At 38.5% G+C, this 72,089-nt stretch overlaps 2 protein-coding genes across 9 annotated transcripts; one reads left to right on the plus strand and one right to left on the minus strand.

Annotated features, from left to right (window-relative positions):
- Positions 1-15,130: 15,130 nt before the first annotated feature.
- On the minus strand, positions 15,131-22,400 carry LOC104088505 (cyclin-dependent kinase G-2). 8 transcript variants are annotated; one of them, XR_011413098.1, is made up of 9 exons: positions 20,272-22,399; positions 19,980-20,115; positions 19,802-19,890; positions 19,495-19,606; positions 19,303-19,409; positions 18,811-19,224; positions 18,606-18,685; positions 17,045-17,151; positions 15,131-16,113 (listed from the first exon to the last, which is right to left on the minus strand). XR_011413098.1 is itself a non-coding variant. In XM_009593183.3 (7 exons), exons 2-7 carry the CDS (start codon positions 21,966-21,968, stop codon positions 19,125-19,127), a joined length of 2,241 nt encoding a protein of 746 aa, XP_009591478.1. In that variant the 5' UTR covers positions 21,969-22,019; positions 22,297-22,389; the 3' UTR covers positions 18,747-19,124. The 8 variants fall into 8 exon arrangements, 3 of the variants coding, with proteins under 3 accessions (XP_009591478.1, XP_018623727.1, XP_033509942.1); XR_011413096.1 differs by having other exon boundaries at positions 15,131-16,211; XR_011413097.1 differs by having other exon boundaries at positions 15,131-16,211; positions 17,045-17,178.
- A 10,883-nt stretch (positions 22,401-33,283) lies between these two features.
- LOC138902872 (uncharacterized) lies at positions 33,284-33,670 on the plus strand. Its single transcript, XM_070190774.1, has one exon. It carries the CDS (start codon positions 33,284-33,286, stop codon positions 33,668-33,670), a length of 387 nt encoding a protein of 128 aa, XP_070046875.1.
- The last annotated feature ends 38,419 nt before the right edge of the window (positions 33,671-72,089 follow it).

Raw genomic sequence — 72,089 nt, forward strand, 5'->3', positions numbered from 1 at the left:
CATGTGCCCTAGAGAGAAGAATTTGGCAATGAACTTCTCGTCCAACTCATCCCAAGTGTGGATGGAATGATTGGGCAATCTCTCTATCTAGTCCAAAGCCTTTCCTCATAGAGAAAAGGTAAATAGCCTTAACCGCAGTGCATCCTCGGTGACATTTGTTTGCTTGCTCCCCCAACAAATATCGACAAAACTCTTAAGATGCTTGTAAGAATTTTGATGTAGAGCTCCAGTGAAGAAACCCCGTTGCTCAATCAGTGTAAGCATCACGTTGGTAATTTGAAAGTTGCCCGCCCTAATCCGGGGCGGGACTATCGCACTTGCATAGCCCTCATTTGGCAACACCCGGTGCGCTGCTCTTGGTAGAGGCAGTCGGCCTCGCCTATTTATTTGATGCTCGGGATGAATCTCATCTACTCGATCGTCATCTACCTCCTCCCCCAATGGTAAATTTCTGAGGGGCTCGTGGTTAAGGGCCATTTTGTACCTAAAAGCAATTCACAAACAAAATTAGTGACTCAGAAGGAAAGAAAAACAAAACATACAAATACCTAGATATATAGATAAATCTGTTTAACTCCTCGGCAACGGTGACAAAAATTGATCTGTGCCAAACCTACACCACAATTGAGTAGCGAGGAGGTTGATGCAATAATAAACCCAACAAAGGTCGGGATCAAATCCACTGGGAGTTAGAATACGGGATTAGGTGTATATCTAAGTTAATTGCAAGTTTTGGCTTTAATTGCACTTCCACAAACTTGATTGGTTTTTTAATTTCTAACTTTATTCTAAAGATTGCAATAATTGAAACTAAGGACAATATTTTTGTTGTTGTTTTTCAAATGTTTAAAGAGACTAGGGTAGTAACTTCTACCTAGGTGGATATCTAACGGGTAGCAAAATCTAGGGCAAGCTTGATTAGTTGGAATTGTAATATAGCTATCACACCCGGGTACTCACTCTATACCTCTCGGTAGTTTGAGTGATTTTACCCAATTTGTCTTTCTCAAGACCAAATGTGTATTCATGCAAATCAAGTGATATTAGCCCAAGTTGGATATTACTATCTCTAGGTTTAACCCTTTAATTAGGGCTATTAATTTCTTGAATTCACCCAAATTCCTTGTTAGCCTAGTGTTCCTAGACTTAGTCTCTCTTTCTCAAATAGAGACTAAGTCATAAAGGCATGAATCAATGTTTGTAACCATTAATTCTTGAGTTCTAGCAAGAACTAGGCTAAATATCACTAACTCATTCACATTCAATCCCTAAAATCAAATGCCCATTAAGTACCCACACTAGGGTTGGGTCACAACCCTGGCTATGGGTTTAACTATTCATGAAAATAACAGAAATTAAAGATGAAATGAAGATAAAATCCATAATATTAATTTATGGAATGAAAATATAATCTTAAGAAGTGAATCTAGTACAAAATTTTCGAAAACAAAAAAGTCAACCGTATATAAAACATAACATCCCCTAAAAATGACAAAAAGTTCTATTTATACTAAGCAGAAAATAACTGACAAAATTACCCCTGCGGGGGTTGTGCAGCCGCGTAATTCTGAGTGCGGCCGCACTCTAGCTTTCGCGGCCGCATAATTCTGATGCGGTCCGCATTCATCTCTTTTAGATCTTGGTTGAAATGAGTTTTCGGGGACCGCATAATTCTAAGTGCGGACGCGCTCCAGATTATGCGGCCGCATAAAAGTGATGCGGTCCGCACTTGCTTGAGTTTGGCTTGAAATCAACTCTCTGATTCTTCATTTTGCAGACCGCATAATTTCGATCGGGGCCGCACAATGCTGGTGCGGTCCGCACTTCTCTCTTTTGATCAAGTTGTCAGCTCTCTGAATCTCAATCATCGCGGTCCGCATAATTTCAATTGTGGCCGCACAGGGACTTTCGCGACCGCATATTTCAGGTGCGGTCCGCGCTTATCATTTAGCCCAAAAATCACCCTCTGGATCTCCCTCTCGCGGACCGCGTAATTTTTATCGCGGACGCATCATGGCTTTTGTGGCCGCACAATATTTGTGCGGTCCGCGCTTCAGACCTCTTTTTCCAACCTTGGTTTTTGTTCAACTTTTGACTCCTTTGTAAGTTGATTTTGATTCCTTTAGCTCATTTTGAACAATTCTTGCAAGCAAGCTTATTTCATTAGTTTTTGGGAATACCTTCAAGCTTTTTTGGCCTAAAACACAAGTAAAAGAGAGCAAATAATATGTTAAAATCCTTACTTATCAATAGCCTTAACATACCTGAGTCGATTCTCTAGACAATCCCTCTAACACCCGTCTTTTATGAAAAAATACGTGACGGCAAGATCGGAGTAGGAAAATATCCGTATGATATTCTTGAGAAAGATTATACCGTACTCCCTTAAAATTATAAAATCCCACGTTGCTTAAAATGCTATGAAATCTTTGTTTGAATTATTGAAGATCCATACCTTAGAGTCATTAATTGTTGAAGATCACGTTGCTTAAAATTGCACCGTACTTTAGAGTCTTTGCTATGAATTGTTTAAAGATATGTATCTCCCTTTGAATTAGAAAAGCCTTATATTTGAATGGGTGTGGGCCCACTCCATGTGTTGGCTTAACCACACACCCTTAATCCTTAATCTTGCCACATAACCCATAATGGCTTAATATCATATATCTTAGGGTGGCTTGCTGCCACGTGGGGGGCGGTTGTCTTAACCAAATTCATTAATTAATCACCCACAACTCCTTAATTAACTAGGTAATCTCCCATTACCCAATAATTAATCAATTACCCACATATATTTTCTCAACTTCTAATTTTCCTAATCTCATATAAAGAGTACAAATTTCCGTACGCTTAGTTCTTAAAATGGTAAAAAGATAACCTTCTTTTCTTATGAATAAATAATTTCTATCTTTACAATAAAAAAAATATTATAAACTTTCTCATATTATGTGTATAATTTAAAGCATGTTCGAAAGTAGTAATATTAATAACTATATAAAATTATATTTTTCAAACTTTTCTTTTTTGCAAAAATGTTCCACTCAAAATACTATATCAAATGTATATAAACGGTATCAAGGTTGTTAAAATTTACGGGGGCTTACAATAACATAGTCACAAATCCTCTATAATCTCATGAATGGTCTTAATCCCTTTAAGCTCATATGGATTACTACGACTCATCCTAATATTAAAGTACGGGATATAACATTCTCCTCCCCCCCCCTCCCCCCGTAAAACATTCGTTCTTGAATGTTAACTCTTAGAGATTTACAAAATTTTCACTAGGGTCTCCTTTGTAAACTAAACTAAAACCCAAACTATATCTGAAGTCTCGGTGGTAAATATGTAACTGCCCAACCGGCCGTAGCTCGATGGTAAATGTGTAACTGCCCAACCGGCCGTAGCACGGTGGTAAATGCATGAAGATGCATGTATCACTATGTTATAAACATTAACATCTTTATCATATACCTCAATAGAGACCTAGGAAAGTACTTAGACATACTTGAATATAACTTTACCGGAATGAATAATATAGACATCCTTAACTACTAAGAGTAGAACCATTTATGGAATAACATTATGTTTATGTATCGTTACTTGGATCATGCCAAAATAAATTAGGGATAGCCTTACCATACCTGAGTCGATTCTCTGGACAATCCCTCTAACACCCGTCTTTTGCGAAAAAACATGTGACGGCAAGATCGGATAGGGAAAAATCCGTATGATATTCTTGAGAAAGATTGCACCGTACTCCCTTAAAATTGAAAATCTCATGTTGCTTAAGATGCTATGAAATATTTGGTTGAATTATTGAAGATCTGTACCTTAGAGTCATTAATTGTTGAAGATCACGTTGCTTAAAATTGCACCGTACTTTAGAGTCTATACTATGAATTGTTGAAAGATATGTATCTCCCTTCGAATTAGAAAAGCCTTATATTTGAATGGGTGTGGGGCCCACTCCATGTGGTGGCTTAACCACATACCCTTAATCCTTAATCTTGCCATATAACCCATAATGACTTAAGAGTCATATATCTTGGGGTGGCTTGCTGCCACGTGGGGGGTTGTCTTAACCAAATTCATTAATTAATTACCCACAACTCCTTAATTAACTAGGTAATCTCTCATTACCCAATAATTAATCAATTACCCACATATATTTTTTCAACTTCTAATTTTCCTAATCTCATATAAAGAGTACAAATTTCCGTACGCTTAGTTCTTAAAATGGTAAAAAGATAATCTTTTTTTCTTATGAAAAACTAATTTCTATCTTTACAATAAAAAAAATCTCATAAACTTCCTCATATTATGTGTATAATTTAAAGCATGTTCGAAAGTAATAATATTAATAACTATATAAAATCATATTTTTCAAACTTTTTTTTGCAAAAATGTTCCACTCAAAATACCATATTAAATGTATATAACGGTATCAAGGTTGTTAAACTTACGGGGTCTTACAATAACATAGTCACAAATCCTCTATAATCTCATGAATGGTCTTAATCCCTTCAAGCTCATATGAATTACTACGACTCATCCTAATATAAAAGTACGGGATATAACAATGACCAAGTCCAAAATCACCATACGAAGCTATTGGAATCATCAAAATACTATTCTGGAGTCGTCTACACAAAAGTCAAACTCTTGTCAACTCTTTTCACTTAAGCTTCTAAAACAAGAATTGTTCTTCCAAATCAATCCTGAATGATCCGAAAACCGAACTCGGCCACAAATGCAAGTCATAATACATAATACGAAGCTGCTCGAGACCTTAAGCCACCGACAGAATGCTAATTCTCAAAACGACAAGCCGGGTCATTACAGTCTATATTTATGCCAATTTTGTGAAGATGAGCCTTGGTAGGAATTTTGTTGTGATAGCATAACCAAAGGAAGTAGTTAATTTTCCTCGGGATATTAAGTTTCCACATGCAAGATAAATTCCTACCACTCCATTGTGTAGGATAGATAAGCTTGTAAGCCAATTTCATGCTAAAGAGGCCAGAATTTATGTGAGACCAAATGGGGAAGACTCACACGGTTCCTTCAGAATATAGCAACTCTTGATAATATTACTAATGTTCTCAGGAAGGTTAAAGGAGATAGGGTTGAGATTCCACATACCATCACATATTGATGAGCTAACTTTCATAGTTAACTCATCCTTCCTAAGAGGTCCATGTACTACATATCTTAAAGGCCTATTTAACGGGGTCCGGGTGGAAGTCCATAGAGTAATATTCTTTCAATTCCCAATCGTCCATGCAACCCCTTCATTGCAAAACAACCACCCTTTAAGAATAGTATTCCAAATCCTAGTTTTAGGATTTAATCGATAAGTGAGGGATTTATTACTATGGATATTTGTACAGTGCTTGTGTAGGAGGACTTGAGCCCACAGATTGAAAGAGTTTGTGAAGAGTCTCCAGGCTAAACCTGTTAACCAATCATTATTTTTTAAATCGACCTTGATCAAACCAAGTCCTCCTTGTTCCTTTGGGGTAATCATTATGTCTCACCTGACCATGTGAAGCTTAGTTTTCTTTTCATTAGAACCCTAACGAAAGTCACGTTGTATTTTGTGGAGTAATGATGAGGGGCAGTCAAAATACCTAATAGACTTAATAACTTGTACAAGTATGAATGTGAAACTAACAGGAAATAATATCAATATAAAGCTAAGCATGGTAAAAATAACAAAACAATACATGCAATAAAAAACTAGAGGCAACAATTGGCATCAAGGAATAACAGGTGATAACATTGTAGAGTAAGCTAAATACAATTAAAGTCCGGTAAAACCCAAGTAAGGGAAAACATGTAACAACCCAATAAACAACCGCTTTCACATAAGATTTTTACAAGAACCACGCCTCAAAGTCACAAATCACGGGTCCGAATTCACGAACCCTAATCACCTGACATCTTGTGCCCATATTTCAAATCATAACTGCACGGACAACTCACGTGCTGCACGGACAACTCACGTGCCAATATCATGAGTGCCTTATATCTGCACGGACATATCACGTGCTAAGAGAGTGACAATACCTCATATCCGTACTGACAACTCACGTGCTAGCAGTAACAATACCTCATAACCGCACGGACAACTCACGTGCCAATAGTACAACTCACGCACAGAAGGCAGGTATACAAGAATATATGTAAATGATCAATAAATATCAGGGTTTATCTTCTTTAACTGATACGAGTGATTATATACGGTGTATGCTTGTGCAAGTGTTGTATCACAGCTCGAGTCAATAAGTAAGAGCAGAGACAATGAATGGCACGTAGGAAACAACACAACAAAATGTAAAATGCATGACTCACATGAGGTAGGCACACCACTACACAAATATCATCAATAACAATGCCCCCGGACCATCACAAATCATCACAAATCATCCCCGACATATCCCTCCTTGTCTCGCCACGTGAGCAATAATAAAGTAAATGCTCGTCTTGTCTCACCGCACGCGCATAATAATATTCTCACATTGTCTCTCCACATGTGCAAACCCACATATAAATAGACTGCCTTGTCACGCCGCATGTGCAAATATCAATAATAACAATAGCACGGACAACTCACTTACGAATACCTTGACAAATCCTCTCAACAATATCACGTGTGCCAAAAATATAACGACACAATATAATAACCCGCACCACATGTGCCCATATGCTATAACATTTTCTCAAAACAATTCCAATACCACAACCACACATAGTCTTCGGCTCAATAACACTGAGTACAACAACAACAACAACAACAACAACAACAACAACAACAACAACAAAAACACGAGAGTACGGCAAATAAATCAACACAAGAATTACAAACCATAAAAAAACGGAAGGACGGGCTCACAATGAAATATATGACAAGTAATAATGGTTTCAAATAAGAATTACTCGACAATGGGAGAGATAATGTGCAACAACGATATCAAATAAGAGTAACTCAACAATAGGAGAGATAACATGTAACAATGATTCCAAATAGAATAATTCAACGATAAGAGAGATAACATATAACAATGATTCCAAATAGGTACAACTCAATGATAATAGATATAGCATGTAACAATGATTCCAAAGAAGGATAAGTCAACAGTGGAAGAGATAACATGGCAATAAAAGAGGTAACAACTTCAATTTAGGCATATAAGAGTATATTTGGTAATAAAGGGTAGAACATGAACCAATCAACTTCAAATAAGACACGTAAGGGAAAATTTAGCAATGAAGGATTTAACATGATAAGACAACTTCATTTTAATGTACATAAGAACCTAAGAGTCTAAGCCGGTCAAATTTTCATATATAAGTCGTTTATACACTCGTCACCTCGTGTACATATCTTTCACGTAGTTCAAATAGTGCAACCAACCAATTCCTAGAGGGTAGTTCCCCCACACAACGTTAGGCAAGATACTTACCTCAAAAACCCTCAATCAACACTCTAAAATAGTTTTTCCTTTACAATTCACCTCCGCTCGGCTCAAATCTAACCAAAATCGATTCAATAACATCAAATAATGCAAGAGAAATCAATTCCAATAATTAAAGCTATGATCTTTACACAATTTCTCAAAAGTCAATAAAAGTCAACCCCTGACTCGCCCGGTTAAAAACCGGGTCCAATGGTAGATTTCGACTACCCATGACCCTACGAGTTCATATATATGATTAATTTCAAAATCTGAGTCCAAATCAACTCTCAAAACTCAAATTCTTATTTTTCAAAAACTTCACAAATTTTCAATTTGACTTACATGACTTTGTTGTTAAAATCTAAGATATATTGATGGAATATGATTAGAAATATATTAGAATAACCTACCCAAAGTTTGTAGATGAAAATTCACTCTCCAAATCGCCTTCTCCCGAGTCTAGGGTTTCAAAATGTGCAAATGAGACTAAATATTCCATCCCTCGGCTTTTTATCCAGGCGCAAGTGTCGAAAATGCGACATGGGGTTCGCAAATGCGAACCCCGCAAATGTGAGAAATATTTCGCAAAAGCGAAGAACCTCAAATCCATGTTGCCTTTGCAAATGCGAACTTTGGACACCTCGCAAATGCGACCCTTGAGATCGCAAATACGAACAAGCTCACCCAGGGCCCCCAATCGCAAATACGAACATGACAGACTTAGCCTAGTATCGCAAATACGACATATATCTCGCAAATGCGATACCTGCAACACCTGATCACACCAGCAATTTCCAAACTCACCCGAACCCTCGGGGCTCCAAACCAAACATCAACACAAGTCTAAAAACATAACACGAACTCGCTTGAGCGATCAAATCATCAAAAATAACATCCAAAACCATGAATCGAGCCTCCAAAACACATGAAAACAACATGAAACTCAAGAACTTCTAAAAATACAACAGGGCGTCTGATTCCTATCAAATCAATTCAAAATGACGCCAAACTTTGCGAATAAGTTTCAAATGACAAAACGGACCTATTCCAAGTCCCGAAATAGAAATCCAAACATGACAGCTATGAAGTCAACCTACGATCAAACTTATAAAAATTCTAAGCCTTCAACTTGCTTGTTTCGGCAAAACAACACAAATCAACCTAAGGATCTACGAATTCGATTATGGGCATACACCCAAGTCCAAACTCACGATACGAACCTATTGGAGTCATCAAAATACCTTTCAGGGTCGTTTTTATAAAAGTCAAATCTCGGTCAATATTTTCTACTTAAGTTTCTAAAGTGAGAATCACTCCTCCAAATTCATTCAGAAACATCTGAAAATCAAATCCGACCATATACGCAAGTCATAATACACAATATGAAGCTACTCAAGACCTCGAACCACTGACCGGAACCTTAAAGCTCAAAAAAATTGGTCGTGTCGTTACAATATTGCATCACATCATTTGGGATGGTATTAAGAGTGGATCTTATAAGAGTGGTTCGACCTGCAATATTTAAAATAATTGTTTCCCAACCTGCAAGTCTAGACTTCATATTATCCAACCCAAATTGAAAATCAGAATGTTTAGGCCTTTTATGAAATATTGGAAAACCAAGATATTTTTCAAAAGTAGTATCTTCCTTAATATTAAGAATACTACAAATGTCTTGCTTGAGGTTATTAGTACTGTTTTTGAAAAATATAATCTTACATTTAGCATAATTAATATTTTCCCTAGAAAAACTACAAAATGCATGCATAATCTTCTTAATTCGAATTACTAGTCTTTGTGGAAGCTTGAGCCATGAAAGTGAGATCATCAGAATAAAAAATATGTGATAAACGAGGTATTGCTCTACCTATTTTAATGGGGATCCAGTGCTTCATTTTCACTTCTTTTGTTATACCTCTTGAGATTAGTTCAAGGCAAAGGATGCATATGTAGGGTGATAGAGGATCTCCTTGGCGAATACCCCTAGAAGGTTGAAAATAATTTGTTCTTGTCACAGTGACAAGAATGAAGATACCAGCGGTAGTGATGCAATTCATAATGAGATTTGTGATATTATTCGGTAAGTTAAAGAATCTAAGGGTAGTGTGGACAAAGGACCATTCAAGTCTATCAAAAACCTTTTCTAAATCAATTTTGATAAGCATATTGACTTTTTTCCCTTTCATTTTGTGGAATGAAGAGATGATTTCCTAGATAATTATAGCATTATCTGAAACTCTTCTATTTTTAAGAAAGCTCGATTGAAAGGGCCTATAATTTAATGCAAAAACGATTTAACACGATTAGCAATGATCTTTGTGATCACTTTATAAATGGTGTTACAAAGGCCTATAGGCTGAAAGTTTTTCAGATTGTTTGCATTATCAATTTTAGGGATTAAGCAAACATATGTATTATCCAAAGCAGGAGGTATTGCTTGAGTGCGAAAGACCTCATGGCATAAGTTGGTAATTGACTCTCCTACGATATCCTAGTATTTTTTATAGAAGAATGGATGAAGGTCATCTGGTCCTGAGGATTTGAAAGGTTTAAAAGAGTGAAGAGCATTTATGATTTATTGGTTGGAAAGGTTTCTACCTATATGAGAACTATCTTCCGTTGAGAGGATATTGTGAGTATTCATAGGAGCATTGTCTTTGGGGAAAATTTGTGATCTGTAAGATAGAGTTGATTGAAGAAGTTGTAGGTATGTTGAATGATTTCCCTAGGCTCATAAATCCAATTTCCTTGATCGTCCTTGAAAGATACTATTTTATTACGCCTACGCCTATTCAAAGCTAAGATTTAAAAAAATCTAGTATTTGCGTCCCTATAATTTAGCCAGTTTATGCGGGACTTCAATTTCCAGAATCTTCCTCTAACTTTAAAATGTCATTATAAGCCCTCATTAAGGAGGTCTCCAAGTTCTTAATAAAGTCACTAGTAGCATATCTCGGAGAACTTTATATTCCCTATAAACGTGCGCCAAAATTGATCTCTTCCTCTTAAATATGTTACCAAATTTATTGGTGTTCCACCAAGTTACATTATGCTCAAAAGTTTTTGTGGCATGCATAAGGTCCTGGGCATTCTGCCAACTATTTACTAACAATGTTCCTAGGTCTGGACTAGAACACCAAATAGCTTCAAACCTAAAAAGTTTCTTACCAATATTGGAAGGTTTTGTTAATTGAAGTAGTAAAGGGTTGTGATTTGAGTAGGTCTTTGGAAGATGGTTTACTATAGATCCCCAAATAAAGATACCCAATAAATATTTACAAAGATTGTATCTAGTCTTTCTAGAATTAATGAAGGGTTTCTCTTTCTATGATTTGACCGAGTGTATTTTGGTCCCTTAAATCCTAAATCCATTATATTATAATGGTTAATACAATTCTAGAAATAGTTTGCACGAGCGTTGTTAATGGAATTTCCACCCCATTTATCATTTGCACTTAAAACTTCATTGAAATCCCCTCCTATAATCCAGGGGCCCTTGTAACTATCATACATGGAGTTCAGTTTATCCCACAAGACAAGTCTATGTTGAATACTATTACTAGCATAGATAACTGAAAATAACCAGGGCTTGGGATAGTATTGTACCTTAATCATAGCATGAACTTCCTAACTGGTAGTATTTACTTCATCAAGAGTCACTATGTTGTTCTTTCACATGACCGATATGCCTCTTGACCTACCATTTGCTGGCATCTCTATCATGTTTGTAAAATTAAAGTCATCCCTTAACTGATCATGGTCAACCTTCTTAGTTTCAAGAGAGCTACGACTGCTGGCCTATGGAAATCAAGGAGAGCTCTAAAGTTTCTCTTAAAGTCATCATTATTAACTCCCGTACAATTCTAAATAATAAAATTAAGGGACCTAGTCATGTTGGGGAATGGGTTGTTCAATGCCTCCAAAAGTAAAATATCCCTTAGAGTGGGGATCAAATTTATTGCATATTTTTCGGTGTTTCTATTTATTGGAGACCTTATGTCTATGGTACATTTCGGTAGTAGAGGGGAGCAAACTAGTAGATATCTTTCTCTTGCCTCTCCTTGAAGAGATGTATAGTTATATCTTCTAGGCTTGAAAGGGTGTGCGATAGTTTTAGGTTATGGCATTATGGTGGTTGTTGTTTTGTAGTGGATTTACTCAGTGAACATCCATTGCGACATTCTCCTAATTCATTGGTGGAGGAGGTGGAGGAGCCAAAAGGTTGATAATGTTGGAAAGAGTTAGATGATTGATGTAGTTGTCCATAGTCATCCCATCCCCTCGCTCACCATTTGGGCTAAGTAGGGTTGTGAATGATCAACATTATTTCTTGGTACATTATTTCTTGGTGAAGGTGGTCGACTGGAATTGGTGGTATTGAGAATATGAGCCGCATTTGGTAGACTAGTAGATTTATTGTTCGAGGAGGATCTGTTTGAGGGAAAGTTTGGAATCTTGGAATCTGGATTTGTAGTCGTTGAAGGAGGAGCCTTCCCTGAGCAGAGAATAGTGGGAATCTTAGTATTTTGAGAATTTGGAAGGTTAATATTAAGATTTGAAAAGACAGTGGAAGAGGATTGTAATGTCAATGCAATAAATTCAGTATCTATTTGCATTCCATTACTATGGCTTAGTTTGTTACAACTATCTTCTTTTAGGGGGTTAATATTTGTTTACCATCACTCTTGTCCGGATTGGTTTTAGAAAGAGGTTGGGCAAGCAATGGTATTGCCCATATTTTTTTATGGTTAACCAGGGTACTTTTAGGATTTGTGGTATAGGCTAATGTGTCAATTGATCCTTCCTTAATATTGGCAGGCATGAACACGTGTGCTATGTGTCATGCGAAGGTTTCTTTGGCTCTTTGGAATTATCGATGGGCTAACCAAATGATTTTCATTTGGCGTGGCAGTATTCTATTGAGGGGATTCCTTATTAGTTGCTAAACCATAATTAATATTTTGAAATTTTTTTTGATTGATAGCTACCATAGATTTTCCTACTTGATTTTGTGAGGAATTATTTTTTCTTCTATACTTGTAGTTTTGAGTTTCAAGGTACTTATCAGTTGATGCATCAAAAATCTTGACCTTAATACCTTGTTTGGTAGTATTTTTTACACGTGTCTGACATCGCCTGTGAGGGAGAGAGTTTTTGAGTTTTTTCCTTCTCGGAAATGAGATCGTCTGCCATCCCTCTTGGTGGTTGAGACATGTTTAGTAATGGAAGAGGAAGACTCAACATGGTTAATTGGATCAAAATTGACATCTTTACCTGTCGTTAGGGGTGTACATAGGTCGGGTTGGTTTGAGTTTTTCAATTACCAAACCAAACCAATTATCTCAGATTTTTAAATCTATAAACCAAACCAAACCAACAAAAGTCGAGTTTTTCAATCTCGATTTTTCTCGGGTTTTTCGGTTTTCTCGGGTTTTTTGAGTTTTTCTGATAAAACCTTCATAGCATAAAATATATAATGTGTGCTCTAATATTTCTTAGGTCCTAGTAGGATAAAACTATATAAGATGTTTTCCAAGAAAATAATACAAAATAATGTGAGATGAGTCATGATTATACTAAAATACTCAACAAGTCGCATAAAATAAATATTGTTAATTAATAAGATAATAAAAATAAACATAATCTAAAATTACTAAGTCATGCTAAAATAAGTACTAAATATTAATTACATGACTAAATAATGATAAAAATAAGTTATGCATTTTCACTATCTAAATCAATGCAAAATTAAAAGAATAACCTACTTCCTAATATTGATTGATTTTTTTTAGCATTAGTATTGGTTTATTTTGCTTTGGTTAATCACTTTATTTGAGTTACTAACTTTTATGAGCAATAAAACATATTTGGCCATTCAAAAGATCTAAGTCCTAGTTTGAAATAATACATTAAAGAGTGAATTATGAAAAAGTTTAAAAAAATATTTATAAATTACATTACAATAATTATTTTTATGTATAAAATATTTTTAAAACTTGTATACATGTATGTCGGGTTGGTTTGGTTTCGTTTTGACTTTTTCTAGTTAAAACCAAACTAAATCAATTATGGTCGGGTTTTTTTTCTAACACCAAACCATAGTCAGGTTATTTTCTCGATTTGACTCGGATTATTAGTTTGGTGCGGTTTATCGGTTTCCTTTGTATACCCCTACCTGTCGTTTCTTCCTGTAAGATAGATAGAACAAATGTATTTTTTGTATGTCCAATTCTGCCACAGACAGTGTATAAAAAAATTTCCCCATCGTAAACAATGGCTTATTTATGGTCTTCAATGTAGATATGATTTTTTACTGGAGTTTCCATAGGAACTTCAATGCAGAGCCTTGCGTATCTACCTCTCTTCTTGAGTAATTTTCCAATTCTTCCACCAATTTTCTCTAGTATGTTCACATCGTAAAACTATGTAGGCAACTGAGGTAGTCGTATCCTTACTGCAAAGCTGGTTAGTTTAGCTGCATTCATTACAAACTTTGATTTCCATCGCTTAACAGATAAGAAAAATCCATTAATGAACCAGGGTCCATTGTATTTCATATTTTCTTCCTTTAGGAACTTTACTGTGATGAAGTCTTCACCCATATCTGTAAGAGGAAAATCCTCACTGGTTTCCATAGACCTCGAATTCTTGTTTTGAGATATTTATGAAGGACCCTTTTACCAAACAGTTTGATGATAACTGAGTATTTCCAGTCAGTATATACGGGTTTTCATTTCATGTGTGATGCCTTCGTTGGGATTGTGTTGGTCCATCTCGTGATCGACATCTATTAGTGTAGTCATGTGTTGTGATGGGACCATTGATACTAGTTTTTCAAGAAAGGGTAATATCTTAACTTCCTCTATGTCTATAGATGATAAACCTGGTGGTTTGGGAGGGATTTTAAAGTGAGTTGCTATATTCTGAAGATTCATCATTGCTAGTAGTTTGGTGATGAAGTTTTTAGAGAGAAGGCAGAGAATCTCTCTAAGAGAAATGGATACTGTTCATCTTTCTTTGGTTTCATTTCTGATTAACAAAAGAAAAAGAAAAGCATACTATAAAGTAATTTCCAATTGACTTCATTTAATGAACCAATTTGGAATAATAATGATTTTTCACCTTGTTTTAACTCCTCGAAACAAAGCATTACCTTTTCTTTTTTTTTTGGCAAATATCACTTTTCCATGCCAGAAATTATTTATATCCGGTAGCCGAAAAAGCATATAAAATTTATACATTTTTCATATATAACATACAAAATGTATAAATATACAAAAAATATAAAAAAAATTTGCTATTATTTTAAGAGCGACTGTACAATGTCGCTGTTTAGTTGTTAACATTTGCCCAATCTTAACATTTTGTATTCCAAATTGACCTACTTACCCTCTTCTTTCACCTTTTTATTGGAATGAGAAAGAGATTGGATGCCTTCCTCTTGTCTGTCCTTCCAGATAAAAATGATCACATAAGATTTGAAACATTTGACAAACTGCATCGTTGTAACAAAGGAACATATTTGAGTTAGTTCTCAATGGTCACATCACCTCCGATCCTGGTAAGTATATAATGATAACAGAAAAGTAACATAATAAATAAAGAATTAAAAGGAATAGTGTGATAGGAAGGGTCGCCTTGTAGGAGAGCCAGAGGCATGATTCTGACAAAACGAACCATCTTGTTACCATCAAAAGTACATCAAAATTTTCTTTTAACCTTATTTACTTGGCTGTACAGTACCAGCATGTTAAAGCATAAAGACTTCAAACAGAACTCTCACCAATTGTCTTTATTATTAAAAGGATTGTCAGTATATTTCTCAACAATCCTAAAAGTGATTAACCAACACCTTTTTTAGGAGAAGAGATAGCAACAGCAACAGCAACAAGAGCACTTCTTTGCAAACTAGCAGACGCTAATTCAGTTAGGCTCAGACACAACAGTACCAAATGACATCCAAGGCATAAAAGAGTCTTGACGCACAACAATGCAAACGCGTTCTGCACATGGCAACAGAATGTTACTTGGAATGACATTTATGACGGACACCAAATCCACCGTATGTTTCATCAGAAGACTGCATGACATTTATTATGTGAGGAAAATCAGCAGAAGCTTTAGTTACATGAGTTCAACAAAGAGGATCTATTTATAACAGACGACTTCTCCTCTTCAAGAGAGTGTGCTCAGCCATATTCATTTTGCCGAAGAACAGTCTCTACTGCTTTCCGTTCTCCATTTCTGATCGGCGAAATTCTGCACAGTCGGACCATGCGCTGCCCGAAACACGCAAATACCTCCACCAATCAAGTAAAGAAAACTATCAGAAACCACAAGGGTAAAATCCTACCCAGTAAAAGATTTTAGCTGCCATTTAACAAACAAGAAATTTTGCCTTCTGCAGCATTTACATAGTCTTTCCACCACAGCAGTGTGATTTCTCGTACATCCACTCTCCATTTCCTAGCCTTGGCATTCTACCTGAAAATGGACCACCACCAACTTCAAGGAGCTGTACAACTTATATTTAGTCTTTTCCTAGTCTGGTGCGGGAACATACACAGATCTATTTCCTTCAAACATGTTCTTCCATCCCCTTCCCTGCCAGTACGATGAGCTTCTGGACTTGCAATTCCAATCTACCTGCCTAGAACCCCACGAGAAAATTCTTAAACAATGTTACAAGCCTTTGCACTTCTATTTCAGTCCTCTGGCAGGAATTGTAGCCAGGCTCACATGTTCTTTCTGGTCAGAAACAAGTCAGGGGGGGAGGGGGTGTTATGTGGGGGAAAAAAAAATTGTGAATAAGCTTAGAAACTCAACCAGGGTCCTTAACCATTACTTTCTCCATCCAAAATAAATATTCTTACAATATGTGGAAGAGTCGACAAAGCGAAATTTCAAAGCCAACACGACCATTAATTTTGAACAAAAGAAATATGGAGGTCCAAGACTTCTACCAGTTACAAGGATTCAAAGGCCAAAAGCGTTTCCCACATGACTTTTACAAATTAACAGTTTAATGAATGGCAGTTGTGCAGTTTGGATTGCAAACTAGAATTACAGTTATAGTCCCTGCTGCTCTCTGTTTCAATGAAGGTACATAAACACAAAATAAAACTAATCAACACGGCAGAGATGTAAGACAAATCTAACACTAGTTCTTTCTTTCAATGATCAACAACAACGCAGTGAAATCCCACAAATGAGGCCTGGGGAAGGTAAAGTGTACGCAGACCTTACCCAAGGTAGGGAGGTAGAGAGGTTTCCAAAAGACACTCGGCTCAAGAACAGTGAAAATGAAGCAATAAACAGACAACCTTCTTTCATCGATAAACTTTCAAAAATAACACTAGCAACAAACGAAAGATATTCCCGGTTTTGCCTCTAAAAGTACCAAGGGAAGATAACAACAAAACCATTATATCTTACCACAAGACTAAAAAAATTGAAAGAACAGAAAATTAATACAGCCTGAAACATATAGGCTCAAATTAAAAGCCCCCATCTAGAAAAGAATGCACAAGATATCATATAGAACATTTGTACATCTCTAGCAGATGAGGGCAGCAAAGTACCTTACTGGCTTGGGCAGACAGTACGAGTATCTGAAGTACGGAAAATAAATTTGAAATTCTATGTATGCCAGGTTGTAGATAAGCTCCTCAACCTGCTTTCCTTGATACTGCAGTGACATTTGCAGATTTCAATTCTACAGTAAAAATTGAAAATTCTCTAATATAAATACGAAAAGAAACCAAAAAAATGTAGATTTGATTGTTTGGCAAGCAAGCCAAACGGGTTATGGGTATAAATGTTCCCAGAAGTGAGAACAGATTATACCATAAAACAAAAAGTCACAAAACAAAAATGAAAGCAACCACCAAGGCACTCCTACATAGGTAATCAGTCTCAAGGAGAAACAGGAGTAACCCAATGCATCGAGGAACAAGCTAACTTACATAGATAGTGTCAGCAAAAATAACAAATCAACAGTTTCTTTTCGGGGAAGAAAATTAAAGTTTTTTTTTGTACGTTAACTAATCAATAGTACTTAGCAAGATAGAGATCTTATTTTATCTTGCTCGGCAAAACTTATTAGATAGAAACCGGATAATACTTGCAGCCAGAGCAGAGTGGACTTTGCCTCTGTGACACGACCTAAAGCCAACATAACTTTGGAATAAACTTCAAAAGACATAACCTAAACCAAAATCTTAAGATAACAATGTCATCCACAAGAGGTGATAGTTAACATCATGTGCGTGAAACTTCATGTCCATGAGCAAATAAACATAATACTTAACAAATCTTATATATTTGGTAATAAATCCCACTCAGAGATGCTTCGGATGCACCTTAGCCTTACTTTTCACTGGCATTCAGTCATGTCTACATATTATTAGTAACTTTTATTATCAATATTAATTTAGCAGTCAATAAATTCAGAGAGACAACCTTAGTCAGTCCCTAAAACATGAAATGAAAATCATTCCTACAGAAGAAAACAATCACGCTGCGTGTTCATATTATCACCATAAAAGCTGGAAATTGAACTTCCAAAGTTAAATCTCTTAAACAATTTCGAAAACTTCATCATGATCGTCATCACATTTGAAACTGGACATCAATAAGACACGGCACAGAGTCCTATAATCATTCAGTACTAAGGTTTATCATCAAAAATAAATAAAAATCAGCCATGAGAGATATATTACTCCCTCCGTCCCAATTTATGTGGTGGTGTTTGACTCGGCACAGCATTTAAACAAGAAAGACCTAAAACTTGTGGTGTAAAGCAAATCATAGACATTTTTGTGGCTGTAAATCAATTCATTAAGGGCAAAGGAGGACTTCCAAAGGTAAATTGTTTCTAAATAGGGAAAGGTGACATTCTTTTTAGGACCGACAGGAAGAGTGCCGTATAAATTGGGACGGAGGGAGCATGTGTCATAATCATTTGTGGTCTAGCATTGATGTACTCATGTAGAAGGAGAGTGCCAGAAGAAAGCATGTGAAGTAAACAATAGTGAAGTGTCAAGTTGCTAACATGGGGAAAAGTGAAACGTTTAATACTGATGGGAAAGCAGATATGTCATCTTTGATTACTATCCATGTATCTAGAGATACAATCATTACCTTCAAATGTGCAATAATTTCAGTGAATTCTTCGTCAATGAAAAAGCTAAGAATTCCCCATCTGCTTTACACCATCATCTCTTGCAAACAGAATATGAAGATTAAAATCGACATACTATAAGTACGAAACAGATCCATATGTTTTGAGTAACAAAATCAATTTCAAGAAACTGTTTACACTGCCAATAGGAAATATTTTACATACACGAGTTTCAATTGAAACTGTTCCTTAATAGGTAAGCTCACTATGCCACCCCTGCCATGCGTGCAGTCTCAAAGAGTTTGATAAGGCACCAGCACCCAGTAAGTCAACCTGCAACAGATCTGATAATGCACAGCCAAAAGAATTGTTTCTCGATCTAATTGTCAGATAAGCCTGCTAAAAAACAGCTGAACTGATCGTCTTGCAAACAATTTTAGCAACTTCCTTTCAATCATAGCTCTCACCTCAACCACGTCAACCCCATGAGTATTAGAGAAAGCAAAACTCAAACAGTTACCGAGCACTATTCACTTATCTTAGCCAAACAATCCACCAGTTCCTAACATCCCTTGCTTCAGCTCCTTTCTTCGCTGCTCCTCAAGAGGATCTGGACTCTTCATTACTCTTCGCACACGCCTACAAACAAAACATAGAAAATCAAATAACTGTCCAAGGGGCTAAACATCTAATAATTAGCATTGACAGAAGTTTTACCTATCTTGTGCATGCTGTGCAGGGAAAGTAGGCATGAATTCTTTAGACTTGGGGAGAGGAACTTCACGAAACCACTCATGGTTTAAAGCAGCATCGGCAGTTATTCTCTGCAATGTCACACAAACAATAATCAAAAAGGATAAAGACAATGAAGTACAAAAATTTGATGTTCCCAAATGTAATGGCCATCACCTTCTCAGGATCATAAGTTAGAAGCTTATTCAACAGGTCAAAGCCGGCATCAGATAGGACTGGTAACCCCGTGAAGGATGTAGCGGGAAATTTTTTTCTTAAAGAATTAAACCTGACACAAACAAATCAAATGGTTAGTAGACACATGAAAATATTTTTCCAGTAATAGATTGTCATCAAAGGAGGCCAGAAAGCCAAACCAGAATCACCCAAAGCTGGAAGCCTGGGAAAACAGTGGCAAAAATAAAAAACATGAATCTCCAGCCAACAAGAACAGGGATAGAATATACAAGAAGATAATACTTACTGGTACTTTACAAAGTTGACCTTCACCCCAGGAAGTTTAGAAAACCCTGGCCATATTGTCTCATTTGGGGTTCCGAGAATTTTGAAAATCTGGTAAGAACAATCCAAGAAATGCATTAAGCTGACTTGTAAATGATATCCAACATCACGTAAAATTCTCCATAAGCTAGAAAAGATACCTTATCGATTTGATCAACTTCTGTTTTTCCATTGAAAAGCGCTTCTTTGGATAGCATCTCAGCCATGATACAACCCAGTGACCACATGTCGATTGCAGTAGAATATTGTTTGGCTCCCAAGAGAAGTTCTGGCGCCCTGTATGCATAAAAACTATTCAATCACTGGCTGAGAAAAGCCAGATGGGCGAGAACTCAATAGAAACCTTCATCTACATACAGACACACATCGACAGAAACATGAGTATCTACTTAAATATTTTCAAATTAATGAAGAACAAAAAATGAAGCTCACCTGTACCACAAAGTAACCACCAAATGAGTGTATGGTTTCAGGGGGCTCCCATATTGACGAGCTAAACCAAAGTCACAAATCTTCAACTCACCTCGGTTGTTTAGAAGCAAATTTGAAGTCTTCAGATCTCGGTGAAGGACCCAATTATCATGAAGATACTTGATACCCTGCAAAAGCTGGAGCATAAGACATTTGACTTCACTTTGGCTAAACGGTTGTTTCATTGTCTCCATTAATGCCTTCAGATCATGTTCCATGTACTCCATCACCATAAAAATGCTGTCAAGACTGCTTCCTACAACTACTTCTTTAACATCTACAATTGAGGGGTGATGAATAGAAAGAAGAATGTTTATTTCCCTTAGAGATGTCAAGGGAAATCCTTCTCGTTCCTTCTCCATCTTAACCTTCTTTAGTGCAACAATTTCTCCTGTCTTCTTATCTCTAGCTCTGTAAACAACACCATAGGTACCTTCATCTATCCTGTTAAGCCGCTCGAATTCATCGACACTTCTACACCCCTGCAGCATGTTTACGCTCCTTTGTGGAGGAAGTGCAGGCTCTGGTATACCACGAGAATCATGTTCATCTTCAGATTCTGTATCTGACTGGCTAACACTAGTACCATCATAATAACGGTCCTTATCCACATCCATTGAGTCATTCTTATCTAAATCATTGTCCTGGTAACTATCTCTGCTGGAAGACCTAATATGTTCATCTGAATCTGAGGACCTTGCTCTATTTCCTCCAGAGTTGTCTCTCTTGAGCTCCCCAAATTCTGGAGTTAGTGATTTCCTGTGTCCACCCATTTCAGCTGACTGTGAAACTGCTCGTCGCTTCTTCAATCGAGGCATATCATCATCTGAAATCAAACCTTCATCAGCTGGAGAGTCAGCGTCAGTTGCCCATCGAGATGCTCTTATAGTCGGCACGTATTCATCTTCTTCTACTATCCTGGCATCCTGCTCGGGCAATCGCTCTTTGTCAGGAGGTGGTGAACCTATGTCAACTGGGGATTCAGATGCATCAACATGTGAACCAAGTGCTGTATTTGGATTATGTTGGGACGGCCCCATGCTCTGAATAATATTATTATTATTATTCAACGGCGAGACCTGCTCAACCCTTTCTAAGGGAAGGTTAGGCGACTGGACAGATGACTTTGGCAATGGAAGCGGAGGAGGTAGCTTAGCAGCTGCTGGTGAATTTCTACTCTTCGACATTCTATTCGCTTCCTTTTCATCCCTATCCCAGATAATTGGAGAGAATTTTCGTTTCTTGCTCTGTACAGGTGACTGGTTCCCATTGGCCGCATTCTTGGTCTTCCGGTCCGAATCAATAGCCCCATCAGACCCACTCTCACTAGACAGTTCCCCAGGCTCTCGGTCAACAGCCCTGACACTAAACCCACTTCTCCCCGCTCCACCATCACTGCTACCAGAATCACTCCTGCTTGACATGGACCTATAACTGCCATTTATGACCTCCCTTTCTTTTACATCCTTCTGTCTCAACCTACCCCTATCTCGACTACTCCTGTCGTGAACTTGATCCCTATCAAAATCCCGATCAACGCTCCTAATTCGATCATAATCCCCCTTAGGATAACCAAGCTCCCTCCTTGAAACCTCGAACTCAGCCTCACGGCCCCTAAATTCATTATCCCTGTAACCACCATGTCTTCCAGCAGCCATAAGAACGTCTATGTATCAAAGAAAACCTTAATCCACCTATAAACCCTAACCCTAATTTCACAAACAAAGTCAACAAATCCTAGCTCGAAAAAAAACGACTTAGTTGAAAAAACAATAACAGATTACAGATCTGGTAAAAACTAATCAAATATCTAAAAATCAAATTGAATTTTTTTCCTTTTTTTCCTTTTTTCCTAATTTCTTTAAAAAAAACTCTCTAGAAACGACAGATAGAGACGGCGAAAAAACAGAAACCCTAGAAATTGACGATTAGAGTGTAAATTTACGGTCTTCTCCGGTATGTTATTGCTGAGATCGGAAAACTTACCGGTGAATCGAAGCAACCAGAGGCGGCGGCGACGAAGCTTTTACAGAGAGAGAAAAAGAGAGAATATGTGAGTTGTATTGCAAATTCGGAATATGAAAGCGAAGGGAAAGTCCCCAGACCGCGTAAAGAGGAGTTTTAGATTAGCTTCGAGTATGTTAATTGCAATTAGACCCCCTATGTTTATCAAATTGTTTATTTTGACCAATACATTTTCTTGCATGTCTCTTCAGCTACCGGAAGTCGTTCTCACGAGTTTAAATTTCATTGGGTAAAAGTAAATTACGAGGCTAATAGATTTTATGTTTTATCAAATATAAGTGGATCAGACAAAAAGGAAAATTTTGCCTGGATTTATTTATAGAAATGTACTGTTTTGAATAGTTTATTTATTTAGCAACATTGTCTTGAAAAACTCTCTGTCTGAGGGTTGTTCTAGTGGTAAGCATCCTCCACTTCCAACCAAAAGGTTGTGAGTTCGAGTCACCTCAACAGCAAGGTGGGGAGTTCTTGGATGGAGGGAGGAAGCCGAGGGTCTATCGGAAACAGTCTCTCTACCCCAGAATAGGGGTAAGGTTGCGTACACAAAAATTCTCCTCACCCTAGAAAGAGACAATCCTATAATTGGAATAGAAAAACTATTCAGATTGGAATAGAATAATTTATTCCTAAGGGATCATTGGTAAGGTGTATAAGAATAGTATTGAATATGGTGTATTAGTAATGTTTAGTTATATTGTAATTAGTTATGCTGGAATTATTTTCTATCGACTGTTTGATTTTATGTATTTAAAATAACATGCATTGCATAATTTTTTTTAAAAAATTGTTTACAAACATATGCTCCACATTCTTTAGCTTTGTATACTTTCTTTGCAAAGCTTTAGTTATTCATTCTAAAAACGAAAAAAAAAATATTATTACGAGAAAGTACATCTTGTGTGTATTTATGTTGGATTTTAACCCATTTTTTACTTTCTTACCCGAAATAGTCATTATCGTATATAATATGTAAAATTTCTTTCACTAATTAGACTAAAATAAAATACCCATCTTACGGACATTTCTCAACTCTCAACACACCCAATTCTCTTCCCTTTCTCTAACGCCTCTCTTTTTTCTATCTCTAACCCACCCAGATTTAGATCTTAAAAAATCTATAAATATAATTAAATTTCTCTTCAATTTTTTAACAAAGCCACCATAGTAGCTTCATTTATCTAAGGTCCAAATAGAGATCCACATGATACAAATAAAAACTTCATATCCTTCTCACAAACCAAAAAAAGAATAGATAAAGATAGAAGTTCAAAAAGCCTACATATTCTGGAATAAGGTCCTCAGGAGCCCATTAATGGTGGAAAAAAGGGGGCGTCAATATGTAAGAAGAAAAAATAATCATAGTTGCACTCACAAATATTGCCCAAGATGACTGATTACCCTCTTACTTAAAGGTCTCAGCATCATTTGATAGGGGTTTCACTAGTAGCAGCAGCAAACTAAACTTTATGTTATTGTTGTGCTTAGTGTGACGTGTAGGCGAGTGTAATGAGTGATGTATGTAAGACGATAAGGTAAATTTTTAGATATGAGATCTAAGTTGGAAAGCATTTGTGGATTTTTGGCATTTTTTGCATCTTTTTTTGTGTCTGGGGTAATTTTGGTATTAAAATAGAGGTGTAGTGGTAGACATAAGGTATTTTCTAATATACATACGATGTAACTTGTATTTATACATACTTACACAATGTTGTATAATTGTGTATATTTGTGTATAATGTGGTATAATTATATATATATTTTTAGTGTATAAGGGTGTATATATGTTGCTAGTGTATAATAAGCCGCCATAAAAATTTAACACTTTCTTCTCTTTTTCTTCTTTTTCTTATTTTTCTGGTATACATTATTATGCATTCCATATACAAATTTATACAAAGTTCTGCATCATTATACATGTACTGCATATGTACAGTTAAAATTGAAATTGAGGATTTTGTGTTTTTCTTTATTTGTTTATCGAACAATCGATTTATAAAGTCGATTTTCTTGTTGATTTCTTTGTTAAATCATGAACATGCATCAAATTTTTTAAGCTTTTGTTTTTTATTTTTGCTATTTAAAACTTGGGGAATAAGAGATTTTAGGATTTTTCAAGTTGAATTATGGATGGTATGCCTTTTTAATCAAACGCCAGACATACTTCCATAAACGCTTGAACAAAAACTGGGACAGGGACATTGTGTTGGATGATTTAGAGCACTTCGAGAGTCGTCACGACTTTGAGTATTGTAGGCATATAAGAGTTAAGAAGGTCGAAGGGTTTATGTGGAGGATGAGCAGGGGATGAGCAACCGAGCCATATGAGATTTCAGTGAAATTTCGGAAGAACACGGGCAAGGCAGGCTTAGAGTGGCTTGGTTTATTCAATGCCATTTTGAGGAAGAAGAAGATGATCCTTTTGTACAAAGGTGATTTCCAAAACTGTAACAACCATGTGGACATCAAGTTGCGAAGCCATCCTATGAAAGTCTGGAAGAGGGTAGTGGAGTTGAGGGTGAGGAGGAGTGTGTCTATTTTCGAGAACCAGTTCAAATTCATTCCAGTGCTTTCAATTACAAAAGCTATTTACCTTGTTAGGAGATTGGTTGAGTAGTACGAGGAAAGGAAGAGGGACTTACATATGGTGTTCATTAACTTAGAAAAGGCTTACGACAAAGTCACGAGGGAGGTCATATGGAGATATATAGAGGTCAAAGGTGTATCTGTTGCATACATTACGGTGATTATGGACATCTATGATGGAGCTAAGACCCAGATGAGGACAGTGGGAGGAGATTCACATATTTTCCAATTTTGATAGGCCTGCACCAAGGATCAGCACTTAGCCCGTTTGTATTTTCCCTGTAGATGGAAACTTTAACTCGTCATATTCAAGGGGAGGTGTTATGGTGCATGTTATTTGTAGATGACATTGTACTGATTGACAAGATGCGAGGTGGTGTTAGTGGGAAGTTGGAGGTTTGAAGGCAGACCTTGGAGTCTAAAGGTTTTAAGTTGAGCAGGACCAAGAAAGAATATATGGAGTGCAAATTCAGTGATGTGATCCATGAAACGGACGGGGATGTGAGGTTTGATACACAAGTCATCCCAAAAAGATGAAGTTTCAATTATCTTGGGTGAGTATTCCAAGGAAATGGAGACATTGACAAGAATGTCACACATCGTATAGGAGCGGGGTGGATGTAATAGAGGCTCGCTTACGGTATTTTGTGTGATAAGAATGTGACACCAAAACTCAAAGTTAAGTTCTACAGAGCAGTAGTTAGACCGACTATGTTGTATGGGGCAGAGTGTAAGCTAGTCAAGAACTCTAATAGCCAGAAGATAAAGGTAGCAGAGATGAGGATGTTGAGATGGATGTGCGGGCATGCCGGGATAGATAAGATTAAGAATGAAGTTATTCGGGTCAAGGTGGGTATGGCCCCTGTGGAGGATAAGATGCGGGAAGCGAGGTTAAGATGGTTCGGGCATGTGAAGAGAAAAAGCACAGATACCCCAATGAAGAGGTGTGAGGGTTGATCTTGGCGGGTCTTAGGAGAGGTAGAGGTAAGAAAAAGAGGTATTAGGAAGAGATGATTAGGCAAGACATAGAGATGTTTTATCTTACCAAGGACATGACCCTTGATAGAAGGGTGTGGAGGTCGATAGTTTGTAGAAGGTTAAATAGTCAAGTGTTTTCCTCATCCATAACAGTATTATTAGTGTTAATCTTGTATTTTCTTAGTCGTAGATTTTTATTACTAGTTATTGTTTCTTTCGCTTTGATATTTTTATAAATGATAGCTCGTGTTACTTCTTGTTGCTATTGCTTTGTTTTTCCTCTTTCTTTGAGCCGAGGGTCTATCGGAAATAACATTTCTATCTTCTCTAGGTAGGGGTAAGGTCTGCGTACACACGATCCTCCCTAAACCCCACTTGTGGGATTTAACTGGGTTTGTTATTATTGCTGCTTAATTTGTCAACTCATTTGGATTTAGAAATATAAGAAGTTATTTATAATTTTTAGAGGGAACAATAACAGTAGTTGGTTATGTGAAAAAAACTATTTTTCGGATCTTGGCCCCTTATCTTTTGAGCTACAAATTTGTAAAGTTATAACTGGGCCATCTAGTTGCAATATATGTGTGTAAGTTGTGCTTGTGTTCAATTATCTCAAAAATAAATGTGATAACATATATTTTTAAATCTGGTAACATCTCTATCTATTAATTAGAAGAGATATTTGGAAAGTAGAAAATCTATGGTTACGTACATTCGTGATGTATGACTTGGTACGAAAAGGATAATGATTCTTTGCGACTACTTATTCCCATCTTATATGTACTACTGAAAAAGAAGGATTATTGAAAGGGAAGAAAAAAGCAGAAGAAGAAAGAAATTAAGGAAAATGACTAACAATTAACAGATGACGCATATTTTTAACTGTAATGACCAGATAAGTTGTTTTAAGTTCTAGCTTTCATTTTCATGATTTGAGGCATTGAATAGCTTCATTTGATGTTTCATGACCTGTGTGCATGGTTCGTTTCGATTTTCGTAAAGCTTAGATGTGTTTTGAAAGAGAAATTCTAATTCTAGAGCTTTAATGTTATTGGAGTTGACCATGAAAAACATTCTTGATAAACAATCTTAGATTAGTGTTTTGACGATTCTGGTAGGATCATATGATGATTCTAGACTTATACGTATGTTTAATTTGGTCCCGAGTGACCCTAGGCCGTTTTCGTGCTTATAATCGCAAGTTGAAAATTTAAGTTATGAACATTTGAAATCCTTGAGTTTTGATAGTTGATTTTTAGTTTTGATGTTATTTTTGATGTTTTGAGCTTACAAGCGAGTTTGTGTGTGATTTACATACTTTTTGGATGATTGGATAAGATCCCGAGGGGCTCATGTGAGTTTCGGATTAGTTTCGAAATGTTTGATAAGTTTTACCATTGTTGGTGCTGATGTTGTCGCAATTGCCATGATCAGCTCGCAAATGCGAGGTTCGCATCTGCGAATATCATCTCGCATTTGCGAAGTTCTAGGGGGAAGCTCAGTATTGCAATTGCGATGCTGAGGTTCGCAATTGTGAAGGAACTGTCACAATTGAGACTGTGTATGCGCATGGGGAATTTTTGCATTTGCGATTAGTAGGTCGCATGTGCAAGCTGCACAATTGCGAATAATATTTTACAATTGCAATGTCTGCACCTCGATAAAAATTTAAGGGTTTCGGGATTAGCTCATTTTATACCATTTTTGAGACTTAGACTACGTAAGGAGGTGATTTTTGCGAGTATTTTCTTCTCAACTTCAAAGGTTAGTAATTTTAACTTAGTTTTAATTTATCTCTACGATTTTCCATAGATTTGTATCCCTTAATCTAGGATTTCAAAGAGTAGAAAATAGGATTTTGGGTAGTAACTTAAGAAAGTAAATTTTGGAGATTTAGACCTCAATTAAGGTCGGATCTTGAAATAAAATATATATTTGGACTTGGGGAAAAATGGGTAATCGATAATTGGTCTTAATTTCGAATTTAGACTATATGGACCCGAGTTGACTTTTTATTGACTTTTTCAAATATGATAAAGATCATACCTTTTTAGTATTAATAGGGTTCCTTATGCTTGTTTTGAATTATTTGAGTATTATTTGACTAGATTCGGATGGTCTAGAGGCTTGTTCTAAAAGGAAAGCGGTATTGGAGAATTGATTTGTTCCAAAAAAGTAAGTGTCTTGTTTAACCTTGATTTAAGGGAATTAAAAAGTATTTGGGTCTATTTGCTACGTGCTAAATGTATTGGGGGCGACGTATATGTGTGGTGACGAGTGTATATGCGTTGCTATGGGTTAAGCATGCAGGTAGAATTAGCCTTATTCATGTATTATTTCCTCTATGCTTTAATAGTTCATGAAACCTCTTGATTATTAACATACATATTGTTTAAGTTTTGATGAAGTATCTGAATATTATGGTTCTTGAAATGTTGGCTCGCCAATTGGTACAAAAATTAGGATTGCCCCTCATTATGTATTATGCTTAATCACTCTTTTTGATGTTATTTATGCTTCCTACCTTTTTTGGTGTTGTTTTATGTATGCTTGGAGAGGAAGATGAATTGCATGAAGGTAATTGCGTGCTTGTGAAGAAGAGTAACTTATGCACGAAGGATATTTCTGTGCTTCATGATATCATTATTATTGCACGAAGAGTGTTTTCGCGCTTGGTGTGTAAGAGTGATATGTATATATGTTCACGAAAGGTGTCACCGTGCCGGTGAGGATGAGAGGTAAATGCACGAAGGGTGTTGGCATGCTATTTGCATATGATATCTTTTATCCCTTGCTTTTATTATGCAAATTTATGGACTTGGCTATGTTGTTTCATGGTTAACGTTTCATTCTCTTGGATTTAAGTTGTTGTAAAAGGCTTGGTTGTGTTATTTGAGAAAACACGATAGTTACTTCTCTTAGTTGATTCTTTCACCATTCCTCATACTTATTCTTGTTATTTTCTCTTGTTTATTAACTGCACATGTTTATATAGTAGGTATTTTGTCTTAGCCTTGTCACCACCTCATCGGGGTTAGGCTTGACACTTACTGAGTATATTAGGTCGGTTGTAATCATACTACACTTCTGCACTTATTGTGCAGATTCACGCGTTGGTCCTAGTGGGGCTCCGAGGGGTGTGACTATCTTGGACATATGAGAGACTCAAGGTAGTGTTGCATACCTATTTTCAGACTCTAGAGTCACTTTCATTATTATTGCTAATGTTTACTTGTATCTCCAGATGGTCAGATTCTAGTTTCGGTTGAACCGATAGGGCCAGCTCAAGTCCCAAAAAGGTTCATTACTACCCAACACTTCAGAGCACCTTGGTTTGTATGATTGATTTTATGGAGATCATGGCTCATGCAGGTGTACTTCCTATGGCATCGATTATTTATCGGGTTGGGGGAAGAGCTTAGACTCCCGCCACTCACACTCTAAAACAGATGGTGCACGAGTATCAGACGACCCCAAGAGTGTTACCAGTGTATTATTGCAGTGCAGCGTAAGGTTAGACCCGCGATGTCAACTGAGGAGTTGAAGAGGATGTATAGGTTTCAAAAGTTATTTCCTCCTCACTTAAGTTGTGCGCCTCCAGAGGATGTCCAGGAGCTCTTGGACCGATGTTATGAGATCTTGCACAATTTGGGACTGGTTAAGTCTAATGGAGTGGACTTCACTATTTTTTAGATGCAAAAGGTGGTGGGAGACTTATGAGGTGGGTAGACCAGTAGGGTCACCTCCTCTTACTTGGGTTCAGTTTTTACAGCTTTTCTTGAAGACGTTAATCCCGCTTACTCAGAGAGATGACCTACACAGTCAGTTTGAGCATCTTTAGCAGGGTGATATGGTAGTCACCCAAAATAAGATGAGGATTTTTTATTTGTCTCATCATACAGCTATCCTGAACCCTACTAAGAGGGAGAAGGTACAGAGGTTCATAGAGGGGTTTGATTATGGTATTAGGCTTCAAAGGGCTTGAGAGGCCAAGAATGAGACTTCATTCACTCAAGCAATTGAGATTTCTAGGAGGATTGAGTGCATTCGTGGCAAGGGGAGAGAGGTGACGTCTGATAAGAGGCCTCGTCATTTTGGTGGTTTCAGTGGTGCCTCGTCTAGAGGCAGGGATCATTTTGGTAGAGGTCATGCTATCCGGCCAGTTCAAATAGCACTTCGGGTTCTAGTGGTACTTCAGTTGGCCATGGTACTTATGGTCCTCGCTCTGAGCAGCCAGCATTCAGTGCACCTCAAACTCCCATTAGTATAACTCTGATATAAAGTTACTATAGGGGTCATTCGGGTCGTTAGGGATAGCTTCAGGTTCAGCAACCACGTCAGCAGAGGGGTTACTACGAGTGTAGGGATTTGAGGCATGTCGCGATATTTTGTCCCAGGTTTCAGAGTGGTATGCCACAACAGATTACTCGTGCTATGATTCTGGTACCAGTTGCTATACTACTTGCCTAGCCAGCTAGGGTTAGAGGTCATCCAGCTAGAAGTGGAGGTCGTCCAAGTAGAGGTCACCCTAGAGAAGCAGGACATGCCGGTGGGGACCAACCCCGTTATTATGGATCTCTCGGTAGGCTTGAGGCAGAGTTGTCTGATGTAGTCATCATACGTGTTATCATTGTCTGTCATAGAGATGCTTCAGTGTTGTTTGATCCGGGTTCTACCTATTCATATGTGTTATCATATTTTGCATCACACTTGAGTATGCCTCGTGATTCTCTTGATATTCCTATTTCTATGTCTACATTGGTTGGGGATTCTATAGTAGTTGATCGGGTGTACCGGCCTTATGTTGTTACCATTAATGGTTTTGATACCATCGTTGATCTTTTGTTGTTGGATATGGTGGATTTTGAGGTGATTCTGGGTTTGGATTGGTTGTCCTTGTATCTCGTTATCTTGGATTGCCACACCAAGACTGTGACTTTAGCTATGTAAGGGTTTTCTAAACTAGAGTGGAGGGGGACCTTGGCCATTCTACGAGCAGGATGGTTTTATTTTTGAAGGCTCAACAGATGGTTTAGAAGGGGTGTTTAACATATTTGGCTTATATTCGAGATTCTAGTGCAGAGGTTCCTTCTATGGACTTAGTACCGGTTGTTAGGGAGTTTCCAGAGGTGTTTCTATCGGATTTACCTAGCATGCCACTTGATAGAGATATTGAGTTTTGTATTGACTTAGTTTCGGGCACTCAACCCATTTCTATCCTGCCATACTGTATGGCTCTAGCTGAGTTGAAGGAACTGAAGGAGTAGTTGTAGGATTTGCTTGATAAAAGGTTTATTAGACCGAGTGTTTCTCTTTGGGGTGCACCAATGTTGTTTGTGAAGAAGAATGGTGATTCTATGAGGACATGCATTAATTATCGATAGTTGAACAAGGTTACAATCAAGAACAAGAATCCATTGCCTCGTATCAATGATTTGTTTGACTAGCTTCAGGGTACCAATGTGTTCTCCAAGATTAGTTATAGTCTAGTTATCATCAGGTGAAGATTAGTGCTTCATATGTCCCTAAAACAGTTTTAAGAACTTCTTATAGTCATTATGAGTTCTTGGTTAATTTCATCTGGTTTGACTAATGCTCCAGCGACTTTCATGGATTTGATGAACTGAATGTTCAAGCCTTATTTGGATTCCTTAGTGATTGTATTCATTGATTATATTCTGGATTACTCTCGTAGAAGAGAAAAGCATGAGCAGTACTTGTGGGTTGTACTTTAGACTTTCAAGGATCGTCAGCTTTATGCCATGTTTTCGAAGTGCGAACTTTGGTTGGACTCAATTGCATTTTTGGGTCATGTTGTGTCTAGTGATAGTATAAAGGTTGTTCCTAAAAAGATTGAGGCGGTTCAGAATTGGCCTAGACTTACTTCAGCTATAGAGATCCGAAGTTTCTTGGGTTTGGCAGGCTACTATCGTCGCTTTATTAAGGGATTTTCATCTAATGCAGCTCCATTGACCAAGTTGACTCAGAAATATACTCATTTTAGATGGTCTGATGAATGTGAGAAAAGCTATCAAAAGCTCAAATTTGTTTTGACTATGGCTCCAGTATTGGTGTTGCCCACATTTTCGGGGCCTTATACCGTGCATTGTGTGCTTCGCGCATTGGTCTCAGTGCAATTGTGATGCAGTATGGTAGAGTGATTACCTACGCATCTCGTCAGTTGAAGACCCATGAGAAGAACTATATAGTTCATGGTTCGGAGTTGCCAACTATTGCGCACGCTTTCAAAATTTGGAGGCACTACTTGTACGATATATCATGTAAGGTTTAAATTGATCATTGGAGTCTCCAACACTTGTTCAAGTAAAAGAATTTGATATTTATGAGCCTAGTCGGATTCTTGCTTGTGCTATTGCATAGTCGTCCTTGTTTGTGCGTATTAAGGCTCGCTAGTATGATGATCCACATTTGTTTGTGTTACAGGGTGGAGCGAGGTGTCCTGAAGAAGGTTGTGATTTGAGATAATGGTGTTATGCAGCTTCAAGGTCGGATTTGTATTCCGAATGTTGATGGCTTGAGGGAGTTGATCTGCCGGGAGGCACATAGTTCATGGTATTCTATTCACCCAGGTGTCACGAAGATGTATCATGACTTGAATTAATATTATTGGTGGTGCAAGATAAAGAAAGACGTTGTTGGGAATGTTTCACGGTGTTTGAATTGCCATCAGGTGAAATATGAACATAAAAAATTAGGTGGTTTGACTCAGAGGTTGGTTATACCAGAGTAGAAGTGGGAGCACTTTACTATGTACTTTGTAGTGAGATTACCACGAACTTTGAGGAAGTTTGATGCTATTTGGGTTATTGTGGACATGACTTGCCATATCTGCATATTTTATTCCGGTGATGACTTTTTACACTTTAGAGGAGTTGGTTTAGATCTACATTAGAGAGATTGTTTTTTTGCATTTTGTGCCCATTTCGACCATTTCAGAGCATGGCACTCAATTTACATCGCACTTTTGGAGAGTTGTCCAGCAAAAATTGGGCATGCAGGTGGAGTTGAGCACTACACTTCACCCTCAAACGAACGACCAGTCTGAGTGAACTATTCAGATCCTTGAGGATATGTTGAGAGCCTATGTTGTTGACTTCGGAGTCCATTGGGATCAGTTTCTACCATTGGCAAAGTTTGCCTCCAACAACAACTATCAGTCTGGCATTCAAATATCAATGTATAGGCTTTATATGGTAGGCGGTGTTGTTCTCCTATTGGTTGGTTTGAGCCTGGTGAGGCTAATTTAGTGGGTATGGATTTGGTTTGTGATGCCTTAGATAAGGTGAAGTTGATTTGGAAGTGTCTTCGGACAGCGCAGAGTAGGTAGAAGAGTCATGCGGACAAGAAAGTCCGTGATGTGGCTTTTATGGAGGGCAAAAAGGTACTTTTAAAAGTTTTGCCTATGAAAGGTTTGATGAGATTTGGGAAAAAGGGAAAGTTAAGCCTGAGGTTTATTGCTTCGCTTGAGGTGTTCGAGAGAGTTGGGAAGGTTGCTTATAGGTTTGCATTACCTCCCAGCCTAGCAAGAGTACATCCGGTATTTCACTTTCGGTACTTTGGAAGTACCATGAAGAAGTCACATGTTCTGGACTTCAGCACGGTGCAACTTGATGAAAAATTGACATATGAAGAAGAGCTAGTGGTTATTGTAGATAGGCAGGTTCAAAAGTTGAGATCTAAGGACATTTCTTCCGTGAAAGTGCTTTGGAAAGGGCAGCAAACTGAGGAGGGTTACTTGGGAGTCCGAATCTGATACGAGGAGTAGATATGCATCTCTTTAACATTCAGGTACATTTCTATGTCCGTTCGACAATAAATGTTTTTTTTAGAGGTAGAGAATGTAATGACCCGATATGTTATTTTGAGTTCTAGCTCTCTGTTTCCTGATTTGAGGCCTTGAATAACTTCATCTGATATTTTATGACTTGTGTGCATGGTTCGTTACGATTTTCAGAAAGTTTAGACGTGCTTTGAAAGAGAAATTCTAATTCTAGAGATTTAATGTTATTGGAGTTGATCATAGTCAATATTCTGGATAAATGATCTTGGATCGGTGTTTTGACGATTCTGGTAGGTTCGTATGATAATTTTGGATATGTACGTATGTTTAGTTTGGGTCTCGGGTGATCCAAGGCTGTTTCGGCATTTATAGTTGAAAGTTAGAAATTTGAGTTATAAACATTTTAAATCCTTGATTTTTGATACTTGATTATTAGTTTTGATGTTGTATTTTATATTTTGAGCTTACAAGCGAGTTTGTGTGAGGTTAATATACTTATTTGGATGATTAGATGGGGTCTCGAGGGGCTCATATGAGTTTCAGATTGGTTTCAGACTATTTTGATTAGTTTTACATTGATGGTGTTGTTGTTGTTGTTGTTGTTGTTGTTGTTGTCGCAATTGCAATGACCAGCTCGCAAATGTGAGGTTCACATTTGCGAATGTCATCTCGCATTTGCAAAGTTCAAAGGGTGGAGCTCAGTGTCACAATTGTGATGCTGAGGTTCGCAGTTGGGACTATGTAGGCTCAGGGGGATTTTTCGCATTTGCGATCAGTAGGCCACATTTGTGAGCTGCGCAATTGCAAATAATTTTTGACAATTGCGATATCTGCAGCTGGGTAAAAAGGGAAGGGTTTCGAGATTAACTCATTTTATTCTATTTTTGAGATTACGTAAGGAGGCGATTTTTGAGAGGATTTTCGTCCCAACTTCAAGGGTTAATAATTTTAACTTAGTTTTGATTTATTTTCATAATTCCCATAGATTTTCATCCCTTATACGATTTTAAAAAGTAGAAAATAAATTTTGGGTAGTAACTTAAGAAAGTAAGTTTTGGAGATTTAGACCTCAATATGAGGTCAGATGTTGAAATAAAATACATATTTGGACTCGGGAAAGAATGAATATTCAAAAACTGATCTTGATTTCGAATTTCGACAATGTGGGCACGTGTTGACTTTTTCAAATATGATAAAAATCAAACCTTTTTATTGTTAAGAGGGTTCCTTAAGCTTGTTTTGACTTATTTGAGTATTATTTGACTAGATTCGGGTGGTTTGGAGGTTTATTCTAAAGGAAAAGCGGTATTGGAGAGTTTATTGGATCCAAAAGAGGTAAATATCTTGGCTAACCTTGATTTGAGGGAATTAGGTTGTACTTGGGTCTATTTGCTACGTGCTAAATATGTTGGAGGCGGTGTATATGCGTGATGATGAGTGTATATGCGTTATCAGGGGTTAAACATGCAGATAGAATTAGACTTATTTATGTCTTATTGCTTTATGCATTACTTTTTCTACACTTCAAATAGTTCATGAAACCTCTTGAGTGTTCATATACATGTTAATAGTTACGTTTAAGTTTTGATGAAATATTTGTACATTATGGTTCTTGAAATGTTGGCTCGCTTATTGGTGCAAAAGTTATGATTATCCCTCACATGTGAATTATGATAAATCGCTCTTCTTGATATTATTTATGCTTCATACCTTGATTGGTACTGTTTTATGTATGCTTGGAGAGGAAAAGTGAATTGCAGGAATGACGATTATATGCTTGTTAGGGAGAGTGATTTATGTGGTTCTTGACATCATTATTATTACATGAATGGTGTTTCTGTGCTTTGTGAGGAAGAGTGATATGTATATATGTGCACGAAGGGTGTTACCGTGTTGGTAAGGATAAGAGATAAATGCACAAAGGGTGTTGCTATGCTATTTGATATGATATCTTTTACCCCTTGCTTTTGTTATGCTGATTTCTGGACTTTGCTATGTCGTTTTATGGTTAACGTTTCATTCTCTTGTATTTGAGTTGTTGGAAATTGCTTGGTTTTGTTATTTGAGAAAATATGGTCGTTACTTATCTTAGTTGATTCTTTCAGCATTCCTCGTACTTATTCTTGTTATTTCCTCTTGTTAGTTCTCTTGTTTTTTTCTCTTGGTTTATATAGTAGGTGTCTAACTTAGTCTTGTCACTACCTCGTCGGGGTTAGACCCAATACTTATTGAGTACATTGGATCAGTTGTACTCATACTATACTTCTAGACTTATTGTGCAGATTCAGGCATTGGTCCAAGTGGAGCTCCAATAGGTGATTAGCTTGGACATCTCGGAGACTCGAGGTAGTTCTGCATACTCGTTTGCAGACTCCGGAGTCACCTTCATTATCATTGCTACTATTTACTTGCACTAGATAATATTATATTTTGTTTTAAATTTTATATTTAGTACTCTTTAGAGCTCATGTATTCAGTGACACTAGTCTTGGGAAGTTGTTTAAGTTAATTGTTGATGGTGTTTAGACTTATTATGTAATTTTAGAATATTTAACTCTTTATTTATTATATTATGCTGTTAGTTGTTAGGTTTTGCTTCTATCATTATTATTAAGTGTTGGCTTGCCTAGCAATCGGTGTTAAGCGCCATTACGATCCCTTGGTTGGGATTTTGGGGGTGTGACATTAACATTTAAAAAAAACAAATATTCTAGAATTTTAAAGTAAAAAGAAATTTTCAATATAGTGGTTGATCATAAAGAGGAGATTTTATGTGATAAAAGTGCAGTTATGTCTCTATACATGCTTATCCATGTATTACAAATTATGGTATTGCTAATGTCATGATTTTCTATGTATAATAATAGTACTTAATAGGGTATATAACTAATACAAATATTAGTGCCACGACCTAAAACCATCATCCGGTCGTGACGACGCCTAACTCACTTGCTAGGCAAGCCAGGCATAACAAAAACGAAACATAAATACTGAATTAACACAAGAAGTACAAGTCTAAGGCCAATTTACATAACAACAACGTCGATACATAACAAATTCCCCAGAACTGGTAAATATTGAGTCATGAGCTCTAAAAACGAAAGTACAAGTCTAAAATGCCAAATAACAATATTGTTTGAATGAAAACCAATAGTACATAAAGAAAAAGAGACGCCAAGACTGCGGTCGAGATGCATCTCTACCTCATCTCTCCAAGATACTCAGCAACAACCCCTGGCTACTGGTGGCTCGGTCCAACACCTGGATCTGCACAATTAAGTGCAGAGTATAGTATGAGTACAACTGACCCATGTACTCAGCAAGTATCATAACTAATCTCGGCGAGGTAATAGAAGAAAGATTTATAAATTATACTTACTTTAGTAAGATACTTACTTTAAGCAAGTCAAATCAATCCTCTAACAGGCCCTTCCCGCGCGAATCAATCTCTAGATGGCTCAAATCTAGCCAAATTAATATAATATCATCAATAAAAGCCACTGAAAACGATTCCAAATGATAAAGCTAAGATCTTGAATCAATTATGCAGTGGCAACTCCGGGCTCGCACCCCGAAACCCGACAAAAGTCACATATTCCGAACACTCATTCCGATACGAGTCCAAATATATTTTTTTTTATCCAATTCCAACCTTAAATCGACCCTCAAATCATTAAATCTCACTCTACAAAATCATAGTCCAAAAATCGCCAAATCTCACCTTTAATTCATACAAATTAGGTGTAACAATCTACGGGTAATTAATAACTAACTCCAACATTGAGTAAAGATTACTTACCCCTTCAATTGTGATGAAAAGCCTTCCAAAAATCGCCTCCAACCGAGCTCCACAACTCCAAAAATGAGAAAATGACTAAACCCTCGATATTAAATATTCTGCTCAGCAAAATCGCATCTGCGGTCCACATAGTCGCACATGTGACACCGCATCTGTGAAAATTCCATCTCAGATACGGAAGCCACTAATCTCCCGACCATCCGCTTCTACAGATCATCCCCCCGCACCTGCGAGTCCGCTTCTGTGGACGCCTCGCCGCATCTGCGGCTTCGCTTCTACATCCAAGTTGGCGCTTTTGTGGACTTCCTCTGCCAGGCCCAAAACTCGCACCTGCGCAACCATGGCCGCATCTGTGGCCAATCTTCCGCAGATGTGAATACACTAGAACCCAGAAAACTCAGCAATGCCAACATAGCCAAAAATGATCCGTAACTCATCTGAATTACACCTGAAGCCCCCGGGACCCCATCCAAACACATAAACCAATCCTAAAACATAACACGAACCTACTCGAGGCCCCAAATCACCCTAAAAATATCAAAACTACGAATCACACCTCAATTCAAGCCTAAGGAAACTAATGAACTTCCAATTTCCAAAACTCGTGCCAAACCATAGTAAATCAACTCAGAATGACCTCAACTTTTTCATACAAGTCCTAAATGGAACAATAGAACTATTCCAACTTTTGAAACCAAAATGCAAATCCGATACCAATACAGTTAAGTTCCGGTCAAACTTATCAACCTTCCAAACCTTAAACTTTTCAACTTTCGCCAATTCAAGCCAAAATGACCTAGGAACCTCCAAATCCAAATCTGGACATATGCCCAAGTACAAAATCACCATACGAAACTATTGGAATAATCAAAACACCATTCCGGAGTCATCTACACAAAAGTCAAACTCTGGTCAACTTTTACAACTTAAGCTTCCAACCTTGGGACTTAGTGTCCCAATTCACTCCAAAACTTCTCCGAAACCAAACCAACCACCTCGACAAGTCACGTAACCACAAATACACATATGTAAAGCATCAAATAGGGGAAATGGGGCTAAAATACTCTAAATGACCCACCGGGTCGTTACATTCTCCCCCTCTTAAACAAACATTCATCCTCGAACGAGTCTAGAGTCATACTTGGAGTCTCAAAAAGGTGAGGATATCTGCTCTGATTCTCCTGCTCAATCTCCCAGGTAGCCTACTCGATCAGGTGACCTCTCTACTGAACTTTCACAGATATTATATTCTTCTACCTCAACTTTCGAACCTGCCGATCTAAAATGGCCACCGGCTCTATATCATAAGACAAATCCTCATCCAACTGCACCGTAGTGAAGTCTACAACAAGTAATGAATCCCTATAACACTTCCAGAGCATGGAAACATGACACTAGGTGAACTCCCGATAGACTAGGTGGCAAGGCAAGTCTGTAGGCTACCTCTCCCACTTTATCAAGCACTTCAAAAGGACCATATATACCTAGGGATCAACTTACCCTTCTTCCCGAACCTCATCACACCCTTCATGGATAAAACTCTGAGTTGAGCCTTCTCTCCCACCATATATGCAATATCACAAGCCTTCCTGTCAGCTTAACTCTTTTACCTGGACTGCCTTGTACGAAGCCGCTCCTGAATCAACTTCACCTTCTCCATAGAATCACGGACCAAATCAATGCCTAACAACCTAGAATCCTTAAGCTCAAACCAACCAATCGAAGAACGACATCGCCTCCCATATAAGGCCTCATAAAGAGCCATCTGAATACTCGACTAATAGCTGTTGTTGTAGGCGAACTCTACTAGCGGAAGGAACTAATCCCATGAACCCTCCGAAATCAATGACACAGGCACGTAACATGTCATCCAAAATCTGAATAGTGCGCTCAGACTGCCTGTCCGTCTGAGGATAAAATGACATACTCAGCTCGACCTGTGTGCCCAACTCACGTTGCATTGCTCTCCAAAAATGTGATGTGCAATATGTGCCTCGATCCAAGATAATAGTCATAGGCACACCATGAAGGCGAACAATCTCCCGAATATAAATCCGAGCTAGCTGCTTTGAAGAGTAGGTAGTCATAATTGGAATAAAGTGTGCAGACTTAGTGAGCCTGTCCACAATAACCCACACTGTATCGAATCTCCTCAAGGTCCATGGAAGACAACTACAAAATCTATAGTGATACGCTCCCACTTCCACTCCGAAATATCAAGTCTCTGTAGCAAACCATCGGGACTCTGATGCTCGTACTTCACCTACTGACAGTTCAAACACCGAGCAATATACTCAACAATATCCTTCTTCATCCTTCACCACCATTAGTGTTGCCAAAAAATCATGGTACATCTTCGCAGCCCCCGGATGAATGGAATACCTCTAACTATGGGCCTCCTCAAGAATCAACTCTTGCAACCCATCCATATTGGGAACACAGATCCGATCATGTAGCCTTAATACCCTATCATCACCAATAGTAACCTCCTTGGCATCACCATGTTTCACCATATCCTGTAGGACAAGCAAGTTGGGATCATCATATTGACACGTCTTGATGCACTCAAACAAAAACGACAATGATACAACACATGCAAGCACCTTGCTAGGCTCCGAAATATCCAACCTCAAGAACTGATTAGCCAGGGCTTGAACATCTAATGCTAACGGTCTCTCCCCAACTGGAATATAAGAAAGACTTTGCATGCTCTCATCCTTCCTACTCAAATCATCGGCCACCATATTGGTCTTTCCCAGATGATAAATAATGGTTATATCATAGTCCTTTAGTAGCTCTAACCACCTTCGTTGGCTCAAGATCAGATCCTTTTGCTTGAATAAGTGCTGGAGACTCATGTGATCCGTGAACACCTTACATGATACGCCGCAAAGATAATACCTCCAAATCTTAAGTGCGTGAACAATGGCTGTCAACTCCAAATCGTGTACTGGGTAGTTCTTCTCATGGGGCTTTAACTGATGTGAAGCATAAGCAAACATTCTACCCTCCTGCATCAACACACATCCAATGCCAATCCGTGAAACATTACAATAGACTGTATAAGAACCTGATCTCGAAGGTAAAACAAGAACTAGAGTTGTAGTCAAGGTAGTCATGAGCTTCTGAAAGCTCTCCTCACACTCATCCGACCACCTGAATGGGGCACCTTTTTGTGTCAATCTAGTTAATGAGGCTGCTATAGATGAAAACCTCTCCAAAAACAGGCGATAATACCCAACCAACCCAAGAAAACTCTAGATCTCAGTAGCAGAAGACAGTCTGGGCCAACTCTGAACTTGCTTAATCTTCTTCGGATCCACCTTAATCCCTTCACCGGACACCACGTGGACCAAGAATGCCACTGAATCAAGCAAAAACTCGCACTTGGAGAATTTAGCATATAACTTCTTTTCCCTCAAAGTCTGGAGTACGATCATCAAGTGCTGCTCATGATCCTCCCGGCTGCGAGAATACACCAATATATCATCAATGAAGACTATGATGAAGGAATCAAGATAGGGATGGAATACGATGTTCATCAAGTGCATAAATATGCTAGGGCATTAGTCAGCCCAAAAGACATCACCAGAAACTCATAGTGACCATAACGGGTCCTGAAAGCCATCTTCGGAATATCTGAAGCCCGGATCTTCAACTGATGATACCCCAATCTCAAATTAATCTTCGAGAATACCCTAGAAACCTTAAGCTGATCAAACAAATCATCAATACGTGGTAGTGGGTGCTTGTTCTTGATAGTAACCTTTCTCAACTGAATGCACCCCAAGGTGACACGCTAGGCCTGATGAAATCCTTATGAAGTAACTTATGCAACTGTTCCTTCAACTCTACTGGTGTCATGTGGTATGGTGTAATAGAGATGAGCTGAGTGTCCGACACCAAATTAATACCAAAATCAATATCCTGATCGGGTGGCATGCTCGGCAGGTCTGTAGGGAACACATCTAGGAATTCCCTCACTACTGGAACTAACTCAACAGTAGGAGTATCAGTACTAACATCCCTCAAAAGGTCAAATACGCCAAACATCCCTTCTCAATTATCCTTGGGCTTTCAAATATGAAATCACTCTACTGGGAACATGATTAGGGAGCCTTTCCACTCTAACCTCGACAACCTCGGCCTAGCCAACGTCACAGTTTTAGCGTGACAATCAAGAATAGCTTGATATGATGACAGCCAATCCATGCCCAAAATCACATCAAAATCTACTATGTTGAGCAATAAGAGATCAACTCTAGTCTCATAACCCCCAATAGTCACCACACAAGATCGATATACATGGTCCACCATAATAGAATCACCCATCAGTGTAGATACATGAACATGAATATATAAAGAATCACGAGGCATATCCAAATAACGAGTAAAATATGATGACACATATGAATAAGTGGAACCAGGGCCAAATAACACTGAAGCATTCTTGTGGCACACTGAAATAATACATGTGATTAGGGGTGTCAATGGTTCGGTTTGGCAAGTTATTTTATAAAATTTATACCATACCAATTTTTCGGTTATTCTATTATATATAACCAAAATTAGACTTTTCGAAACCGTCCCGATCATGTCAGTTTCTCTTCAATATCGGTATGGTTCGGTTAGTTTTCTATTTTTTTAATATCATGTAAAAGTCACTAGTAGAAGAAGAATGCAATAACATATGTACTTTTATAGAACTTATCAAAACTCTCTAGACATTTTTAAATATGAAAGATGACCAAAGTATAGATCCATCAACTATTCTATAGTAGCGTAAAAGAAACTAAGAAAATACAAAAAAAATATAAATCACACGAGTGGAAAGATATTAACGAAGCTGAGATTCAAGAATAGATTAAATATTCAAAAAGATAAATCTGAATCATACGAAAGGAAACTTATTCAATAAACTATAGTTTGCTACTCATAATCGCAAAAATACCTTGTGTCTTGCTAGTGAATATGCTGGAAATAATTTAATTTCGATAGGAGTAGCATAGTAAGTTTGGCAATTAGGATTTTGAGTTTAATTATTTGTTGGCTTGTAACCGTTTTCATAGTTCGAAAGCCTAATAAAAAATAATGCATTATTATTTTTAAACTTAATATATAAATATATTTTTCACATGTAAATTTATTCGGTACGGTTCAGTATTTTTTCGGTTTATTTTTATAAAATAAACAACCTACCCTAATTATCGGTATAATTATAAATTTATATAAAAACCTACGATTTTATCAAAAGAACCCTAAAAATCGGTTCAGTACGGTACTGTACGGTTCGGTCGGTTTAGTCGATTTTTAAATATCCATTGACACCCCTACCTGTGATCACGACGTCGGAAGAAACTGCCTTTGGCTTGGTGGGAAATGCATTGAAACAGGCCTGACCACCACTTGACCGACATCCCCCTCTAGGGAGACCTCGAACTGACTGAGGCCTAACCCTAGTTGGCTATGCGGGTGGCGTAGCTACTAGTGCTGAAATCATAGGCTGCGAGCTTTGCTGTGGAACCTTACTCAGAAGTCTGGGGCAATCCCTCTTGAGATGACTCAAGTCCCCATACTCAAAATAACCCCTTCTCTGACGAAGCTGCTGGCCCTGATAATTCAAATAACTGCATGTAGAAACCTTAGCAGATGGAGCACGGTAAGAACTCTGTGTCGGCAGTGCACTAAATGATGACTGAACTAGGCAAGTATTGTATGAACTGTGGCTAACTGATGAACCACGAGGAATATGATGAGCTGCCTGACCTGGCCTAAAAGGACGCCCTCTGGTGTAATATGATTGGCCTCCAGATGAGGCACTGCTAAAACAACCCAAACCACGAGGCCTCTAGCCCCCTGCTCCTCATATTGAGCCTGCAAACCTGCTCCAAACATCTAGCAATCTAAACCACCTGGTCAAACCTAGCCTTCGTCGCGGCCTCTCGAGCCAAACTGTAACGTAACCTATAGTCGAGGCCATCAATGAACCTCCTGATCTTCTCTCTCTCCGTGGGAACCAACCACACTGCATGATGTGCCAAATATTCAAATCTCATCTTGTACTGGGTCACAGTCATATCCCCATGCCATAGCTGCACAAACTCCCTACGCAGCTCTTCCTTACGAGTATGTGGGACAAACTTCTCTACGAAGAGAACTGAGAACTGATGCCATGTTAGTGGTGTTGTGTCAGTTGGCCTACCTGACTTATAGGCCTGCCACCATCTATAGGCTGTCTCTATAAGCTAAAAAGTAGTAAAAGCAACTCCATTGATGTCCACAATACCCGTTTTGGGAAGAATTCGATTGCACCGATCCAGAAAACTCTGACCATCCTCTAACTCTCTTCCACTGAACTCTAGAGGGTCAAGTCTCTTAAATCGCTCCAACCTCTTCTCCTCATTAGTCATAGGTGGACCAATCTCGGCCCGAGCAGCAACAACTAGCTGAACTGGTAATACCCCTGGTGTCTGATACCCCTGAGCTAGTTGCTCTGGTGTACGGGTCGACAGGAGTTTAGGCTCCTCCCTCGACCTGAGAGGTAGCTGGTACAACTGGGGCCATACCTACCTGAGCCAAGCTTTTGCACACACTCAAGATCTGATCCAAGGCCTCTTGAAGACCAGGTATAACAATAGGCACCACTGGTGTCTGAGCTGGTCCCAACGACTTAACAGTATCCGTAACCTTCTCCTCCACTGGAGTGACATGTGGCTCCATATGTGCCGCTCTAGCTATAGTGTATGCCCCATCTCGGCCTCTACCTCGGCCCTGCCTAGTTGTATTGGTGAATGTTCGCCTGATCCACATGAATGTGTCCTCAACATCTATGAGAGAATAGAAGAGTAAAGGTTCAAACTTCGAAAATAATAAATTCGCACGACAAGAATGCAAGAAAGTGAAGTTTCCTAATAGTTCAGTAGCCTTTCGAAGATAAGTACATACATCTTCATATCGATCCGCAAGACTCTACTAAACTTGCTCATGACCCATAGAACCTATGAACCTAGGGCTCTGATACCAACTTGTCATGACCCAAAACCACCATACGGTCGTGACGGCGCCTAACTCACTTTCTAGACAAGTCAAGCATAACAAAAACGAAACATAAATACTGAATTTATAAAAATAGTATAAGTCTAAGTCCAATTAACATAAACAACAACGTTGATACATAAAAAATCCCCAGAACTGGTAAATATAGAGTCATGAGCTATAAAATGAAAGTACAAGTCTGAAATGCCAAATAACAATACTGTCTGAATGAAAAACAATAATACATAAAGGGAAAGAGACGCCAAGATTGCGTCGAGATGCAACTCTAACTCGTCTCTCCAAGATACTCAGAAACAACCCCCGGATACTAGTGGCTCGGTCCAACACTCGGATCTACACAATTAAGTACAAAGTATAGTATAAGTACAACCGACCTCATGTACTCAGCAAATATCATAACTAACCTCGACGAGGTAATAGAAGCAAGAATTATAAATGATACTTGCTAATTACCTGTATAGTTCATGAATTCAATAAGTACATAATAATAATCCGAGCAAGTCATAAATCTCAAAAAGAACCACCTTGGTGCACATAATTTCTTAACATACTCTGCTCAATCAACAAACCAGCATATCAAGGAGATATGCAAATTAAGTCAGGTAAACAACCAAGGAAATTGCAAGTAAAGATGAAATGCAATAACCAAATCAAACACTGCTAGCTTTTACTTGGTATTTTCATAATCGTACCAAACCACTGATCAGTTTTCCTCAAACTGTGTGTGCACCATCAAGAAGGAATATGTGAGGGTAACCGTAAGGGGACGAATTCATATCCACGCGCTGCACGAAAAACTCACGTGATAATAATATCAATCGCACGGACAACTCACATGCCAATAATATACATATCTCGGACCTGCACAAACAAATCACGTGATGCACAGATAACTCACAAGACAATATCACAATCCGCCCGACGTGATCACATGCTCAATATCACAATCCGCTCAGCATGGTCACATGTTTAATATCACAATCCGTCCGGTGTGGTCATATGCTATTAGTCTAAATCTATATCACACAGAAAGCAGATATACAAGAATACATGTGCATGATCAATGGACATCAAAGTTCATACTCTTGGACTGATATAAATGACACGCAAAGGTGTATGCATGTGCAAAGTATGCTATCATAGCTCAATCAGACAAATACATCACGAAAGTGGCAATTTATCAGTTTTAATAAGGAAATTAGCCTCTATGTAACCTCAAACATAGTACAAATAGCTCACAAAGGGGTACAGATAGGAGAAACATCACAACATAAAGCTTAGAAATCAACTCAAGGTGTATCATAACCTAAGCACTACCCTGATCATGAATAAATATCTCGGTATATGCACATGGGCTCGACCCCACATATGTGCGTCACCCATAACACGTAGCTATCATAAATAATTCAGGCAACTAGTGCCTCAACCAAGTTTAGGTAAGATACGTATCTCAAGCAAGCAAATCAATCCTTTAATAGGCCCTTCCCGTGCAAATCAATCTCAAGATGGCCCGAATCTAGCCAAATTAACAAAATATCATCAATAAAAGCCATAGAAACGATTCCAGACAATAAAGCTAAGATCATGAATCAATTATGCAAAGTCAACACAAAACGTCAACCCCGGCCCGCACCCACCCAACAAAACTCACAAATTTCGAACACCCATTCCGATACGAGTCCAAATATATATTTTTCATCCAATTCCAACATCAAATCGACCCTCAAATTATCAAATCTCACTCTCCAAAATCATAGTCCAAAACCCCCTCAAATCCCACCGTTAATTCATACAAATTAGGTGTAACAATCTATGGGTAATCAATAACTAACACCAAAATTGAGCAAAGATCACTTACCCCTTCAATTGTGCTGAAAAGACTTCCAAAATTCGCCTCCAACCGAGCTCCACAACTCCAAAAAAGAGAAAATGAATAAACCCTCAATATTAAATATTCTGCCCCAGCAAAATCGCATATGTGGTCCACATAGTCGCACCTGCGACACCGCATCCTCAGAAATTTCATCCAGATGCGGAAGCCACTAATCTCCCGACTATTCGCTTCTGCGGATCATCCCCTCGCTCCTGCGAGTCCGCTTCTGCGGACGCCTGGCTACACATGCAGCTTCGCTTCTACGTCCCAACTGCCACATTTGCGGACTTCCTCTGCCAGGTCCAAAACTCGAACCTGTTCAACCATGGCCATATCTGCAGCCAATCTTCCACAGATGCCAACACACCAGAACCTAGAAATCTTAGCAATGGCATAGTAGCCAAAAATGATCCGCAATTCATCCGAAATACACCCGAGGCCCCCGGGACCCCGTCCGAACACACCAACCAATCCCAAAATATAATACAAACCTACTCGAGACCCCAAATCACCCAAAACAATATCAAAACTACGAATAGTACCTAAATTCAAGCCTAAAAAACTAATAAATTTCGAACTTCTAAAACCCGTGCCGAACCATATCAAATCAACTCGGAATGACCTCAAATTTTGCATACAAGTTCCAAATGGAACATGGATCTATTCCAACTTCTGGAACCAAAATCCGAATCCTGTACCAATAAAGTTAACTCTTGGTCAAACTTATCAACCTTCTAAACCTTCAACTTTCCATCTTTCGCCAATTCAAGCCGAAATGACCTAGGAACCTCCAAATCCAAATCTAGACATACGCCTAAGTCCAAAATTACCATACGAAACTATTGAAATCATCAAAATACCATCCGGAGACGTGTACATAAAAGTCAAACTCCGATAAAATCTTATAACTTAAACTTCCAACCTTGGGATTAAGTATCCCTATTCACTCCAAAACTTTCCCGAAACCAAACCAACCATCCCGACAAGTCATGTAACCACAAATAGGGAAAATGAAGCTAACATACTCAAAACAACCAGCCGAGTCATTACATTTAATTATACATAGGTTGAAAAATATAATCAAATAAGGAATTAATATTACTAAAGTTAATACATGGATTATTTTCCCGAATACATCCTACCAAATGACCTCTAGTTATTATTGAAAGGTTGGGTTACCACTTGGAATGGCATACCCATGTAGCAAAACTCTTTGGGTTATCTATTCTTTATATTTAAAAAGGAGGACAGTTTGCAATGTGATTAAGTCAATTGGCAAGCTATTAAAAAGCCACTTGACAATCTTAATCTTAAGATAAAAGTTCGTGTATATCAGGACAAAATTTTGAACTAGATATGATATCTTTGTTTACCAAAAAAATCAATCTTATTAGGAAAGATACTCGGCATTTGAATTCTTTTGTCCCTACATTTAGATGTACAAATAAAGAACACAGAAATCATAATAGAAGATGATACTATTTTATATTTTGAAAAAAGCAGTTAAAAATTATGAGTCCTACATACATGAAAATTCTATGCAAAAAGTTAGTATTTACTTGGATTTTTTCCCCAAAGAGTCTTACCTGAAAATTAAAAATATCATTAAACTATATCAGCATAGAGATATAGATAAACCTGAAATTCAACCAAAATTAGTTCGGCTGATTTCTCTATTAGATGGCATTATTATTACTCAACCAAAATGACAAGTAGATAAACACTTTACTAGATAAATCCAACTTTAAAGCAAAGTAAAAACGTTTGTGTCACTCATATTCTTAATATGATGTGGGAAAGTTTATTGCTTTTAAGCGATTTTAATAAGGAGAAGTTGTTGGATGCATTAGCTATTAGATTAGGGATGAGAAAATTAGGGTTTATATTTACCTAGATAACTAGTCAAGACTTAGGGTTTATATTTACCTAGATAATTAGTCAAGACAAGAAGAATTACATATCGAAAGTGTAACGACACGACCAGTCATTTTGAGCTCTAGCGCGTCGTTCGGAGATTTGAGACCGTGAGTAGCTTCACTTTATATTTTATGACTTGTACGTGTGATCAAAATTGAATTTCAGGAAATTCAGAGTTGATTCAGATAGAAATTCTAAATTCGGAAGCTTTAAATTATAAGAGTTAACTAAAGTTTGACTTTTGAGTAAACGACCTCTGAATCAAGATTTGAAGGTTTCAATAGGTTCTATGATTATTTCAGACTTGGGCGTGTGTTCGGGTTGAGTATCGGGTGGTCCAGGATCATTTCGGCGCTTATTATGAATAGTTAGAATTTTGAAAGTTTAAGAATTCCTTAAGTTTGGTTTGAAGTGGACTTTGGTGTTATCGATGTCTGTTTGGAGTTTCAAGCCTTGAAATAGGTTCGTATCGTGATTTGTGACTTGTGCATAAAGTTTGGCGTCATTCCAGAATGTTTAAGTATGAATGCGATGCATTCGTCAACGTTTGAATGTTTGAAAGTTAAAAGAAGATTTTGATTGTCGATTCATAGTTTTGATGTTGTTTGGTATTTGAGGCCTCGGGCAGGTTCTTGTTATGTTTTGGGACTTGTTGGTGTGATTGGACGGGGTCCCGAGGGCCTCGTGTGTGTTTCACAATGGTTTCGGGTCATTTCTCCCTGCTTTGTTGTTGCTCGTTCTGGTTTTGTTCTTCGTGAACGCGAAGGGAGTCACGCGTTCGCGAAGAAGGAAATTTGGTGGCTGCCTTTTTGTACTTCGCAAACGCAAAGGAGGACTCGTGAACACGAAGGAGAGCTGGGGGTCAGGGGGACATTACCCTATGCGAACGCGACAAGGTAGTCGCGAACACGGTGAGTTGCTGAGATTGCAGTGTTCCCTTCGCGAACGCGGAAGAATGACCGCGAATGCGAAGGAGGAGTTCTAGGCTGGGGGCAAGTTGGCCATCGTGAACGCGTGGGCTTAGACGTGAACGCGATGCTGTGAACTATCAGGCCTTTGCGAACGCGACCATGGGCACGTGAACGCGATGAAGGATGGTCTTGAGCAGAATTGTTTTAAATCGGGATATTTTCTCATTTCACTCATTCCTCTCTTGCTTGGGCGATGTTTTGGGCGATTTGGAGGAGCCATTTTCATCATCAATTTTGAGGTAAGAGATTTCTACACATTGTGAGTTAAATACACGATTTATATATGGATTTAAACATGTAATTTGTGGGATTTAAGGGAAAACCTAGAATTTAGTATTTTTGGATTTTGACCACGAAATTGGACATGGAATTAGGAATAAACTATATATTCGAGTTCGTGGTGTTATGGGTAGTGATTATCTTCAAGAATTTTCGAAATCCGGGCACGTGGGCTCGAGGGTTGACTTTGTTGACTTTTCGAGGGGAGTTGAGAATTATTATAAATTGTTAAATTATACGCATTGTAGTATATTTTGATTGATTTGCACCTTGTTTGACTAGTTTCGGATCGATGGGCATTGGTTTGAGATGTTAGAGAGGCGTTGAAGCCGGTTATGAAACTTCAGAGCATGGTAAGTCTCCTGTCTAACCTTGTGAGGGGAAAATTACCCCCTACGTGATGTAATTGTTATGTACTACTAGTTATGGGTGCTACATAGGCACGAGGTGACTAGAGTCCGTTCGTAGCTAAAGCATGTTTAAGTCCGGGTAGACTTAAGAGTTTATCATATAATATTTGAATTATTTGAACTCATTCTGTTGGCTTAATTAATTGAATTTATAATTGAAATTGATTTAGAAATACATCTATATATTAGGCCGAGCCTTATCACCTTGAGTTGCTGGCAAGTTATTTGAGAAACGATAAAGGTTATATTCACTTTATGCTCATGTACTGTATTTTAAGCATGTGCCTCGTAATTCGATAAGTTCCTTCCTTTCTTGTGGAGTGGGCCGAACGCCTCGGCAGTATAATAGATGCATCTATGGTTCGTGTCGATCGACCCTCGGCAGTGTATACATTATTCTGAATCGGTCCGTATGACCTCAGCATAATCGTACGTTATATCGCTAGCAGTCTGAATATTCACGAGATTATCCTTCCACTGATACCTGGCATTTTATATGATATTCCTTATCCGTTTGATACTGGCACTTGGAACATCTGAGCTGTTGAGATGGAAGACGAGAATGAGAAATTCATATCCTTAAAAGAAATATTTGGAAGATTATGTAACTTACAATTTTTCCCCATTATTGCTGTTGTGCTTCATATCTTCTTATGATTTATCATATTGCTTTATTGGACCTCTAGTAAGTGTCGATATTGACCTCCCATCACTACTTCTCCTGGGTTAGGCTATATACTCACTAGGTACGCGTTGATTTACGTACTCATGCTACACTTCTGCACTAAATATACAGGATCTGACAGGTTCACTTGGTGGTCATCTTGGCCCGTAGGCGCAGCTGCTGAGGAGACTTTATGGTAAGATGCATCCAAGGCTATGTATCGCAGCCCACAGAGTCTCCATCATACTATTTACTTTATCCCGTCTTATTTATATTACGGACATATGTTGTATTATTATTGTACTCCCTAGTAAATGCTCATGCACTTGTGACACCGGATTTTAGGATGTATCTAGAATTTGTTTATGGTTTGTTTAACCTCGATACACTTTTACTCGTATAATATTTAAATTGTATTAATCTACGACTTTAACGCATTTATGTCTCTACCTAATAAGATTCATGATTTCAAAAATAATAAAATGAATAACTAAGTTGTTAGTTCACCGTTGGCTTAGCTAACGACGACGTTGGGTGCCATCACGACCTATAGTGGGTTTTGGGTCATGACAGAAAGTTATACAGGCAACTGAGTTAACAGGCAACCGAGTTAAATTTTGAGGTAATTTGAAGGAGGGGGACTTTTATTCTGAAATTTCCTCATAAAAAATATTACTTTTGCTACAAATTTAATTTAAATTGTCTTGATATAAACTCATTCTTCTTTTTTCAGTTGATTATCATGTATGAGAATGTATTGAATGAAAATGAATAGAGGGTCGATTATCACTCATGCATTAGGGATAAAAAAGTTTTATATTTACATAGACAATTAATCAAGACAAAAAGAGTTACACAATGAAAGTGTTACAGGCGAATTATTTAAATTTTTGAGGTGATTTGAAGGAGGGTGATTTTTATTTCTGGGAATGTATTGAATGAAAATAAATAATGGGTCAAAGAGTTCAAATACCATTAATAAATAGTTGTAAGCAAAATCTTGATGATCTTGAAATGCCTATTCAAGCACAATGTAAAGTGAAATGTCTTGGTATTCCTTCATCACTTTTAGTTTTCTTTATTTGTGGGTCCTATGCATAAGATGAGCAAGGGTTGAGCGACCGCTCCAGATGAGATCCATGTGAAATTTTAGAAGAACGCGGATAGAGCATGCTTGGATTGGCTTATTAGGTTGTTTAATGCCATTTTTAAGACGACGAAGATGACTGAAGAATGAAAGTGTAGTATGATGATTTCAGTGGACAAGAATAAGGGGGATATCCAAAATTTGAACAACTACAGGGGCATCAAGCTGCTAAGTCACACCATGAAAGTTTGGGAGAGAGTGGTGGAATTTAGAGTGAGGAGTAGTCTGTCTATTTCCGAGAATAAGTTCGAATTCATATCGGGGTGATCGACTACTGAAGTAATTCACCTTATTAGGAGACTGGTAGAGCAGTATAGAGAATGGAAGAGGGACTTGCACATGGTGTTCATTGATCTAGAGAAAGCTTATGATAAAGTTCCGAGGGTAGTTCTTTGAAGATGTTTGGAGGTTAGAGGTATGCCCATAGCATATACTAGGTTAATCCAGGATATGAATGATGGCGTTAAGACCCAGGTTAGGACGGTGGGAGGAGACTCAAAAAACCTCTCAGTCAGGATGAGATTGCATCAGGGATCTGAGCTTAGCCTGTTTTTATTTGCCTTGGTGATGAATGTTCTAACGCAGCACATTCAAGGGGGGTGCCATGGTGCATGTTATTTGCGGATGACATAGTACTGATTGATGAGATGCGAGGTAGTGTTAACGCGGGGCTGGAGGTTTGTACACAGACCCAAGAGTCAAAAGTTTTCAAGATGAGCGGGACTAAAACATAATACCTGGAATGCAAGTTCAGCGACGTGAATAATAAAGTGGATGTGGAAGTGAGGCTGGATTCACAAGTCATCCCCAAGAAAGAGTTTCAAGTACCTCAGATCTATAATCTAAGTTAATTGAGAGATTGACGAGGATGTCATACATCATATTGGAGCGGGATGGATAAAATAGAGGCCAACTTCCTGGGTTTTGTGTGATAAGAATGTGCTACCAAGACTTAATGTAGTGAACCGATTGGTTATTTTATGTATTTTAGCCTTATTCTCCTATTTGATGATTCCCGTATGCTTATTAGTTATTTTGTGACTTGCAGGGATAGTTGGTTTGGTTTTTGGAAGATTTTAGAATGAATTAAAACACTTAGTTCCATGGTTGAAAGCTTAAGTTGTAAGAGTTGATTCATATTTTGATGGTTCCAACAAGTTCGTATGCTGATTTTGGACTTAGGCATAGATTTCGATTTGGATTTGGAGGTTCCTATAATGTTTTGACTCTAATTGTCGAAAGTTAGAAAGTTGAAGGTTTTGAAGGTTCATAGGTTTGATCGGAAGTTGACTTTGAGACTATTGGGTTTGGATTGTTGTTTCGGGACTTGGAATAGGTTTGTGTGATAATTTATGGCTTTTGTACAAAATTTGGGGTTATTTCGAGCTGGTTAGACATGATTCGACTGAGTTTTGAAGGTTGAAAGTTTTATTAGTTCATTAAGCTTGAATTAATGTGTGATTTGTTATTTTGATGTTACTTTGTGTGATTTGAGAACTTGAGTAGATCCATGTTGTGTTTTGGAACTGGTTGGTGTGATTAGACGGGGTCGCGAGGGGCTCAAGAGTATTTTAGATCATTTGAGATTGGGTTGGCAGTTCTCGTCCTGTAGTTTCGCACTTGTGAGGTATGGTCCGCAGGTTCCAGTCCACAGATGCGGACTGAGAATCGCAGATGCGAAGGATGTGGAGGGCAGCAGTGTCCGCAGATGTGGAGCTTTAGGCATGTGCGATTGTGTAGGTCGTAGGGGCGGTCCAGCAGAAGTGAGCTCTTAGCCGCAGGTGCGCTTGGTCAGGTACTTTAGTTAGGTTCGCATCTGTGAGTATTTTTCTGCATCTGCAATGTCGCAGAAGCGACATATGGGCCGCAAAAGCAAAAATTGCTGGACGAGACATTTTTATTTGAGGGTTTGATATTATTTATCATATTTTGAGATTGGGAGCTCGGATTTGGGCGATTATTGAGGCGATTTTCACCCACTTGGATTGGGTAAGTATTCTTAACTTGGATTTATTGTTATTAATGATTCTTGGCTTTTGGTTGATGAAATCTAAGAGAGAAAATTGGAGTTTTTGTGAGAATGTTGGACAATAGTAAGGTGACTCGTGCACCATGCCCCACATTGGGTTGAGTGGTATTGATTATGAGTTGATGCGTGCGCCAGGACCCATATTGGGCTAAGTGATATTGATCGTTGACTTAGATCTGATCAGTTCTTGTGCTATGACCCATCCCTCCGGAGTCAGGTAATAACCTGTGGGTGCAGGCACACGGCTAATATATGTGCTTGGTGAGGAACTTGTGTCACGCACTCGTATAGTGCTAAGTGTTGGTGTGCGTGATGATTGAAGGGCGATTGTGCCAGACACTATACATGTTCTGAGATTTGATATACTTGATGATTTAACTGTGATATTGTTGATTCTAGCATGTATACTTATCACGTAGATATATGGTAGTGTTTCTTTCCTCATGATTATTAGTACTTTATGTCTCTATTTGATGTGTTGAACTTGGAATTAGAGTTAGATTAAAAAAACCATGTTTAGGTGATTTCTGTAAAAGAATTTATGCCTTAACTATTATTCTTGAAAAACACGATTATTTTCTCTCTCATAGTGAAAAGGTTGAACTTGATATTACTGAGCTACTTTTCCTTTTCCTATTATTATATCATTATTGTTGTTATTGTCTTTAGAAATTGAATAATGGACCTTGCCAAGCTCGTCACTACTTTCAGTCCGAGGTTTAGCATGTTACTTATTGAGTATATGAGGTCAGTTGTACTCATACTACACTTTGAACTTTCTGTGCTTATCCCGATGCTGCTAAGAGGGGTAACTGCCAGAGAGTAGCATAAGTACCAGTTGTTTTGGAGATTTCGAGGTAGCTGCTGCTTTTGTTTGCAGACCTTGAAATCCCTTTTCTCTTAGTTCATGTTATCACTGTTCTATCTTTCAGACAATACTGTATTTTGAGATCAGGCTCTATATTTGAATTCTGTAGAGCTCGTGTACTCGATGACACCAGGTCGTGGGATGGTTTTCCACTGGATTGTATTATTGACTTCAACTATTTATGTATTCCACTATTGAGATTATTTAATTTTATATTTAAGTTTATTTTTGCTTATTGATTAATGGCTTGCCTAGCAAGTAGTGTTAGGCACCGTCACAGTGGTATTTATGGGTCGTGAGAAGTTGGTATCAGAGCACTAGATTACTTAGATCTCACGAGTCATGAGCAAGTCTATTAGAGACTTGCAGATCGGTACATATACGTCTATTCTTATCTTTGAGAGGCTACATGGTAGATAGGAAAACTTCTCTTTCCTTTGTTCTTTAATTTGTCGTGTGGATTTATTTATCCCTAAGTTTGAATCGTTACTTTTTCTATTCTCTCATAGATGGTGAGTATACGATCGTCTGGTGCAGCTGAACAGGAGACAATACCCCAGGGCCGTGAGAGGTTGGGGTCAAGGCAGAGGTGGGGGAAGCACGCGCAACATCTAGGGCCCCTGCTCGTGCAGCTACTGTGGATCCACCGGTAGCTCTTGTGGTGGAGCAGGTTCATGATTATGTCGAGCCAGAGGTACCGGCTTAGGTTCCTAAGATTTATTTGTTTCGCTAGTTGTTCAGGATGCTTTGATTCGTATGGTTGGTTTGTTCGAGAGTTTGGCTCAGGCCGGACATTTCCTATAGTACTAGCTACTTCCCAGGCAAGGGGTGGAGCGCAAACTCTAGCTACTCGTACCCCAGAGCAAGTGGCCCATGGTTATCAGACTCTTGCAGTGTTACTAGTTGGGGGAGTACAGCCTAATATTACCGCGCAACCTGAAGATAGGCCCGCGATGTTAGCTGATGAGCTGAAGAGGTTAGATAAGTTCACAAAGTTGCATCCTTCTTACTTTAGTGGTACTCCTTCAAAGGATGCTCAGGGATTCTTGGATCGTTGTCATGAGATTCTACGCGATTTGGGACTAGTTGAGTTCAATGGAGTTGATTTCACTGCCTTCCAGCTACAGGGTCCACCCTAGAGGTGGTGGCAGGTTTATGAGTTGGGCAGACCAGCAGGATCAGCTCATCTTACATGGGCTCTATTCTCTAGGGTTTTTTTGGAGCATTTTATGCCACACACCAGGAAAGAGGAGATGAGGAGACGAGGAAGCATTTTGAGTACATTCAACAGGATCAGATGTTAGTTACTGAGTATGAGATGAGATTTACAGAGTTGTCCTGTCATGCTACTGCTTTGATTCCCACTGAGGAGGAGAGAGCGAGGACCAACTACTAACGATATGAATAGAGTTCTTGCATGATGGATGTAGTGGTGGATTAATAGAATTAATTATTCTTATTGTTCTTTTTCTGTCAGTTGGCTACGTGAGGGAGAAAGAGGTGAGAAGGGGAGATAGACTAAAGAAAGGGAGAATCGTACAAATAGCCAATTGGGCTAATATTAGTAGCATTTGATTAATATTGATAATATTTTAAGAATTGACTAATATTTGTAGCATCTTTGCTCTGAAATGCCAGCGCTTGTCATCTAAATTCTTGGGCCTTAGTAGATTGGACTATGTACAGGTTGTCCATGGGCCAAACCGTGTCAAAGCCCATGTCTTAGATATTCTTGAATGAGAAATATATATATATTTAGCTGGTCGCAACTAATAATCCCTCCGTTAATTTATGTAAACTTATTTCTTTTTTAGTCTGTGCCAAAAAATATTACTTCTTTCCGTATTTGAAATATATTTACCTTTAGGCGATGATTTATAGCCACACAAAATGTATATGCCTTATTTTACACCATAAGTTAAAAAGTCTTATCTTTTTTCTTAAACGCCGTACCCAGTCAAATAGGTTCATATAACTTGAAATAGAGGGAGTATATATTTTTGGCTAACGAATACAATTAGTTTCTGTCAACTTTATATTTTGCCCTTCTTGAATTGAGCGAAGATCTCAAGTATTATATTAATTATTTCAAACTATCAATAGACCAATTTTGTTGTTATTATTGTTGTTGTTATCTCTCACTTCTCCACTGTCAAGCACTTCTCTCGCATGACCATGTTACCCAAAGAGTGTCATAGAAAAAGTTTGGTCTTGCAAAAATTTTACTCCAAAATGCACACGCAAGTATATGTGTTCAACAAGTAATATAATGATAAGTAGAGTGTCGAACCCACATAGACTTGTGTTAACTACCTACTAATTTTACTAAAATTGTTATTCAGTCGAGTCAGTCAGAGTTGAATAGTGTGATTATAACTGAGCAATGAATGTAACAATTAACTAATTAAGCAAGCAAGAAATGATTGTTGAGAATTCAGTAAAGATAAACATTCCAGGGTTGTGATCGATTTACCAACCCTATTGTGTTCTAATTAAATCTCCCTTTCATACAGTTCGCTCATGGTTGCTAATTAATCGAATAATTGCTCTCGTAGCATTCTTCCGAATTACTACTCGCCTATTCAAAATAGATTAACTCCTATATTCCTATGGAATCAATCTATTAAGAACGCATTAAGATTACAATATTCAATTAAGCATGGTGATTAGGTATATTCCTATCCTAACCACAAATCCCCCCTACTCAGAGTTAAGATCATGCCTTCTTCAATTCTTCTCTAATCTAGACGTAGCTTTCCCAAGCATGGCATAGATAGTAAATAGAACTTAACTGTTGGTCAGACAATCAAGCAATTAATCACAGAATTAAAGAAACAACCATATATTAGTGAACTATAATCAAGGTAAAGTCAACTTCAAACAATATTCATGACTAAAGCACAACCCCAGAACTTATGGGTTTTAACCACTCATGAAAATGTTAAACAATTTTACAAGTGTTAAATAGTTGAAAATACTAAGAAAGATGAAGAAAAACTGAGAATCCTTGCTCTTGAGTGTTCCGTGAGTGTGTTTTTCTCTCAGAGTGGCGTCTCTCCCTTCAAAATAAGTTTAGACTTCTTTTTATACAAGTTGGGGATGTGTAGGACCGAAAAGACTTTGTCCTGCACGAAGTAGGAGAATTCCTGTCACCTACCGTCCAGGGTAGCGTGTCGCGCTGGCATGTTGGCCTAAAATATTTGGAACTGTAATCTGTGCCCCAAGCAGCGCGATGCACTAGCCTGGGCGCTACACTGGGCCATTACCTTCGGGTGACTCTTACACATAAAAATATCATGAATTCGAATAAATTATTACATTACACATCCAAAATCTACGAAATATTAGTAAAATGAGTCAATATGCATATAAATATACATACTTTTAGCCGAATATCACAAAAATTAAACAGTGTCATGAAAAAAGAAAAAAAGAAATTTCGGGCAAATACATACCTCCGGTGACCTATATTTTGAGCAAAATATATCGGTCTATCATTACAACTTAACTTTTATGTGCATTTATGTTTGGACTGTAAAAATTTACAACGATTTATTTCTTATTTAAAGTTGATATATACTTCGTATTGTTTTTAAATGTGGGGTCTATTTTAAAAATTATTTACTTTGTGAATATATTTTTTCCTTGTAGAAGGTTGTCTCCGTCTTAGCTTTCCGGTGAATCTAAATTAACAAGGACCATCAAGGTTGGACCTTAGTTAGTGTAATAAACAACAACAACAACAACAACAACAACAACAACAACAACCCAGTAAAATCTCACTAATGAGGTGTGGGAAGGGTAGTGTGTATGCAGACCTTACCCCTACCCCAAAAGAGTAGAGAGGCTATTTCCGAAAGACCCTCGGCTCAAGAAAATAAAAAGACAAAAGGACAAAAGGTGTTAGTGTAATAAAAAAATGTTAAAATCATTTTACATTAAGAGTCTATCTGGCCAAGTTTCTGGGAGGTCAAAAGTATTTTGTTTTGCCAAAAGAAGTACGTATTTGAAAACATGAGGTGTTTGGCTAAAGTATAAAAGTGCTTTTGAGCAGTTGCAGAAATATTTTTTCTGCTTCTGGGAAGAAGCTACAAATTCTAGCTTCTTCCAAGAAGCAGAAGCAATAAATTAATTTTTTCAAGACAAAAATATCCTTACCATAAAATTATATTTCCTAAATTATCTCTTATTAATTCAACCTTTTTTTTTATCTCGACCATCCCTTTTTTCTCTTTTTATTTTTATCATATTTTTATTCTTCTTCTCTTATTCCTATTTGGAATAATCTTTTTACTATAAATAGATCTCTTCTTTTCTCTTTGTGTCGTTTATTCTTTTCTTCGTCTCCTACTACTCTTTGAAATAACAAGTCTAATCACCAAATTTATTCATTTTCTTCATAAGGTAATAATTTTTTTTATTTTGTAATATACCAATATTATATGATCTTCAGTTTGTAATTTGGCGTGCATGCATATAATATAGTTTGACATAATGCAATACAACCTAATTTGTTGTTTTCTCAAGAATTGATAGTGTTTTTCACACATGTAACTTATAAGCACACATGTTCCTACCAATATTATTGCTTTTATATACTTCTATTTTATATTAATTAAAATTTTTAATATATATATATATATATATATATATATATATATATATATATATTACTTTACTTTTATACTTTAATTAAATAAAAAAATATTAATTTTTTATAATAAATATTAAATTTTCTTTATTAGATAATGCTAATTGTAAACTAAACATTTACTCTCCTTTATCGTAATTTGATACTCAAAAGTACTTTTTTGAAAAGATTGACCAAACACAATTTGCTTATCAAATATTGCAAAAAATACCTCTCAAATGATTTGGCCCGGTGGATCCTATAATCCTCAGTTTTTTGCAAAAGGTACGAGGTCTGCCTTGGGAGTGTGCAGCAAAGGGGGGCTCGATAGGTATCGCTTGAGTTCTTCCAAAGCTTGATGGCATTCCGGAATCCAAGAGAAGTTGTTCCTCTTTTTCAATAGTGAGAAGAACTGATGACTCTCATCCGACGATCTCGAGATGAACCAGCCCAACGCGGCTATCCGCCCAGTCAGTTTTTGTATTGCCTTGACATTGTCGACTACGTTGATGTCTTCTATGGCCTTTATTTTGTCGGGGTTGGTCTCTATTTCTTGATTAGATACCATGAATCCGAGAAACTTGCCCGAGCTGACCCCAAATGCGCACTTCTCCGGGTTTAGCTTCATGTTGTACTTTCTCAATATGTCGAAGGTTTCCTGCAAATGTTTCAAATGGTCCTCTGCTCGCAGAGACTTGACCAACATCAATATAAACTTCCATTGATTTTCCTATTTGTTCTTCAAGCATCCAGTTGACTAGGCGTTGGTATGTGGCACTGGCGTTCTTTAATCCGAACGACATTATGTTATAGCAGTAGGTGCCGAATTTGGTTATGAAAGAAGTCTTTTCTTGATTGTCCGGATCCATCCGAATTTGGTTGTACCTAGAGTAGGCGTCGAGAAAACTGAGTATCTCGTGTCCGGCCATTGATTCGATCATTTGATCAATGTTAGGCAAAGGAAAAGAATCCTTTGGACACGCCTTATTTAGATCCTTATAATCTACACACATCCTCGGTTTATTTTCTTTATTAGGCACTACCACTATATTAGCTAACCAATCCGAGTATTTAACTTACCAGATGAAGCCTATTTTTAGAAGTTTGGATACCTCGTCCTTGATGAATGCGCGTTTGACCTCGGACTGTGAGTGGTTACTTCCAGTGGGATCCCTGTCATGTCTAGATGGGACCAGGTAAACCAATCGGTGAATCAATAAGTTTTTTCTTGAGCTCGAGGGTTAACCTCGTGCCCAGGTATACCTTTCGATCCGGTAGGTACTCAATCAATATAACTTGCTCCAACTCCTCGATTGTCGATTTGGTGGCGTCGGTGTCATCAGATGCTATGAATGATCTCGGGACGCTGTAATCATCCTCATCATCCGCTCCGTGATCTTTCTATTTTTTCGGCTCGGCTGAGGCCGGTATCATTTATTGCTATTTAGTTTCTTTTTTTTTGGTTAGTACCATGCCTTTTGATGATGAAACCGCGGGCACCGGGATCACTTAATAAACAACGAACATTTCCCTTGTGGCCAGCTGTTCTCCGTAGACCGTTTTGACTCCCCCCGGAGTGGGAATTTTCAGGGCCTGGTGCAAGGTCGCGCCCTTATGTTGTGGACCCATGGCCTTCCGAACAAAGCGTAGTACCTCATATCCCCTTCGATCATGTAGAATTTTATTTCTTGGGTGGTACCGTCAGTGTTTACAAGTAACGTTATCTCACCTTTCATGGTCTCACACGCCATGTTAAATCCATTCAATACCCGGACCGTCGGTACGATTTGATCCTGTAACCCTAGTTGCTCTACGACCCTTGATCTGATGATGTTGGCCGAGCTACCTGGGTCAATCAACACACGCTTAACCCGAGATTTATTAATAAGTATAGATATTACCAGTGCATCATTGTGCTATAATGCCCTCGACATCTTTGTCGCTGAACGAGATAGTTTCTTCCAATACGTAATCTCGTGTGCATTTTTCTCTCGTGATAGACACTTTAGTGCATTTTATCATCGGCCTTTGGGGGATATTAACTCCCCAATGACCATGTTGATTACGTGCTGAGGCTCCTCCTTTTCGACCTATTTGTTGGCATCCCTGTTTCTGAAGTGGTTTTTGGCTCGCTCGCTTAGGAATTCTCGAAGGTGCCCATTCTTGAACAATCGAGCAACTTATTCTCATAAATGTCGGCAATCTTCGGTCCGATGATCGTGAGTACCGTGGTACTTACACGTCAAGTTTGGATCTCTCTTGGTAGGGTCAGACTGCAACGGTCGGGGCCAATTGGCCTCTTTTATGCGCGCTATGGCTGACACTATGCTTGCAGCGTCCACGCTGAAACTATACTTCGATAATCTTGGTGTTTCCTACTCCCGAGCGACCTGTCAAAATCGCTCTTTCTCATCAGGCCCCGACCGCTCGGTCCTCGATCATTTCGCTTCTCATTCCTTGTCGGATGGCGCCCAGATCCACTTCCCCTCCGATCTGCACTGTATGGTTGATATCGATCTCGGACCTGCCTCGACTCCTAATCAATGGTTTTCTTAGATCTGCCATCGGTCCTGATGGGGTAAACAGATCACGAATGGGTCCCGAGTTGGTCATTTTCGACCCTGATCTTTGATTGATATTTGTTGTGGACGTCAGTCCAGGTGACCGCTGGGTACTCTACCAAGTTTTGCTTTAGCCGTTGAGAGGGCACATAACTTCAGGGGTTGATCTCTTGAGTGAATGGCTGAATGGCCCAATCATCCGCAATTGTTGGCAGATCTATCCGTTCCATCTGGAACCTCGACACGAACTACCTGAGCATCTTGTTATCCCTCTGTTTAACCTTGAAAAGGTCTGACTTCCTGGTCTCGACCTTGATGGCTCCGGTATTGGCCTTCACAAAAGCATCTGCAAGCATAGCAAAAGAGTCGATAGAATTAGGAGGCAAGTTGTGATACCATATCATTGCTCCCTTGGACAAGGTTTCCCAAAATATTTTCAGCAACACCGACTCGATTTCGTCATCTTCCAAGTCATTCCCTTTGATCGTGCATGTATAGGAGGTTAGATGATCATTTGGATCTGTAGTACCATTATACTTGGGAATGTTAGGCATTCGAAACCTCTTCGGGATCGGCTTCGGTGCCACACTAGGGGAAAAGGCTTATGAATAAACTTTTTGGAGTTCGGTCCCTTCAATATCGGAGGTGCTCGCGGGATCTATCTATCGCAATTACACCCGTATTCTAGTACTAGGGCAGCATTCCATCTTTTCTAAATGCTCCTAGTCTTAGACTTCTCCGAGTTAATTCAATCTATACCGAGCTTTCTATAACTTACGGAAACCATCAACTCTCTTATTTTGATGGTCTTAATCCCGAGGCCTTACCTATTCTTATCACCTTCTCACTCACCTTTTCTTATCCTTACTCCCATCTAACTAAAACCTTGTCACTCTACCATACTTTATCTTGCGACCTACACATATCTATTTATACTACTCGTAACCTTCCTTTAACTTGCTAGCACCATAGATTTCCTTTCGTGCCTTCTTAGTTTCCTTTAAATATAAGCAATTATTTTTCCTGGTCGTTATGCCAATTGTTGCATGAATACATGGCTTATCTCATTGCCCATGAACACTGGAATTTCCTATAACTCATATGATCTCAAATATCACCTTTTGGTTTTTTTCCTTCTTCCCGTTCATTAGCCACGATAGGTGTCACTTTCTTATGGAGTACATACAATGTTGTAGTTAGACTGTTGTTACAAGACTATTTCTTCTTTATGTTACTACGATTAAGTTGAAGCCTTCTTCCTTATTTCCTCAGCTAGTTTTTCTTTGTAGTACTTAAGGGAGACCCTTTGACTCCTATAAAGATGCGAGCTTATTACATCATATACCCAAAAGAATTTTTGATGTTCTTACTCGCCTATAATTATCCTTAGTTACTTACCTCTACGCCCTTGTGCTTGTAGGTTTGCTTCTGAACTGAAATTTTTGACTGTCTTCTCAGTGGCACCGTCTTTTATTTTCGTAACACTTATACGGTACCTTTAACACCCCAACTCCTATCTGAATATTTCTCAAGGATCACGATGCCATCATATTTGCGAGACTGAATTCCCTATGTTGGGTTTCACTATGTTTATCTTGCACAATCTGCTGATTTGTCTGTATCCTCTTGTCTAGCCATAACTAGACTCTTCGTGAATCAATTACTAACAACTCGTTGGTCTATTCTCATATCTATATTCCATATAATCTCCCTTGGGATATGTCCTTTGTTTGAACTTACCTCTCGTATTGGCTCCTTATGTATCAAGTGTTCATTTGCACTTATTTATCAATAACATCCTGGGTGGGAATCCTTACTTCTTCTCCCCCGTGTCATTCTTGCATGATGTTCTGGAGTCGTAACATATCCGTAGGATCTGAATAAATGCAATCTCATTCTTTTCGGCTCATCATATTTGGTGTCTTTTCACATATTCACTGACATCTTACTCATCTTGTGGTAACCCTTCTGTACCAAGGATAACTGAATTTTGTTTTACGCACGAGGGTGACACCTAGTGTAACTGGCACACTTAGTCCCTTAAGCTTAACTCTGCTCACAGTGCTTGCTTTAGGGAAGCGTCTTTTTGAATAACCTTTAAAGGTTATTCTTCTGTTGTCCATTTTATTATCGCCGGAACAAGATCTCTGAAATTCTCATGATATCGACTATTATCAAATCCTTCGGTCCCGAATTCATGTTCAGTTTATCTTATTCACTAGCCCATACTAATTTCTATTACTCCAGGGGTCTAACTTTTCCTTCTGGTAATCATGTACGAGTCACCAACTCATTTCTCGAAATGGGACGTGACTTTATGGCTTATACTCTTTTATTGTCTCAAGGCCTGTCACCTCTTGTCTTTTCCTTCACTTGACTATAGAATCTGTAATCCTGTCATAATTTGATTTACCATTATCATCCGCTTATCACATCTTACTCATAATGCTTTATTTACTCTCTTCCTATTCTCCCGCTAATATTTCTGTCTATCACTTTATTCTGAAAATTTTAACAAAACATTCTTTCACTTATAGCTCCTCTTGCTTCATCTCACCGGCTCTTCGGGATGCGTAACATTCCATCTCCTTTTTTTCTAGAGATGGGAGTCATACTAAGGTAAATATTTATCCCTTCTAGGATTCCACTGCCTATCTTCTGAAATTTTTGAACATTCTAGTGTTCATATCTGACTGTACTACTCTAGAGTGCACCATCTGGGTGTCTCACAAGGAGAACTATTACCACGTTTTCAATATCCTTCGGAAATGTAAGCTAATGATAACAAGCCATCCATAATTTTGGGTTACTCTAACTCCAGCTGGATCATGATATCCCATCCTTCTCTTAAACTATATCTGTTAGCTCCCATAGGGCATAATTGAGATAGGTGTGGTCAATTGTATATATCTTTGTTACTATTGAAAGTAACTCAGAATGCTTATATTCCTCGCATCCTTCTTCACATTACTTCTTTTACTTGTTGAAACTTGTATCTACCTTCTTTCTTCTCTCGTTGCTTTTTACCATATGAGTGGATAGATATTCATGCCTTAGGACTCCTTATCAAGAAGCTTACACGTCTTAGTACACACATGATCTGCTGAAGACCTTACATTTATTCATCATAAGCATGATGTAAAATCGAGTTCCCCTGACTCAACTCTTCCACAGCCACATTCAATCTCTTATCAATTGTCTTTCTGGATGTAGATATCGTTGTATTACAAATAAAATAGAATTTAGGAGTTTGAATTCTTACAACTGAGCTCTACCACACGATCTAGAGTAAGAAGAAAGAGTGACAGTCCTAAATGCCTTGTAGCCTCCTGCTTATAAGTGTGGTGCACAACACACCCATAGACAAGACTCTACTAGACATGGCTTGTAGACTCCCTAGGACAAAATTGCTCTGATACCACTTTTGTCACGACCCAAACCGATGAGCCGTGACGGGCACCCAGTGCCTTACCTAACCGAGCACCAACGTAACGTATCTTTCTTATCATACCATCATGGGTAAATAGGCCAGAAGTGATGTCACGAGATAACCAGAATAAAACATAAGGGAATACTAGACATAGGACGGCCCAACATGATATAGACACTTATACATGTGACATACGGGCCTATAAGGCCGACATGATCATTTGTACACTCAAAACATAGGCCGACAAGGCCATATAAGTATCCATAAACATGACATCTATCTAAAAGCCTCTAAGAGTACATAAACATCATAAAGGTCGGGACAGAGTCCCGCCATACCAATTAATAAATGTCCAAATCATACTGACCAAATAGCCAACTCCGGAGCAAGTGGAGTGCGCACCAACACCTTCCGCTAAGTTGATAGCCTACTAGGAGGACTCTCAACCTGTCTATCGGGACCTGCGGTCATGAAATGCAGCATCCCCAGGCAAAAGGGATGCCAGTACAAATAAAGTACCAAGTATGTAAAGAATAAAAGCGGTATATAAAAGACATGAAAGAAACAGGGAGTAAAGAACTCAACATGTAAATCTGAATAGCTTTGTGAATCATGAAACATTTATAATGGCATGCATATGTGTATAAATGTTACATCATGCATAGGTATGTGCGTATATAACATCATTAAACCTCTGAGGGTATCCCATCATATCATCTCGGCCTCTATGGGTGTAATCATCAACGTAGACTAGCTCATCAGGTGGTGGTGCGTATATAACGCCATAACATTTCCCCATACCCCATATACATATACAATATGCATATATAACGCCATCTGGTCATGGGTCAATACACATGTATAAATGAATGAAATTCATAGTGAAGTAAGTAAATAATATCACTCAGAATGTCATGAGACTCATGAACAGACGATATGATAGTAGGACATATGGGGAATCAAGAACATAGGCAACCCTAGTACTTCTAGGAATAGAATCATTTGTGAAAGTTGCGTGCTTGGTCGTTTTGTTGCATCATATGGATCATGCAAAAAGGAAAGAAGGGATGGCCTTAACATACCTTAACTCCATTGAGTCCTTAATATATTTAAATCAATTCTTCAAACAACTCAACTAAATCTACCATAGCATAAGGAGATTCAAAATCAGTGTGATGAGTAAAGGCTAAGCCCGCAACTTAAACTAGTAACTCGTTTATGTAAATTTGGGCAGCATCTCCTCTGTAACAAGAGCCTCTTCCAATACCATATACCAATAACAATGACCAGAGAAATCCATCAATACATAATTATCAATAACAAGATACCATATAACAACAATAAGTCACAACTACTTCACGACGAGCGGCAAGCTCCGATTGAAACCTGTATACCCATATCACCGCTTATAGACTTCTTAATTTAACTTAACAGTATCATTAACATGATAATGAAGTCATTCATCAATGATTCCATCCTTATACCATATATTTATAACAAAGAAAACAATCTACAACTCCAACTATCCTCAATTAGCAACTTTATTCACTAGTTTATGTCTAGCTCATCCATTTAACTTAATCAACATCAAGATAACCTTAAGCATGTGCAAGAATACAATATAATTACCTTATACAATGGATTCAAGTCGAAATCCATGTTAAATTTAGCTTACAACAGTCCAACACACCCCAATCACTTCATTCCCAAAACGACAACTACAGTAGTGTCAAACACCCCGAAAATATTACAAAGAACGACTAATCCACCATTTCACCATTATATGGTGTTTCTACACACAATGTATCCTTCAATACTCCATTAAACAGTAGAAAAATAGACAGACCCAAAATAACACGAAACAACCCACAAAAAAGTCCATTACAAGTCGAATAACTCGAACTCACAGCTTTCGATCACTGTCCCGTGAGTTCTAACTATTAGGAAACAAATTTTTCAACCTTACTTGATATTTAAAATCTTAAATACAGAAAGTAGGCATTTTTTAACTATTAAATACCTTCCAAAACTCAAACTACTAAGAAAAAGAGAGGCGATATAGCGATACTTACTTCGTAGGGATCGTTCTAATGTTATCGCTTCTTGATTTCGTATCCGGGATGTTAATCTTCTTTGAAGCCCTTGTAGAGAGCTTAAGGGTAGTTTATGGGTCTTATTTGGTCGTGGTATTTGGAAAAATGAAGAAAGAGACGACATAAGGGATATAAATATCCAATTTGTTGAAAAGTCAAAAAGGTTCTACTTGGCACCCTAGCATTGGCCCTTCTTCCAATGCTTATATCTTTTTAGCCGGATGTTGTATGAACAAACGGTTAAAAGAATTGGAAAAAAATTCCACGACCTTCAATTTGGTATATAATATATCCCAAAAAGACCTCATATAACACACGAATGATATTGCTCAAAAAGCTTTAGTGACTCACCTACTTGTCACTTATGCAGTCTACGCAATCTCACAAAACTGCAAATATCTCTCTGCTCCTATGTCGTATCGATGAATGATTTAATGCGTTAGAAACTAGACTCATAGATATTCAATTTTATATGTGTATCATCTTGTAATTCCAAGTATATTAGGAGAAAAGTTTTGCTATATTTGACCTAATATTCAGCACATTATGAATGTAACTTGTGATGACCTTTGCCAACTTTTGTTCTAAAACTCGCTTGACTTCAAAATGTAAAACACGACTAAAATAACCCATCACATAACCTCCTTATCATGTTAAGAACCCTAGTATCACCTTAAAAGTACATGTTATAACATTCCCAACATGTCGACATTCGACGAAACTTATTTTCTTCAATTTGCTTAGCTCCTAAGCCTTTCAACCCTCTTGGTAGTTGTTATCCATGATCTTAAAGATTTGTAACCTCCAAGGTAACATGATCAACTTAATTTATGTACTTTAAAAAATGATCTCATTTTTGAGCTTACATCAATTGACTTATGATGTACTCTCACGTACGACAATATGGGGTGTAACACAAACTCCTAGTCTGCTCACTTGAACGTTGCTGAGTCAGGCCATCATGGCGAGAGTAATAACATGATGCCTAGCAATGATGTGCCTCCTATCGATCCCAATGGTATCCCATCCACCAACCCGGTTGATGCTAACTCACAGGTGGCCATCAACATCAATTTACCAACTGATCCCGAAAATAGCATTTGCGAGGGAACCCGGCTAGCGGCTAGAGCAGCGATCGAAGGCGAAGGTAATTGGGTGAGCCTGCGGTTGATTTTTGAAATGTTGCAGGCTCAACAAGCAGCAATGGCACAGTTACAAAATCAAAGCCACGCCCCTAACAGGTTCGAACCCGAATAGTCCAGGGAAAATACTCAGAGGGATAAACAAGTTGCCGTGCAATAGGGTGAATTCAGGCTCGGGGAAACTTCCGAGGTGATAAAGATGCTCGAAGCATTAACAAAATGGGTGGAGTCAGGCGAGAAAAATATTGAGGCCAATGACAAGAAAGTGGAAACGTACAATTCTAGGGTCGATCAGATCCCGGGAGCACCTCCGATATTGAAGGGGTTGGACTCCAAAAAGTTTAATCATAAGCCTTTCCCCCCAGCGCGTCATCGAAGCCGATCCCGAAGAGGTTTCGAATGCCCGACATTCCCAAGTATAATGGGACCACGGATCGAAATGAGCACGTAACCTCCTATACATGCACGATCAAAGGGAATGACTTAGAAGATGACAAAATTGAGTCGGTGTTGCTGAAAATATTTTGGGAAACCTTGTCCAAGGGAGCAATGATATGGTATCATAACTTGCCTCCTAAATCTATCGACTCATTTGCTATGCTTGCAGATGCTTTTGTGAAGGCCCATACCGGATCCATCAAGGTCGAGACCAGGAAGTCAGACTTTTTCAAGGTCAAACAGAGGGATAACGAGATGCTCAGGTAGTTCGTGTCGAAGTTCCAGATGGAACAGATAGATCTGCTACTGGTTGCGGATGATTAGGCCGTTCAGGCATTCACTCAAGGGCTCGACCCCCGAAGTTCCGTGGCCTCTCAACAGCTAAAGCAAAACTTGTTGAGTACCCAACGGTCACCTGGGCCAACGTACACAACAGATATCAGTCGAAGATCAGGGTCGAAGACGACCAACTCGGGGTTCCTTCGGGATCTATTTACCCCATCAGGACCGATGACAGATCTAAGAGAACCATTGAACAGTAGCCGAGGCCGGTCCGAGATCGATATCAGCCATCCAGCATGGATCGAAGGGGAAGAAGATCCGGGCGCCACTCGACAAGGAACGAGAAGAGAAATGATCGAGGACCAATTAGCCGAGGCCTGATGAGCAAGAGCAGTTTTGACAGGTCGCTCGGGAGTAGGGAAGCATCAATATTATTAGAGTATAATTTCAACATGGACTCTGCAAGTATAGTGTCAGCCATAAGATGCATCAAAGAGACCAAGTGGCGCCGACCGTTGCAGTTCGACCATACCAGAGCGATCCTAACTTGATGTGTAAGTGCCACGGTACACACGGTCATCAGACCGAATATTGCCAACAGTAAAAAGAAGAAATTTCTCAATTGTTCAACAATGGGCACCTTCGAGAATTCCTAAGTGAGCGAGCCAAAAACCACTTTAGAAATAGGGACGCCAACAAACAGGTCGAACATGGTGAGCCTCAGCACGTAATCAATATGATCATTAGGGGAGTTTATATCCCACAAGGGCCTATGATAAAATGAACTAAATTGTCTATCACGAGAAAAAAATACACCCGAGATTACGTCCCAGAAAGATCAATCTCGTTCAGCAATGAAGACGCTGAGGGCATCGTACAACCTCATAACGATGAACTGGTAATATCTGTACTTATCAACAAATCTCGGGTTAAGCGTGTGTTGAATGACACATGTAGCTCAGCCAACATCATCAAATCAAGGGTCGTAGAGAACCTAGGGTTACAGGATCAAATCGTACCAGCAGTCTGGGTATTGAATGGATTTAACATGGCGTGCGAGATCACGAAAGGTGAGATAACGTTACCGGTAAACACTGCCAGGACCACCTAAGAAACAAAGTTCTACGTGATCGAAGGGGATATGAGGTACAACGCTTTGTTCAGAAGACCATGGGTCCACAACATGAGGGCGGTGCCTTCAATCTTGCACTAGGTGCTGAAATTTCCCTCTCTGGGGGGAGCCAAAACGGTCTATGGAGAACAGCTGGCCACAAGGTAAATGTCCGTTGTTGATTAAGTGATCCCGGTGCCCGCGGTTTCAACATCAAAAGGCACAGTACTGAAAACAAAAGAAGAAACTAAATAGCAATAAATGATACCGGCCTCAGCCGAGCTGAAAAATAGAAAGATCACGGAGCGGATGATGAGGATGATTATAGCGTCCCAAGATCATTCATAGCATCTGATGACACCGACGCCATCAAATCGACGATCGAGGAGTTGGAGCAAGTTATATTGATTGAGTACCTACCGGATCGAAAGGTCTACCTGGGCACGGGGTTAACCCTCGAGCTCAAGAAAAAACTTATTGATTTTCTTAAAGCTAATGCCAATTGGTTTACCTGGTCCCATCTAGACATGACAGGGATCCCACCGGAGGTAACCACTCACAAGTTAAGCTTGGATCCAAAGTTCCATCGGTTAAGCAGAAAAGAAGACTACAGTCCGAGGTCAAACATACATTCATCAAGGATGAGGTATCCAAACTTCTAAAAATAGGCTCCATACGGGAAGTTAAATACCCGGATTGGTTAGCTAATGTAGTGGTAGTGCCTAAGAAAGTAAATAAACTGAGGATGTATGTAGATTATAACGATCTAAACAAGGCGTGTCCAAAGGATTCTTTTCCTTTGCCTAACATTGATCGAATGATCGACGCGATGGTCAGACACGAGATACTCAGTTTTCTCGACGCCTACTCTAGGTACAACCAAATTCGGATGGACCCGGATGATTAATAAAAGACTTCTTTCATAACCAAATTCGGCACCTACTGCTATAACATAATGTCATTCGGATTAAAGAACGCCAGTGCCATATACCAACGCCTAGTCAACCGGATGTTTGAAAAACAAATAGGAAAATCAATGAAAGTTTACATCGATGATATGTTGGTCAAGTCCCTGCGAGCATAGGACCATTTGAAATATTTGCAGAAAACCTTCGACACATTGAGAAAGTACAACATGAAGCTAAACCCGGAGAAGTGCGCATTTGGGGTCAGATCGGGCAAGTTTCTCGGATTCATGGTATCTTATCGGGGAGTAGAGATCAACCCCGATAAAATAAAGGTCGTAGAAGACATCACTGTAGTCGATAACGTCATGGCAGTACGAAGACTGACCGGGCAGATAGCCACGTTGGGCCGGTTCATCTCGAGATTGTCGGATAAGAATTATCGGTTCTTCTCACTATTGAAAAAGTGGAACAACTTCTCTTGGACTCTGGAATGCCAGCAAGCTTTGGAAGAACTCAAGTGATACCTATCGAGCCCCTATTTGCTGCACACTCCCAAGGCAGACCTCGTACCTTTTGCAAAAACTGAGGATTATAGGATCCACCGGGGCAAGCGTAAAGGGGTAAGTGTAAACACTTAGATACCCCTCCACGTGAATGGTAATATCCTTATCGGGACTAGGGATGACCACTTGCTTTCCCTCCCAGTGGCAGTCCTTCTAAACTGTATGGAGTGTATCCTCGATAATGGAGCATATGTATCTCCATGCCCCCTCGCCTCGGTCCT

The sequence above is a fragment of the Nicotiana tomentosiformis genome, chromosome 12 (genome assembly GCF_000390325.3).
Source record: "Nicotiana tomentosiformis chromosome 12, ASM39032v3, whole genome shotgun sequence".
Lineage (NCBI taxonomy): Eukaryota > Viridiplantae > Streptophyta > Magnoliopsida > Solanales > Solanaceae > Nicotiana > Nicotiana tomentosiformis.

What these genes read in the sequence shown, in the direction of transcription:
- LOC104088505 (XM_018768211.3), bottom strand. Translation starts at nt 21,968, where the DNA reads ATGGCTGCTGGAAGACATGGTGGTTACAGGGATAATGAATTTAGGGGC. An exon ending in AAGTTGATCAAATCGATAAG is followed by an intron (nt 19,891 to 19,979) that starts GTATCTTTTCTA and finishes TGTTCTTACCAG; the next exon opens with ATTTTCAAAATTCTCGGAAC. An exon ending in GTCAACTTTGTAAAGTACCA is followed by an intron (nt 19,607 to 19,801) that starts GTAAGTATTATC and finishes TGTTTGTGTCAG; the next exon opens with GTTTAATTCTTTAAGAAAAA.
- LOC138902872 (XM_070190774.1), top strand. Translation starts at nt 33,284, where the DNA reads ATGGAGGGCAAAAAGGTACTTTTAAAAGTTTTGCCTATGAAAGGTTTG.